The 72,089-nt window shown below is 43.2% G+C and overlaps 2 long non-coding RNA genes across 2 annotated transcripts; both read right to left on the reverse strand.

The window, feature by feature from the left end:
- Nucleotides 1–16,847: 16,847 nt before the first annotated feature.
- Nucleotides 16,848–23,401, reverse strand: LOC148315973 (uncharacterized). Its single transcript, XR_015840469.1, has 6 exons — nt 23,263–23,401; nt 22,485–22,604; nt 21,721–21,884; nt 20,302–20,490; nt 17,912–18,007; nt 16,848–16,950 (listed from the first exon to the last, which is right to left on the reverse strand). It is a non-coding gene; the product is annotated as an uncharacterized LOC148315973 (long non-coding RNA).
- A 17,654-nt stretch (nt 23,402–41,055) lies between these two features.
- Nucleotides 41,056–47,740, reverse strand: LOC148315974 (uncharacterized). Its single transcript, XR_015840472.1, has 3 exons — nt 47,630–47,740; nt 45,018–45,107; nt 41,056–41,215 (listed from the first exon to the last, which is right to left on the reverse strand). It is a non-coding gene; the product is annotated as an uncharacterized LOC148315974 (long non-coding RNA).
- Between the last annotated feature and the right edge of the window lie 24,349 nt (nt 47,741–72,089).

Below are 72,089 nucleotides of genomic sequence, written 5' to 3' on the forward strand. Positions count from 1 at the left end.
AATGCATATGTGAGCTTTTATTTATTTAAGACACTTAATCATCTTGTGTCTTTTTAAATAGCAAAACGTTGAAGCTGGAAGGGAGGGCATAATCCATTCCTTGATGAAATTCCTCGGACAGTCTGCAGAGGAACTCATCACGGACTACCAGGTAAATTACAACAGTATTACGTTTTTAAAGCTGCAATTAACTCATAGACTGTGCAGCAAACATTTTTATTTGTCACAATATTCAAATAAATTAATTGCTGCCAGTATGTGACCTGCTCTGGCTAAAGGGTTGGCATTTGGCAAAGGTTACTTTCGGGTAATTGACAAAATAAATCAGAAGGTCCAAAGTTTCGATTTTGAGATTTCTACAAAAATCCTATCCTTGAGGTTGAGGTTTCTATTTTAATTTCCGTTTTCATTGCCCTTTTTATTTATTTTTTGATTCTCATATATGCTGTTATAAACATGTAATGCAGATTGCAAATACTGTCACATATCACTGGTGTCCGGCTGAAACATGTTGTCATAATTTGAGTAATTTCATGTTTTTCTAGATCTAATCTATTGGTCAATCCACACGAGTGGGTGTTACTTGTAAATATTACTGACCAATCTCAAATGTTGAAAATGGTTTGCTCTCTTTGGATGATGCAGTGTTAATGATTGCAAAAACGTGCCATTGGAAGTCTCCTGCAAGGTGAAGATTCTGGAGCTTCTTGGATACTGCCTGAAGACAGCGATATTCAGAACTATAAAAAGCAAACACAAATTTGGGACATTATGCACCTAACCATGGATGTATATGCTCTTTCAGGAAGTCAGCAGAGAACAAGCAAAAGAGGACCAGGCCAAGCAAATACTGAAGGTCTATGTCAGGGGTGTCAAACTCATTTTTATGGACGGGCCACATCGTAGTTGTGGTTTCCCTCAGAGGGACTGTGAACCCATATAAATTGATTGGAAAGCCAGTTTTGAAATCAGAAGCTAGTAAGTAATTGTTCAACAATTTTTCAATTTATTTTAAAAGGGGAGGATTGGTAACAAATAATTGGCAATATCTCATATCTCAGTGTTGTTGTGAAGAAAATATGCTAGAAACAGGAAGTTGATGCAGATGATTTGCCCTTTGCGGGCAACATAAAATTAGGTTGTGGGCCAGATCTGGCCCCGGGCCTTGAGTTTGACACACGTACTCTATGTCTTCCAAGCAAGTGAGGGACAAGAAGACACATCCCATGCCTCTGTTTCCATTGTTGCTTAAGAAAATGAGGTTGTGGAAATGTTGCCAGTCTCCTGCTCATGGGAATTAACTATGCGCTGAACTTACTAAATTTGCAGTACCCGTTTGAGGTGCATCAGAAGCTCTTTCTTGAGATAGATGGCCTGAAACTTGCACTCGGAGTCCATTCCCTGACTCTCCATTGAATGTTAGGCAAGCCCCCTCTCTGTCCACTTTTAAAACGTTTTGAAGACACATTTTTATTCTTTAGCTTTCGACTCAACATGTGACTGTCGTTGTTCTTCTTGTATCTACTGTACGTGTTTTAATTTGTGTTCTAATTTCCTGCTAATTTATACAACACCGTATGAAAAACACTTTGTTACAGCTCCAACTATTATAATTGCAAGTTATTTGTACATGGGTATTTCTTGTTTCGTGGACTAATACTGTGCGCAAATGCAAATGCTCGGCCTTTTATCACAAAAAATGTCCGAAGGGCAAGATCTTAATTCCTCCTCTAATATAAAACCTTCCCGAAGAACAAATCGTATAATTCTAACTTGCTAGATTTAGTCCAATGCACGATACATTTAGGCTAACTCGACGTCGCTCCAGTCAGTAAAGCACGCTTTATAGTTCACCAAAATGCATACCGTGAAATTCTTACCTTGTTTATGCGACGAGGATATTATCCCGTAAGGAGTTACACTGACGCTGTACTGCTTCTTTTTGTATTTCTCTGTTCAGGTCGTCCCTCCCGCATTTCGCCCAAAGTCAGACGGGATAGGCGGCAGCACCTCCCCGCAAGCCAGTACAAGATAGGCGGTGTGGAAGATAAAGATAACACGTCCCTCCGTTTGGATCGGGTATTGTGTTTTCTTTAGAGCTTTTGGTTCGTGTGCACTGTGCAACACAGTCTGAGCGCAAATACAAATGCTCGGCCTTTTATAAATAAAAAAAAAATCCGAAGAACAAGACCATCCTCGTCTAATATAAAACCTTCCCGATGAACGAACCTTATAAAACTTGCCCTCCGTCACAGCAAAACAATTTCTGCAACAATTTCATAATCCATTTGTAAAAAGACAACGGTAAGATTTCGTCCAGTGTACGATCAGTTTAAGCAAACTGGGTTTAGCTAGTCAGTAAAACACTCTTTATAGTGTAGCAACGTTAGTAACGCTAAATTCTTACCTAGTTTATGAGACGAGTGCTGTACTTGACTATTTTTTGTAATTTATTATTATTATTTTTTTTTAATGCTTTATAGAGCAAATTGCACCTATGACAGTTGTTATTACCACAGAAGCCATCTCAAATGGTTGCAAACTCTGAGGGTGACTTTGAACCGGAAGTCCCGCCTCAATCGTCATCTGATTGACAGCGGAATCCTGGAGCCAGAGAAGAGAAAAGAATCAGACACGAAGTTGAAGAAGCGGAAAAAAAATAAACATCGAATCTCCAAGTTCTCGCAACGAGGGTGACTGTTGGGGTCTGGAGAAGTGACCGGGAGATGGAGAGCCCCGTATTTTGGTCTTGGTAAGAGGGTAACTCACTTGATGTTGACGAGGGAACCTATGCCGCTATGCTATATACCGACGTGAGAAAACTACGGCCCGGGGGCCACATGCGGCCCGTTAAACGTTTTAATCCGGCCCGCCGAATTTGAAAAAAAAAAAAAAAAACCTTGTTAATGTTTTATTTTCAAAATAGTGTGGTTTTTCAAAGACAAGCTTTTGTTCACTTTCATTTAAAATTAAATGTATTTTTTTTCTCAGATGAGATGAGGTGACCAAAACACTCCATCCATCTGCTCCTGGTCCAGCCCCTCTGTCAAATTTTAGAACCCATTGTGGCCCGCCAATAAAAAAGTTTTCCCACCCCTGCTATATACTATAAGCTATGTTAATGTCGTCAGGCCATTATAGAGTATTTCTTCTGACATTTTGAAGGGGAAATAATACTCAACGTTTTATTTTTTTATGATGTTTGAGGCATTCTGACTGAAATACAGTTCAATTGAGGTTACCAGTAGTCATTTCCATTACCTGTCAATGTAAATTAGAATGTAACTTACTACAGTGAACCCTCGGTTATCGCGGTTAATGGGGACCGAGACCACCCGCGAAAACTGAAAATCCGCGAAGTAGCGGCGCACCTTCAAAAATGCTTAAAAAAAAAAAAGTGCGAAGTAGCGGCGCACCTTCAAAAATGCTTTAAAAAAAAAGTGCGAAGTAGCGGCGCACCTTCAAAAATGCTTAAAAAAATAAATAAATAAAATAATAATATATATATATATATATATATATATATATATATATATATATATACGGGTAGAGAGAGAGAGGGTGAAATTCATGTTATAACAAAAAAAAAAAATTATTAAAACATTTTTTTATTCCCCAGCCATTATTTTTGTATTTATTCAATTACTTCTTTTTGTATTTATTTAATTACTTCGACTTTTACCTGCTGGTACGCCGTCCGGTGTGCCCTGGCATTCTTCATTTATTTATTCATTTATTCATTCATAACTGACAGCCTCGCGCTCCGCTCATGCCCGGGCGGAAGGTGTTCCTCTTCGGCTTAACTGCCACGCACGCTGGCCGGAGCTCTGGTACGGTCCGAACCGCGCGAAACGTCGCCCCAAATCGTGCCCGGGGGAACGTGCTCTTCTTTGTCCACTCTCCTCTTCGCCCACGTTCTTCTTCGGCGGACGCCGGCCGTCTAACCACTCCAGCGCCCCGTCGTGCCGCTCGGCAAAACTACAATGCCCCCGAATATTTTTTAGACCCGCGAAGCACTGAACCCGCGAAAGGTGAACCGCGAAGTAGCGAGGGTTCACTGTATTGCAACCAGATACCTATAAAATGTCATTTAATTTGCACTGTTTTGATCGCCACTGTTTTGCTCATTGAACAACAAATGAAAAGATGAATCATACACAGTGTTTGTAAAGATAATTGTCAATGTTTTATTAAATGAAATTCCAATGTAAAATTGTGTAATATTGTGTTATATAATGGGTCTACAACATACATTTCTCACAGACAAGTAGAGCTTTTTCTCATGAAATGTGTTGAAAAAAAACTAACATTTGAACATTGTTTTGCGTTACAACATCCGTGTTTACTGGTCATAAATTATTAACTTAAGTTTAATATACACTACACGAGCTGGGTAGCCACCACGCCTCAACCACCATAACAAGTTCGCTAACCCTTTAAGTCGAACGAGGTAGCTAACATATCGGGTTCAATTTGTACCAAAAATATGCTGTTGTGCCTTGTGTCTCTGTATATGTCGTCATGACGTGTCATTTGACAAAGCCTTGTGTCGATGTTAGTTGTCGATGTAACAGTCTTATGTTAGATGTCAATGTATGTCTATGTTAGATCTCAATGTGTCGATGTTAGATGTCAATCTATGTGTCTATATTAGATGTGTTTATGTTAGATGTCTATGTAAATGTTTGTTAGATGTCGATGTGTGTAAGATGTCTATGTAGAGGTTGGTTAGATGTCGATGTCTATGTAAATGTTTATGATGGATGTCGATGTGTCTGTTAGATGTCCGTGTTTGTTAGATGTGATTGTAATGGTTTATGTTATAGACGTCAATGTAAGTGTCAATGTTAGATGCCCATGCATGTTTGTTAGATGTCGATATATGTGTCATTGTTACATTTCAACGTAAATGTTGTTCGTGCAAGTTTCCAGTCCTCCAGCCACGTGACATCATGTGCGTCAAAGTGATAACTCGTACATTTCACGGAGGGAAAAAAAACAGACACCATTGGTAGTTTTGACCGGGAAAAAAAAAATCATTTATTTTTTTCGAACACCTCATGTCTCTTTCAGCGTAAGAATAAACATGACACGACCAAAATAAAATATACCAACACAGGCAAATATTTAAGGAGCACTCAAGAGATACACTTCAGCTCATTTAATCCCACCTATTTTTACTAACGCAAACCCTTCAATTCTAGCGCCCACAGAATAGTGTGCTATAATGCTATAAAAATATGGAGCCTTTACCTGACAGCGTTTGAATATAACTGAATTCCTATTGCTCACGAAAAACTGAGAAACTAAGAACAAACATTTCAAGCACAAGCTTGACTTGACTTCAACAGTTCTATTTTTTCTTTCGTGACAGCTCAGACATCAAAATAATGCTTTCCTTCTATAAAATAAAAACAGCATGACAAAAGGTGCTGAAATAAACTATATACGGAAGTGCGTGAGTGACAGTGTGTGCATGTGTTTTTGCAACGCATGTGTACACCCCGCCATACAAATTACACAATTCGTTGGGTATGTGGTATACACTTAAAAACAATTGCCTTGGAGCAAGTGAACACAACACGTCTCACACTGTATACATGCTGTAGAAGGGCTGGGCGATATGACCTCAAATCAATATCGCGAGAAATCGAGCAATTTTACCTCAATAACGATAAATGCACAATAAATTCCCACGTGGACTAAAATCAAAATAAATGCAGGAATTGCATATTGACTGTTTTTTTTATTGACCAACTGGTACACTTTACTTTCAATGAAAAATAAAAGTACAAAAATCATTTGTATGAACATTCCAAATAGCTTGCAGGGTTCGCGGTTAACTTTAAAAACTGCTTGCCCATAGGGCAAGTGCCACTAAAATTTGCCTTGCCCGAGTGGCCAAATTACTTGCCCGACTTGGGCAAGTGACAATTTTTTTTCTCTAAGAATAAAATGTTTATGGTTGTAAAATGTGCGCCACAAATGTAAATAAACATATAATCTGATAAGCATAAATTAATCTTGTTTTCATCATCAACCATGAAACCCTACTCACAAGAGCAAATGTATCATCCTGTGCAGTTATTGAAAATGTTAATTGTAGTTTTAATAATTAACAAATCTGCATGTTAAATTGGGAAAATGATATTACAGCAATCCAGATGATCAATTTTAAGTCCAGGAGAGCGTATTAATTGAGGAATCACATGAGTAAATTATGAGTGTGGCAAATTTGTGTATTCCTTTAAGACCAGTGCCTGTGGTGCTGCCTCCATAAGTTTCATAGCATAAACAGAACACAGTCACTGACACTATGTCAGGTCACATCATGGAGCTAATGAATTAACAGCCAATAATCAAATATTACTCCCTTCCTTACTCACAACTGAATTGTCTACTTAAAAATATTCGAGCTATTTTAGTCATGTCAGAGGAATCCGAAATGTTCGGATTTGAACGAACTCGTCGCCACTCGTAAACATGCGCAGAAGGTAAGAAAACTTCCGGCTGTCAATTTTCGGCCAAAATATCGTAGGTTTTTGTTGTGTTTTTCAAACTTCAAATGAGGATGCTACGACAGCGAGTTCCAATACTGCGGGATTTATTGACGTCCACTTTAACTCGACATTCACTGAACTAACTGATCCCCGTAGCGCCCGCCCATTACCCCCGATAAGGCCAATGGACCATACCAAAACATAAGGGGTTGTCTGGGTTAAACCATCACCATACAGTGCACACAAACAGATCACACCACCGTTTTCGTCAAAATTAAAGATATTTGGCTGATTTAAAAAATGCTTGCCCGGTCGGGCAAGTTGCCCATAATTTTACCTTGCCCGTGGCCAAATTTCACTTGCCCCGGGCAATCGGGAAGCGGTTAACCGCGAACCCTGAGCTTGCTTTGCATGACTTGAACAATGTCACAAAGAAAAAGGGTACCTCTTGCGAAATCTTTTTCTGCAAATAGATTGCGCCAAGATGCTCTCATGATGTAAATAATGGCAAATAAAAAAACGCGAAATAAAATGAAAGAAAATGTCAATGCAAGCCAAATAAACAAGTGGGTATTATCGGGGAAAATGTGCCGTCTCGAGTACTCTGCTGCGCAGTCGCCACTTGTCATCTATGGAATGCACAGTTAGGCTCAATCAGGGATCCATGTTGCGACCCGACCACAAGTCGGATGTAGATGCAAAATGCTTGACATGTCTAAGCTCCCGGCCCGATGTAGTCCATATCGGGAAATACGGCTTTCATGAAGCGTTTAAATCCTGTGCGCGCCACGTAACTAGACGAGCTTTATCTTTAGCTATGTGCTAGGCTATCGCGTCCACCTCTGAGACGTTCTCTCGTATGGTGTCGCCTCCGTTCATGGGCTGTTGTCACTTGTCGAACCTTGCTTCTCACTTTGAACTTTCAGCACAGCATGGTTGTGTTGTGGGTGGTGAGAAAGCTTCTGGATTTGAATCGCCAGCAACGAGAGCGACAGACGGTGGAGTCACATGACTAGAGGCGCTGTAGCGGTCTTAAAGGGGCATGAACATTGCCGCAGACAAAAGGCTTTTCTTTTTTTATTCATCGAATTTACCGACATGGGCAAAATGATTTCGGTCATTGTAATAAATTTCGGTAACGGTAAATTTTCGGTTTATCGCCCAGCCCTATGCTGTAGCATGGCTTTCTTTGCCATGGGTGTCAAATATTTTACTTTGTTTTCAGAGTGCTTACAGACCTCTTGGTTTTGCCTCAAAATAATTGTCTGCAAAGCAGTCTGTGCCATCCGCATCATTGATGTGCAGGAGTAGCTTGTTGGTAATAAATAGCTGCAAGAAGTCCGCTGTTTGCCGCAGCATCCAGTGGTCCAGCGCTCGCAGTGAAAGTCTTGTCTGGCAGCCCGAACCATCCCCAAACATTTCGAGATGCACGCCCACTAAATTCCAGAAATATAAACATGGACAAACTTGACATTCTTCCAGATTCTGTCTCTTTGCATTGTTTTGAAGTTACTCCTGCAACTTTTCCACTTCTTCGATCCTCCCCATTGTCTGAAAAAGAAGTGTATATTTTGATTTGAAATAATGACCTCAACATACCAATACATTTGTTTATCATCTGAACTGGATTATTTTGAAACAACATTTGGGATGGACATCTGGGATTTGTTGTTGTGTATATTCAGAGTAATCCTTTTCTTGTATATAGCTAAAGCAATAGTCGCTGGCCTTGAAAATGGGTACAAGACTTGACCAAATTAAGATGCCATAAGGTCTAATTTGCCCCTTCTCTACCACAACCGATTTAGAGGCCATTAGTAACAGATTTGAGAAGACCACTTTTAAAGATATGAAGCCAGAGCTCGGCACCGGACCCATTTTTATTATTTATTATAATTTTAATGTATTATTGAGCAAATGACACAATATGTCAGTAGTGATTACCACAGAAGTCATGTCAAAATAGTGCAAATTCTGAGGTCGACTTCAAATCAGACAGGCGGAGACGAGCGCCAGAGAAGAGATGAGAATCAGAAGAGATGTTGAAGAAGCTAATAACAAAAAAAACAAAAAAACACATCAAATCTCCATGTAGTAGCAACGGGGATGGCTCATGGGGTCAGGAGAAGTGAGCGGGAGATGGGGAGTATGAGGTGCCGTTGGGGACAAAAGTCAGGAATCGCTTCACACTTCTGAAATGCACTCTTACACACCAGTGAAATTGTTGTTGCTCATGCATACTTATGAAACGCTATCATACATACGAGTGAAACGCTCTCATACACACTAGTGAAATAGTTGTTGCTCATACACTCGTCAAATGCGCTCATACACATAGGTGAAACATTCTCATACACACCAGTGAAAGGCGCTCAGGCACAATTGTGAAATTATTGTTATTCATAAATACAACTGAAACATGCTCATGCCCATACACGAGTGAAATGCTTTCATACAAACACCCACACTGTTGAAAATGCTGTCATGAACACAAGATCGCTTACAAATACTAAAATGTAAAAATTAATCATTTATTTAGCAGGGATGCATGGTGGGCGACTTGTTAGCACGATGGTCTCACAATGCAGAGGTCGCGGGATTGATTCCGGCTTTCCTGTTTGGAGTTTGCATGTTTCCCACACGCCTGCGTGGGTTCTCCGGTTTCCTCCCACATTCCAAACACATGCATGGCAGGTTGTTTGGACACCCTAAATTGGTGTGAGTGTGAGCGCGGATGGTTGTTTGTCTTTGTGTGACCTGCGATTGGCTGGCAACCAGTTTAGGGTGTACCCCACCTACTGCCCCAAGATAGCTGGGATAGGCTCCAGCACCCCCCGCAACCCTTGTGAGGAGAAGCCGTACAGATAATGGATGGTGGGATGGCATTCATAATGGACGGCCGCCACGGTGGGCGACTTGTGAGCACGATGGTCTCACAATGCAGAGGTTGTGGGATCGATTCCGGCTCCGGCCTTCCTGTGTAGAGTTTGCATGTTCTCCCAAGCCTGCGTAGTTTTCTCTGAGTTCGCCAGTTTCCTCGCACATTGCAAAAACATGCATCCATTTACTCTGATGCCAATGTTTTCTGTACCTTATGGCAGATTTTTCTCTTTGCCGAAGACTATTAGCACTTGTAGAGCGAGGACCTGTGCCACAGTCGTCAACTGCACCCTAAAATCTGATCATTTTGTATTTTAGACATTACACACTACACAGTTAAAGATGGTCCAAAAAAGAAAAATGGATTAATGTATTTCAACTTACATAATACTCTTTAAAGAGCTGACCAGCTCATTCCCAGAGGTACGTATTGGGGCGTATTGGTCGTCTTTACAGAAGACTCCAGGAGGTAACTCAGGTTTGACCTTCAGCCACAACAGAGTGTTGGGTGTGAGTGCTTCCAAGTCGTTGAGGTCGGAAGATGTCCTTGTGATAGGCCTGCTGTTTATAACTGCTTCAGCCTCACCAAGCAAGGTATATTGACTTTCTTCACCCGAAATTTGTTCTTTTACAGTGACATTCAGGATTTTTCTCACAGACCAAATAAGTCGCTCACAGCTTCCTCCGTGGTGGGAACCTGCTGGGGGATTGCTATGCCACTGAATACCTTTTTGCAGCAAGTGTTTCTCGATTTACTTAGTGTTCCATTCTTTGATTGATTTCTTCATTTCACTGTCAGCTGATCTAAAGTTGGTTCCGTTATCAGAATACATCTCTCTCACTTGTCCTCTTCTGACAAGAAATCTTCGGATTGCGTTGAGACAAGCATCTGTGTCACGTGAAGATGCAATTTCCAGATGTACGGCTCGTACAGCGAGACATGTAAAAATCACGCCGTATCTCTTTACTTGTCCTCTAACCCTACTTACTTAGAATGGACCAAAATAATCAACGCCAATTCTCTTGAAAGGCGGATCGTCAGGTAGCACTCTTCTGATGACTCTAGCAGCTCGAGGTATCCAAAACTGTTGATGCAGATTAGCCATCATGTGGTTCCTTCCAGCGTGAGCTGTAATCTCATGAATGTATCTCAGGACTAGCTTTGTGTTATGTGAATCCTTGGCAAGATGGCTTGCTGTTTTGCTGTTTCAGGCATGGCTGCGTGGCTCAACTGTCCACCAACCCTCATGACACCATCTTGAAGTACTATATTGAACTTGTAAAGTGGGCTACTTTTCTTCACCCTTTTTTGTTTTTCAAATATGGCTAAATCTTTTTTGAAACTTCGCCTTTGACAGTATTTCACAAGTTCTCTTTCTGCTTTATCCAAGTCGTCGCAGGTCAAATACTTTCCTTTGACAGTTCTCTTGAATAAATTCATCTTGCCTTCTTCACCTAATGTGATTAACTCCTTTCTATTTTCCTTTACTCTGTCAGTAAGTCTTTCAGCTTTAGAAACCAGGCTACGGCCTGCTTCAATGCTGTCCAAGACGAATAATGGTTCATCCACTGGCCCAGAGAATCTTTGGGCTACAGTGACTGAATTACATGCACTTGAGTCACTCATTTGACCTCCAGGTCATTAATTGGTAATTTGAAGTGGTTTTTGTGTTTAACTAAATTCCTGGACACTGCCTGATTTTTTTCAGAGCTGTACAACCACTAGAAAGGGTGGTTCCCACAATGTGAGTTTTGCTCAGGTGGCCCAACAATGTCACAAAAACAAGTAGGGGTGTGTGTGTGTGTTTGTATAAGCTACATGTTGGGGACCAACATCGGACAGCACACCCACTGTAGGGGACCAAAATTTTTGTGGGGACCAAAAATCTGGGCCCCACAAAAAAGAGCATTGAATTCAGTGATAAGAAGCTCAGGGGGAGGTCCTGTCAAAGTTTCAGGGCTTCCCAGGAAGGTCACAAAAACAAGACGAGTGTGCGGAAAAATTACTCAGGATCGCTGTCTAGTGGTCGGTCCCGGTACTGCACTTACGCACACTTCACACACTCGGCTGGTCTGCGCATGTGCAGGACAGTCTGCTTTATGTCAGGCAGCCACCCTCCCCTCCCCCACAGCCCAACCCGAAAAATTGAGATGTTAGTTAAGTATTTATTCCTATTATTGAGTGAGATTACATATTTTTACTTGGCAGCTGGCACAACAGCTAAGCTTGGAGCACAGTTATTGCAAAATAAAATAAATAAACAGTAACAACAATAACGATTGTTAATATTGTTATACTTTATAGCGTAACCTATTTATACTAATTTTCTGTATGCAATTTCAAGTGCAACTAATATAGTTGTGCATATAGATAGCCACCAAACTCCATACATTAGATAAAAATAAGAGCCACGATGTTAACCAATTAACAGTTCAAGAAAAAAGCAGACATCCAAGAACTTGCTTTGTTACTTTTGCGTGGCCAGAACTACAAACCCCAAAGCAGAGCAAACCCAAAACATCAGAGAAAGTACAATACTTTTGTCAAGGAGTGGTGCTGCTGCTTTGCGATCGCTGCCACCATAGTGAACGCGCTCCCACATTCGTGCACACGCACACATGCCACACACCTGTTTTCCACGTCCTGTCAGTCCACTCCGTCGGTCCGCATTTATTTCGTTGGTCAGCCATCACGGTTGGGTGCGCACTAGATCGCTGTTAAACCATCTTCTACGCCACAGTCCTCGTGTTCAACAAACATTTCTCCCGAATTCGCCTACCATGCACAACTCTCCACTTTCAAACCGAGCGCCGCTGTTACTTCCGGGTTTTTAGCGCCAAGCACTTGACGCTAGCGTGTGACGTCATGGCGAAATACTAGGTTTTAAAATAAAAATGTTCTTATTTTTGTACAGTCTAAGTGCATGGGGTTATGATAGATCGAATGAGTATACCTTTATGTACTCACTAACATTTATGTTGATCATAAAATGTTGTTTTGATGAAGAAAACTGTTATTTTTTAGAATCAATTGGCTTAGGGCACTTGGGCAAACTACGGCCCGGGGGCCACTTGTGGCCCGTTAAACGTTTCAATCCAGCCCCCCAAACTTGAAAAAAATTAAATGAATAAGCCTTGTTAATGGTTTATTTTCTAAATACTGTGGTTTTTCAAAGACATATATATTGTTGTAATGCTTTTGTTCACTTTCGTTTAAAATTAAATGTATTTTAGGACTCATTGTGCCCCCCCCCCCTCCCAATCAAAAAGTTTGCCCATCCCTGGCATAGTGGATGGGCCGAGGAGTTTAAAAGGCACACATCATGCATTTTTCAGTCAGTTTTAGCCAGGGCTTGGTATGGGGAAGACCAGCTGGTTTACATGTAATCATTAAATTTTCCCAAGTTTTATTTAAGTTAATTGGACAAAACAAAAAAACGCAATATTCTTCTGCCAGAGAGTATGTAATATTCTTCTGCCATTTTATTGTAGAGGGTCATTTTGAGCCCCTAACAATATTATTCAACCAAGAGATCATGAGTCGTCGCCCACTTACTTTCTGAAGTCAGCTGGGATGTCACGGCTGTGACCCTCGTGAGGATAAAGTGGTTCAGATGGAAAAGTAGGACTAAGGGCTTTTTCTCAGGTTTCCATGCGCAAATCCATGTATATTAGGTTAATTGGAGACTCTAAATTCTCTACTCATCAAATGACATTCGTGACCCTGATGGATAGATAAAATAGATTATTAATCTGCCATGGGAAGTCCAAGGTGTCTGGTAGAAAGAAATGCATTCATACACTCATTACACAGTCAACCAAGCAAAGACACAAAGCCTAGGGCAGGGGCGGGCAAACTTTTTGATTGGAGGACCACAATGGGTTCTAAAATATGACAGAGGGGCCGGACCAGGAGCAGATGGATGGAGTGTTTTGGAAACCTCACCTCATCTGAGAAAAAAAATACATTTAATTTTATATGAAAGTGAATAAAAGCATTCCAACAATAATATTTGTCTTTGAAAACCACAGTGTTTAGAAAATAAAACATTAACAAGGTTTATTCATTAAATTTTTTTCAAGTTCGGCGGCCCGGATTAAAACTTTTAACGGGCCGCATGTGGCCCCCGGGCCGTAGTTTGCCCTCGCCTGGCCTAGGGCATAAACACATACATGTAATATCCAATCCGCTTATTCTCACAAGGATAGCGTGCTGGAGCCTACCCAGCTGTCAACGGGCAGTAGGCGGGGCACACCCTGAAGTGGTTGCCAGCCAATCGCAGGGCACGCAAAGACGAACAACCATCTGCGCTCAAACTCACTCACAAATGCAACCTCCACACAGGAAAGCTGGGTCCCGGGATCGAACCCTGCACCTTGGGACTGCGAGCCGGATGTCCTAACCAGTCTTAACTCATTAAATACCAGCCATTTTCACTGGAGCAACCCGCTCAATCCCAGCGTTTTCCTGGGTTTTGACTAATATTGCAAGGCCCACAGAATATAGTATTCTAATGCTATATAGACATGGAGCACACCCGAAGAAAGATGAGCCTCTCTTCTTTCAACAGAAAAAAAATGTTTGTTCCTATCTTTTTCCATTCTTGAGCAATCAGCATTTGAAAATAGCTAAATTTCATGAAAACTCCAATCCCTGGGGAAAAAACTGAGAAAATGAGCTTTGTAAACTGATGCATTTTGACCATAATTTGAATTTTGACACTATTATTTATGGCTTTTATGACACCTCTAACATCTAAATAATGCATGCCTTCTATAAAATAACAAAAAAAAGCACAAAAAATGTTTTTGATAAAATAAATTTATTTGCACATAACACTAAACGACTGAACTGTTGAACTATGTACAAAAATGAAATACATCAGTGTCATACATACTTTTTTTTTGTGTGATATAAAATAAAACAGTTGCCTTGATGCAAGGGCACACAACATAGTTCACACCACATTCTTGTTTCACTCCGTTTGCCTTTGCGCAAACAGACCCGACACTTTCGTTGTGGTCTGGCTTTGCTGGTCCGTGGAAAATAGGCGAGCTTGTGTTTGTCCACTGGGGTTTGTGTGAAAATAATTGTCTGGGAAGTGATTGCTGGCATCCGCGATGTGCTGCAGAAGCTCATCCGTGAGAAACAGCTGCAGGAAATCAGCTGGCTCCTCAGACTCCAAATGGGCAGCGGCATTCAGTGGTCCAGGGGTTGCTGTAAAGTCGATTTTCCTCGGTTGCCATCCAGTGTGACGCCATCCGGAACCACTGCTTCCTGATGCACAACCTGTAAATTACAGAAATATAAACAATTGGAAATATATATTTATTGCTGCATTTTATTGCTGGCGTGTGAAGTTTCATATTATAATTTACCTTTCTTTACACCAACAAGACGAGGAGGAACTTTCTTGCCGCGGGATGCACAATCTGTGAATTTTAGAAAGTATGCATGATTACCACACCATTCAGTATTGTTGTTTCCTCGTCGGGGAGGAGATACGCTCGCGTCTAACTGCACATTTATGCGACATTTTCTGCCCGCAAGATGCATGATATGTACAATAAAAGCATGAGGGGTAAAACCACATGTTCAATGGTAACTTGCGAGCGCTTACCTCCTCGTTCGGGGGGATCTGGTGAGGACTCTCAGCTGCTTTGGCTATTGTCCGAAGGCAGGCGATGCAGGCCGCAAGGCACGCGCACCCTCTTTAGACGCCTGTTTGTTGTGACGACGACGAAGCGTCATCCTCTCAACCAAAGCGTCTCCATCGCCTTGATGCTTTTAGGAAGCTTTTTTTTACAAAAACGCATTCCTCGATCGTCATTTGCTTGGAGGATTTCATTGCTAACGCTACTAATGCGACTGCTGCTAGTGCTGCCGATGCTGCTGCTACCCACGCTGCTCTCCACACTTATAAGTCTACCCCAGGATCCCGCCCCCCATTTGTACCTCTGGCGCAGATTCAAGGCGGATCTTTTGCACCTCTGCCCCCTGCTGGGTGATTTTTACATGATTCACAATGCGGACAAGGCTGATTCTCAGTCAGAGGTTGCATCAGACCCTTATGTACACTATGACGTAAAAAAGACAGGAAACGTACTTATACGTCTTTGGTAGAGGGCGCCATTGCATTAAAAGACGTCTTTGTACGTCTAAGGGAGTAAATGAGTTGAACAAAGTACAGGGTCCTTCACCTGACTACAGATGATCTTCTGGGGACTTTATTTGGTTTTAATCACTTTTGGGGTCTGTATCTATGCACACTCCCTGGTTTTGCTACCTTCCCGGGTACCACATACACACTGCTTAGTTTCTCTGCCTTCGTGGGTACCACATACATCTTGCTTGGTTTCTCTGCCTTCCTGGGTACGACATACACACTGCCTGGTTTTGCTACCTTCCTGGGTACCAGTCACACAAACGTCAGACGACTCAGCACATACCGACTGTCTCAGCACTACACACTTTCACTCCAAGGCAGTGCTGTGAACCAACTTACTGACAAGAGGTAGTATTTAGAATTTTAAAAAGTGCTTGAAAGGTTTTGTTCATGTAAAACCAACAGATTATGACATTATTATTATTATTTAAATCAGTATTAAACAGCATCAGCATAGGTTAAAGATATTATACAGACTATATACGATAAAAAAATACTAAACCACCCTTGCTTTTCCGTCATTTCTTGTATAAGTTAACACACAGATGTATAACATTTGTTTATACAAATATAACGATTAAAAAGTAGCTGATTAGAGTTTTAATTTTGTATTCATTAATCTGTAATAAAAATGGACATATTTTGGTTAATAAAATTAACAAGAAATAAAAGTAAAGGGTGTTCTAATACTTTTTTCAAGATTGTCCTAACATACATTTAATGTTTACAGTATATGTCTTCGGAAGAAGCGCAGCATTAGATTTTTTTTTTTGTTCTCTCTCTTTGACTTCTGAATTTGAATTTCTGTCACAGATGTGCTTGAATTCTATTTTGGATGATTTGTGTTAAACTGCACAAATATTTGAAGAGCCATAGAATTCAAGAATCACACCAGTGCTGCTACTCCTCCGAACGGGTGAACGCCCTTGATTAACAACCTGCGTTGAGGTGGCTTTTGAGATTCGTGGTGTGGGAGAAAAATCTCTGAAGGCATTCTTAGACTTCAAGAGAGGGTCCACAATTTTCAAAGATTCACTTCCGTCTGAATCAGAGGCCTCACTTGTATCCGGAATATATTCATCTCCACTGTCATCTGAGTTGGAGTAATAATGCTTATCCATTCCAAAGTCAGCCTGTTTTTTTAATCTAAAAAACAACAACAACGAAATATAAAGGATAGAAGGCAGGAGACCAATAAAATATATGCAATTTGCTTGTAAGATTCCCTGAAATCTATATGGGTTGTTTACCTGTATACTTTTGGTCCTCCTGAGCCTTGGGATAGTAATATGGTCTGGGTCTGAGGCGCAAAGTTCAGGGGCAGGATTTGACAATGATTCGTCAGAATCTGTGTCGTTATTCCAAGGAAGATTCAGCCCATATTTTTTGTCCAAGGGAGGAGACTGGGTTGCATCAGAGTCCAAGAGAAAATTGAGAACCCATTAAATACTTAATCCCCAGAGGAATCTGCACAGAAAAAGGTCTTAATTCTATTTGAAAAAAAAAAAAAAACTAAAATATTGATGAATGATATGACAAAATAATGTAATAACAAAATTAATTGACCGTAACAAAAAGCTCCCGGGAGGAAAACTACATTAAATGTTTTTTTAACAGGGCAGTGAAAATATTGGAAAATAAAAACGATAATAAATAAAATAATATAAAAAAAGAATTCAATGTGTATCGATGGACCCATATGAAATACTTATATCGCTATGTACTTATCAGCCATATCGCCCAGCCCAATATGTAACTGCAACTTCAAAACCTCGGGCCATAACAGGATTGTAACATGGGATGCATATCTTCATTCCTAAATTTGTAGATCCCGAGGAGGCTGCTCAATGGTCCTGGTAATCTAAACCTCAACCAATTCGGTCACAGCCAATGTTCTCCATCCTTGTTAAGAAGTTTTGAAATGATTTAATAGATATACTATTGCAAACTATACCAGAATTTTAGACATTTTAAACTTTTGATCACAATTTTACCTATTTTCTAAAAATCTGAAGAATCCACATGCCAAATCACCTGCTGTAGACACATAGGTTCTGTTCTGACAGATAATTCAGTTACAGGTTGTGTACTTAAAGCCAACAAGGGGGCAATGCAGCAGTCGACAACCTGACGAAAGCTTAAGTCTCCCAATGAGAGAACTGTAGTGGCTGGTAGGTTCTTAGATTGTAACATAGTAAAGACATATACTAGGCATAACTGTATATCATATGATGATGAGGGAAAATATTATTAGCTACGATTTATGTCCAGATATATTAGAAAACTTGTCCAACCAGCACAGGTCTATCTAACTGTAATTTTAACATCTCAAGACACGACAGGATGACCACATGATACGCATACCTCCTTTTCAGAGTCTGTCAAAACTTGAGAAGGCTGCTTCGATGTTCTGGTGGCATCAACCTCAGCCGATTCAGTCATTGTCGGTTGTCCTCCATCCTAATGAACAAGTTGAATATTAATTTAATGAATTAAAAAAAGAAAATGGATCAGAATTTTACACATTTTAGGCTTTGGCCACCCAAAACAAAAACTAACAAGTTCACGAATGAAACAAAACCAATTACTTTAGCGCATGACAATTAATCTTCAGTAGAGATATGTTGTGACTGATATTTCAGTCACAGGTTGTCTTTTGAACGCCACCAGGGGCGCAATGGAGCACAGGACAGCCAAAAGTCTTCTTGTCGGACACCTGTAGTGGCTGGTAGGTTCTAAGATTATAACATAGTAAAGGCACATACAACTCCTAACTGTATTTCATATGATAATGAAGGAAAAGATGATTAGCTATGATTTATGTCAACAATAAAAATGGCTCTACGGGGTCCCCACAAACACAAACCTGACAGTTGGGTGTCAGATGGCCAACATACCTGACACGCAATTCAACTCAACTGGACCCCACAACACAAGAAAAAGCTGAGTGAGCCTCAAACCAGACATACACATTCACTGACAAATATCCTGTGACACCAGATATATTAGAAGTCTTGTCTAATCAGCACACGTCTATCTAACTGCAATTTTAACATCTCGAGACACGACAGGATGAGTACACGATACGCATACATCCATTTCTGAGTCTGTAAAGCCTGGAGGAGGCTGCTTCGATGTTTTAGTAGCATCATAAATTTATTGAATTAATTATATTTGAGGTTGGATTAGATTTTTACACATTTTAAGCCTTAGCCACCCAAAACAAAACATAAGCTCATGAATGAAATAAAACTAATTAATTTCGCCCATGCCAATTAATCTTCTGTAGACGCGTGTTGTGACCAGTGTTGTTTTTGGCAGGCATTTTAGATTTTGTCCAAGTCATTTGGACAAAGTGCTGATTTGTTTACATCACATTTAGTCATCCCAATTCGTTATAGTTTTAGTCCAGTTTTAGTCAACGAAAACTAAAAAAAGGGTTTTAGTCCAGTTTTAATCGACGGAAACGCAAAAAAAGTTTTACCCTAGTTTTCGTCAATTTATTCACAAAGGTTTTAGTCCAAGCGGCACGGTGGCCCAACTGGTTAGCAGGATGGCCTCACAATATTGAGGTCGTAGGTACGATTCTGGCTCCGGCCTTCCTGCGTGGGTTTCCTCTGGGTAATTCGGTTTCCTCCCATATTCTTAAAACATGCATGGCAAGTTGCTTGGACACTCTAATTGCCCCTAGGCATGAGTGTGAGCGTGGATGGTTGTTCGTCTATGTATGCCCTGCGATTGGCTGGACACCAATTCAAGGGTGTACCTCGCCTACTGCCGAAGACAGCTGGGATCGGCTCCAACACCCCCCGCGACCCTAGTGAGGAGAAGCGGTACAGATAACGGATGGATGGATGGATGGGTTTAAGTCCATTTGAGTTAAAACAAGGCATTCAAGGTTTCCACCCAATAACAAAGACTTTTGGATGGACTACAAAGGATTCTTCATTACAAACAGAAAAAAGTGGCAACAGTGGAATCAATGCTCACTGCTCCAAAATAAGCAGAGAAGCAAAACATTTTGTTGGGCAACTGTTGTGGCTTTATTTCACTAAAAGCAACATAAAATAATTTATGAACCACATGCTAACAATTTTGTCTCGTCAACGAAAAAAATTCATGTACATCACGTCATGTTTTCGTCATAAAAGAACCTCGTTTAGCTTGTCATCGTCATTAAAAAAGGGGCGTTAACGAAGTATTTTCGTCATAGTCATCAGTGACGAAAACAACACTGGTTGTGACTGATATTTCAGTCCCAGGTTGTCTCCTGAACACCACCAATTGGGCAAGGGGGCGCAGGAAAGCCTGGGGTCTTCTATTTTTACAGTATAGAAAGGCTAAATATCAAATTGAAACAGTGTTTTATATCATGAATATACAGGGTTGGTGCTGGTTCTGGTAGGGAAACCACAACATAAAGATGTCCTTAATTAGTCCCACAATGGGGATATTTGCAATATGGCATATGATGGCCTAACAGGGCCACCGCCCAGAAAAGAGTAACGCAGAACTTTGTAATACTGTCACTCCCTGACCAGTTCGTTGTTCCTGAAGAGCCAAACTTTGACTCAGACCCACAAATTTGAATTACAGATAGTGGACAATGGAGAACTCCCCCAGTCAGTCAGCATGTTCAACTTCCATAGAAACCTCAACATACATTTATTAGATTGCCAAACTAATTGGAAACTACATCACCAGAACACCACAAGTGGGCTCTGTTATTGTACTTAAAGATGCATCTTACAAACCTGTGTTCTCCAAGGCCAGCTGGTCCATAGTCTTAAGTTATTTCTTCGCCAACATCAATGTCTCGGAGCGCAAACAGACAGAGGTGTGGTCTGTCCTCTGTTGTCTTCTTCTTCATTTTACAGTTGGGGTGCATGTGGTCATCATTAACCAGTCTTCCCAGACTGCCATCTTCTTGAGCGGCATCAACACTTAAAATAGATTTAAAAAAAAAAAAAACAATTATTCAATCAATGTCAGAAATTAATCTTTGAGACAATCTTGTGTACACAAAACATAAAAATAGGAAATCCACAATTTTTAAATCTTCTAAATCAAATCATACAAGAAATTTCTATTGGAATCAGACCCTATTAACAGCTTGTCTTTGAGACTTCATGGTCTATATTTTCATTTGTACAGATTCAACGCATGAATAAAAGTAATTACCGTATTTTCGCAGTCATAAGCAAACAAAGCGCCCTGTCAGTCGATGCGTCCATTAAATGGACAAAGTACCACTCACGTCCATCAGCCCTTGTCATCAACGAGCTGTTGGAAGTGCATGTTAGCACACCCTGCTGGGCAAAGAGTGAGTTGTCCATGCTTACAATCGACCGTGACAAATACACCATCTGACTATAATGTTTGGGTGATGGTGTTGGAAAAAGCTGGACAAAGGGCAGCTGTCCACAATGTTTTAGTCTGTCTTATCATTTATGTTATTGCAAGCAAGAAACGTCCCAGGTTTAGACAACAGACAAAAAGTCCAAAGCATAACAGCACATCTCTTTAAACAGCCATGCAAATCTCTCTAAACAGCTATGGGATTGTGGGTCTCTGCTCCCAGAATGCATTGCTTGAATTAGCTAAGGCTGAGTGGCTTTTGTATTATTTTCATTTTTTTTGGGTATATTGATGGCATGAGAGATACATGTTTGTGTTAATCTTATTTCTATGTTTCATTGTTTGCTTGTATGATGAGTTTTTTATTTTTTGTGTGTGGTGAGCAGCCAAGTCCCTCCCCTGACGTTGCTTTGTAGGCTATTGCCAATGCACCTAATATTGGCCTGAGCCATTGTCAGCTATTGTCAATAGAGACTTGGCGTCTGCTGCAACAATGGGGTGATTGCTCATGTTATTGGGGCATAGTAGGCTGCTATCGGCTGTGTCAGTGTGGGCAGCTCTGCCAAGTTCATGCTATGCTAACAGCAGCTGTGCTATCGTCTTGTCAGGCGGTGCGTCCAGTATATGTTACAAAGACAGAAATAGCGGCCTCAACAGGTGTTGCGCCCTTTGACACGGCGCGTCTTTTGGGTGCGAAAATACGGTATACATTTTTGCTTAGAGAATGATTTTTCCCCTAACACTTATGGGATGAGTATGTGTTTATTTTTTTAAATAAAAACAAAAATAAGATAACATCTCAATCTTTGCCTCACCTCCAAGTTTTTTCTTGCCGGCGGAAGTCAAACAAAAAGACAGTGCCTCTTCCATCCATCTTGCTGCGTTGAGATTTATCAGAATCTATCAATTTTCCTCTGTACTCCATAATAAAGAATAAAGTCGTCTTTCCTGAAAGGGGCCTTGGTAAATACTCCTCGACCTAGTTAACAGGGAAATCAAGATAGCTTCGTCATATTTTTAAGCACACAAATAAGGAGTCATCATATTCATTTGGGCCACTATACTAATGTAGGGTGGTTTGAAACATTGCTTCTTGTGAGGGATAGAGCAGAGCCCTTCTTTATGATTTTAAAGGAACAGACCAGCCAAAATTCATTTTCCAGCATTGCATTAGCCAGTATGTATTAGGACTGAAAGTACAAATGTCAATGGCACCTGGTTACGTAAAAAAAAAACTTTAAGATTATTTAGTTTCATAACAATGACATACACTGTATACACAGTCATATTGGATCGCGTCACGTGATCTCTGTGACGTATAACGTGCTTTACACTAGACTATCAATATCGGACTTGTTCACCGGTCTATTGTGGTATAAAAATGCCGGAGGGCGTCATCAAGTACAGCCTTAATTTAGATAGAACTCCTACCATCAGGTTTCACGCTCACTGAAATAACTTGAAACTGACAAAAGAAAAGGTCAAGACACTCTTAATGTAAAATAACCACTTAAAAAATGATGTCAGCTTGGTTATCAGAAAACAATAATATATCTTAGCAAAAGCGTTAACATCATACCTTTAAATGAGTTTATATACTTCGCTTCTAACTCTGCAGTCTTGTCCAGACCCTTGACTGCATGTTCAATAGTATCCTGCTTTGGGGACTTCCTGCATCTCAGGGAAGGCATTGTTTATTCTATAAAGAAAAAAGACAGTTTTGTGTTGAGAATTATTAATACTATAGGCTAAATGGAGTTTTAACAATATCAGTGTAAGAAAAATAAATTATAAATTAAAAAAATATCAATCCCTCCATCCCAATTAACGATTTCAACCATAATAGTTTATATTGAAGTTTAAACAACAGACAGACAGATTTATGCAGTGTGACTACAAAAATCTTACCAAAATTGCATTCACAGTAACCTTTGCTTTAAGAATCATGTAATTAACCAGTGAACATCGTGTCTTACACAAAAATTAATGACAGAAATTATCATGGTACTTGCATTCTGTTGTTCTATAACAAAAGTGCAAGCTGTTAGCTCCGCAAAGCTAACGCAACAAGCTAGCGTCCCTCGTGCTCACATTCAATGCAAACCTGACCACCGGATGAAAATACGCGTCGGTTTAGTTCTTTAAATGAGTAAAAGCACCATGACGTTTTATAATTATTCAATGCTTAACTGGAGCTCGTCAATTATGTCGATGTAGGAGCACATGTTTGCTAGGCCAGTGTTGTAGGCCCACATCCATGGTGCTACTTTGTATAGTGTTTTCCACACAACTATCTCTAACCATGAACAAATGCACTCGAGGCATGTTTTGAATAAAAACAAACGAAAAATACTTACCTCTCCGTTTCAACAGCAGTTCGAACTTCGAAGTGGTGATATTCTCCAGCGTTAAGCACCTGCTCGAACTGCGAATAGGTCAAATTCAACAGCGTCTTTTTTCTGTCTTAATAAGGACGCGATGAGAGGAGGAGCGCTTGCCTTTTCGTCAGCACGCCCCGCGCGGGTGGTGCTGCTTTATCACTCTCTATCTGTGCCCGCCCGCCGGCATGTCGATAGAAAAATAATATTCCTTCAAACATTACTTTCATCTTCTTAACGTTTTGTAGTGAATTTAACAGGTTCACCACTTTTTTCAAATACACCAATGGAAAACAGGTCTTAATTGAGGAAACATACAAAGAGCGTCTCACAAACACCTTATGATGAGCAATGTAATTTGATCACGTTTTTTGTCACTGCCTGGACGTCGGTTCACTGGCCTGGTGGCAGTGGCTTGTAGACACTGTCACTGAGTGGGAACGGATCTCAAGGTGGGTCAAACTAACCCAAGCAGTGGATCGGTCCGTTTTTTAAATTTATTAATTTTTTTATTTTATGTATTTATTTATTATTTAATACAAGGGCTTCGGCTCACTACCAGTGGGCGGGACCAAAGAATTTGGGTTTCCTTTGAGCTAGGAGGCAGTCAAAGGCAGTCCAATCCCCGGCAACATAAAGCGCCTAGCTCTGGGGACATGGAATGTCATTTCTCTGGTAGGGAATGAACCCGAGCTGGTGTGTGACTAGACCAGTGGTTCTCAATTATTTCCTGTCATGCCCCCCCTACCAAGAAGAAAACAATTCGCACCCCCCCCCACCACAATTTTTTTTTACATTTCGTACTAATGTACATGTTCTTTGCATATTAATGTTAGATTGTCAATAAAATATCTTACCTTAACAAAGCTAAATTGATAAAAAAAAATATCATTTTGAGAACGACTATTGTGAGGATCTCGAAACTCAGTACTCTGTGGTGCTAATATTGATGAGATGATAAATATGTTGAAGCCACAGAACAAAAAGATTAGATATTGTTTGGAAATTAATGACGTACATAACAAAGGAATATCAGCCTTGATTGGAGTACATTACTGCATTTAAATTTTTAATAAAAATGAAACAATTATTGATGTTATGACCACTATGAAGAATTTAAAAAAACAATATATAGGGATAATTATAGTTTTCATTTTGTTATGTTTAGTCTGTTCATGTTGCATTATTTTTATGACAAAGATGATGGTTAATCGTAGGTTTGTTGCCCAAATGTACCGTTACAACCTGATTAATGTTGAGAATGACGAACTCAAACTGGACACTAAAACGTAAAAACACATGGACTTCTTGCCCCTGTCCACACACGTGCACACACACACACACCATACACGAAGATCCGGGAGGTAAGGACGGCTGTCCTCTCCTACAACGAGGCAAGGGCCTCCACCAAGTCACCCCAGGGACAAGTTTTATTCCCTGATGGTCATCAAATTATGAGGATCTCATTCTACGCCGGAAGGGAGGAGGGGAATTTTTCCCTAATGTGAGGTTTTCGCTCCTCCACTGATGATCACACTGTTGTATGATTTCATTATGATGATCTGTCTTAAAGCCGTAAGGACATGATTTTTAAATCCACAACAGGGGGGAAATGTAAGATGGGCTGAGGATAGGTAATCAGTTTGTGTATTCATAATCATGTTTTTATACACTCATTAATGTTTAACACACACAGAGACACTTACTTGTTATTTTAACACACACACACACAGACACCCCATCCTGAAGATGTGTTTAGTTAAACTGACCTTGGGTTATGATTTTCTGCCTGCTGGAGTCCCTGGTGATTAGTTATTGATGCTTTAGTTAAACTGACCTTTATACCGTGAGTTATTGATGTTTTCTGTCTCTTGGTGATTAGTTGTTGATGCTTTTCTGTCTTCTGGTGATTAGTTATTGATGAGTTAGTTTCAATAAAAAGGCAGAACGGAGGGTGAGAGTCAGAGGGTGTGCGGGATTGAACTGGCAAGACGGCTGTTTCGCCTCCTGGCTCCCTCTCCCATTCTGAATGGCACAAAACGAAAACTTTAGTAAGTTATTTCAGTCTAAAAAAAGGCGTCAGGGCATTTTTAAACCGGACAGTAAGTCGTCACTGTCTTGGTTCCTTTTTGTGCCTTGACCCATCCCGGAATTATTGAAAGGATGCAGTCCTATTTACAGGCCCCAGTGACACCCCAGGTTTCTGTTGTTTGTACGAGGGCGCTTAATAGGTACTGCTATTCACAATCGTCTTAGGCTGTTTCTTTGCAGAAGTTTATGGACAATGTGTAGTGCTGTAGGATGCAGTCTAGAGCATTCTTGACATTGAAGCTTTTGTTTCCAGCAACTGCTAATGCGACCGTGCATCAAACATGCAAAACACAGACCCTTGCTCCTCAAGAAGTCAATCTTATCCTTGTGATGCTTTCTCCTAAATTCCTTACAAATTGTGAGACTGTTGCTCTCCATTACAATTAGCACATGGTTTGGCAATAGCATCCACTGAAACAGGTTCTGCCTTTGGCGTGGTGGTTTTGTTGTTTTCCATCTTGGCGGGCACAATGACTGTTGTGAAGACTTTCTTTGATTTTGGTGTTTCTGTGTGTTGTGATTTTGTTTTCTGTTTTATAGAATCTTTCGTGCTTGTCAACAAAGTCAACAAAATCCTTAAACTTCACTCTTCTATTTGTTCTTTCTTGGAGATTGCAGGCAAATTTTCTCCAAGATTCTATAAGTCTGTATGGAAGTTTGTTTGCCAATGCCTTTATATTAGCCATGTTGTCCAAGTCCTCCATGTAATTAACATCTGCCATTATGTTCAAACAGCCCATAAGGAATAATGTGAAAGACTGAAGTGCAACACCATCTTCAGACTTGATTGTTGGCCAATCCATGGCTTCCTTTAAATATGCTTCTGCTATCATGAAGTCATCACCATAAAACTCCTTCAAGATTTGTTTTGCTTTGGTATATCCTGTCAGAGGTTCCATATGGATGCAGCTCTTCACCAACTCATGTGGTTGTTCACTAGTATACTGCAGCTAAAATTGAAGATGATCACGGTTATCACTTGTACGGCCTTCAATCCCATGTTCAATGGCACCTATACAGGTTTTATAATGCAGAGGGTCGCCTTTAAACGTAGGAATGGAAAGTTCGGGAAGTAGCGATGCTTTTTGACTCTTTGCTAAGTATTCTGCGACACTGGCTTGCTGTGAGATTGCTTGGCAAAGGCCATCAAGCACATGTCCCTGTTGTTCTCTACTTTCTGTCTGATGTGGAAATCTAGCCATTGGAATAGTCGAAGTGGGAGCATTTCAGGTCAACACTGCTTGTTGCTCTGATAGGCTGTGATGGTAATTGAATGTTTTTCCTTGTTTAAATTGTAACACACTCATCAGGAATGTGGATACCATCCTCCTGGGTATTTTCATATCTTCTCAAGACATCCAATTTAGCATCAGACTCAGGGAGTGCCGTTTGCATTGCATGCATTTGCTTCTTTGCCTTAATTGCAGCTTCTTCTTGCTCAAGTGCCAACCTTTGTTGTAAATCAGCAGCCTTTGCCTTTAAACATGCTCGTTCCATTTGAGCCTTTAATTTAATTGAAGACGTTGACAGAAGTGAGCTTCTGTCTGTTAGATTCTTTACTTCTACTTCTATGGGTGTAGTTAGTTGATGCAGATCTACTATCATCAGGTGATATTTGTTTATTGCATCCTTCCTCTGCACGTTTCAAAACGTCCTTCTTCCATTGCTCACATTTCCATTAATTACATTTTTTGGATCAAACCAGTTATTTTGGTCATCGGCAAAATCCTCTTCAGTCTTTAAATTTACACCGGAATTGAGGTCCACAAATTCTTGCTCCATGCCGCTAAAGCAAACACGAAGCTCAGTTTTTTACAGCGTCAACATTTGCATCATCCTCCATCAATTGTTCAATTTGACGTTGCATGGAGGTCAATTGAGCAAATTTGCACCTGCGTGCCTGCATCCGTTTAGGCTTGTGATCTTCTACAGCTTTTCTCCGTCATTTTTAATGTCCGCTTTCCACTGTCTTGTTCCTCCATGTCAATCCACAATCAAGCAAACAAAAACGTCAAACTGACTGTAGCGTCTCAATTTGTAGGTCAGCTGAATGACGATCAAAGTTTTAAGCAGTTTACTCACGCACCTGTTACGTGCACGTCCTTGTTAACTCGCGATGCTTGTCAAGTATGGACGCATGCTAACAGCTAGCAGCTCATTGTCCCGACTGGAAAGTTGCTCCTTAGCTGTGATGTGCCTAGGGTTACACTATCTATCATTAACAAACACAGCCAGCCCTCCTCTTTCCTCTTACCGCTTTCCAGTGTCCTGTCCGCAAGTAGTATTTGGAAGCCGTCAAATTCCACGACGGTGTCCGGCGTTAGGTCTGTTAGCCATGAATCCGTGAACATCAGCAAGCTAGCTCATTGGAAGTTCCTCTTGTGCCGCGTTAGCGCTGTTAGCTCGTCCATTTTCTTGGGAAGGTATCTAACATTTCCCATAAAAACGGACAGGAGGACGGGGTGGTCACGCCTCCTCTTTGCCTGGCGTTTCGCCCCCGCGCGACATCCCGTCTCTCCCTCCTCAACTCGTGGGGGATATCGGGTCTCGCTCCGGGAGTCGGCACGGGGTTAGCACGAAGTGCTAACAGCTGATCTCTTGTGTAAACGATTGATCCGTAGCTCCCAGTGACATCTCCGGACACGATCACGCAAAAAACAGCCCCCAGCAGCAATAAAACCACCGCAATTTGGATGTCCATTGCTGCGATGAGGTAAAATAAATAAAACTGGGTAAAGGGAAAAACACGCGAAAAAGGCTCAAATAGTGAGCCGTGCTGCTTTAGCAGGTAGCCACTCGCGTGGTGACGGAACCGTAAAAACAAATGTGGTCCCATCAAAATCTGATGGGATATTTAAAAATAAAAGCGTGAAAATTTGCTTATTTGTCTGTCGTCACCAATGATTAAAAAAATTAAAATCATTACAAAATCCTCAAGCTATCGTGATACCAGACAAGTTCTGCGGGACACCAGACCACCCCAGTTGTCCACAAAAAGTGGTCACTTCAAAATTTGATGTGGCATTTAAAAATAAAAAAATCACCTGAAATATGCACTGTGATCAACACTGATTTAAAAGAAAAATCTTTAAAAAATATCCTCAAACTATCGTGATACCAAACCAGGATTGGGGATACTAGACCACACCAGCTGTCCACCAAAAGTGGTCACATCAAAATGTGATGTGGCACTTCAAAATAAAAGTAGCCTGAAATTCGCTTATTTCACGGTCATCACCACTGAGTTAAAAAAAAAATAGCTCGAGCTATCGTGATACCAGACCAGTTTTGTGGGACACGAGACTACCCCAGCTGTCCATAAAAAGTGGTCCCATCGAAATCTAATTTGTAATTTCAAACTAAAAGTTGCCTGAAATCTGCACATTTCACTGTCATCATGCCTGACTTTAAAATTTCATTAAAAAATATCCTCTAGCTATGGTAATACCAAACCAGGTTTGGAGGACACAAGACAACACAGCTTTCCACCAAAAGTAGTCCCATCAAAATGTAAGGAGGCATTTTAAAATAAAAGAGCTGGAGCTGTCGTAATACCAGACTAGTTTTGTTGGACACTAGACGACCCCAGCTGTTCATCAAAAATGGTCCCATCAAAATCTGATGTGTAATTTCACAATAAAAAAAAACCCACCTGAAATATGCACATTTCATTGTCATCAACACTGATTTTAAAATAATCATTTCAAAATACCCTCGAGCTATCGTGATATCAGACCCATTTTGGGGGACACTAGACAACCCCAGTTGTCCATCAAATGCGGTCCCACCAAAATGTGATACGGCATTTCAAAATAAAAGTAGCCTTAAATCAGCATACATCACTGTTATCAGGCCTGACTAAAATATCATGACAAAATATCCTCCAGCTATCATGATACCAGACAAGACATATTTCACTGTCATCACCATTGATTTAAAAAAATTAATTAAAAACTAGAGCTGCGAGCAGCTATAAAGGGCCCTCGCCACCCGGACAACGTTGGGGTACTGGCACGTTGGAAATGTGAAATATTTCCGAGAAATAACGTGAGGAATCTTCAAGAGGAATTTGCTTGTAGTTAAAGTTAGAGCAGCTTTTGTTTTCAAAGCCTCGTCAATGTTTGAAGTAAATTTGTTGGCAGGCACTACAGGTGCATCAAATCAAAGACTAATAGACTGAAAAACATTTTCTTTCCGAGAGCCATCACCATTCTGAACTCTCACACACATGCACACACACACGACCACCCTTACCTTGCTGAACAGCGACGTATTGTGTTGTATTTCTCCAATTTCATACTATTTTCCATCACAATATTTATTCTCTTATTTATCTAATTTATATATTTGATTAAATTATTGTTGTATTGCACTGGAGAGGGGAGCTCCCTAATCTTGTTGCACACTGTACAATGACAATAAAAGGATTTCGGATTCTGATAAATTTAGAATGGCCGACTTCCTGTTCAATTTAGCATACGGCTCCATGAGACTTTTTATTAGGTCTTGGCTTTGTACACACTTCATCAAATTTTCAGTTTGGTGAAACAGAGATATGGGGCTGTTTTTTTTTGTTGTTTTTTTTTTTCTAGGGGGCGATAGCGAGCCATTTTTAAACAACTGTACGACAAAATAATAAAATATTGTGAATATTGAATCAACTCCCGGTTGAGTGGACGCTGGCACGTTTGGCTGCCACTGCTCACCGGTAACTCTCAGAAATTTTTTGGATCCGCTTGTTGTACCTGCTTTAGCAGTTTACAATCCCTCCAGTTACAGTGATTTTATTTATTATTATCTGTATGTTGAGCGATCCCGATTCTCATGAATGCCACCCACCGATTGCATAGTCGCTGACGCGTCTACTGTGGCTAAAGTTTCGCTTACCTATCAAAGTTAGCACCTGTCTGCCATGTGGACCCGCAGGCCAGTCTGCTTCTCGCACTTCTGCCTGTTCCTGTCATGTCATCAACCTGTGTCAGGACAACTTCAATCCACTGCCGCTGAACTCCGCTGGATTTACCGACACATGCCCGAGGGAAACGCACCACCACCACTGCTCCTCCTCCCGAACATCGCTCGTCGACCCTTGAAGGATTGTATGGCAATTACCGGCATTTTAAACATTTATGGGACAGAATGTCAATTATTTAATTAAGCAGGTTTATATTTACTGAATATGCTATGATCGCAAAATTCCGGACGAACTGGCGAGGCTGCCCGGCTCACCGTGGCTTGTCATCGGGACCGGGAGGCGGCGCAGGCGACGCAGAGAGAGGAAGCAGAAGCGGGGCTGCAGGTCCGGTGTCTTGCAACGGCTGCGACGGCAGCCCCATAGGCAACCACTGCCGAGTCTGTACCTCACCAACGCCAGATCCGTGGTCCACAAAATCGACGACCTGGGATTACAAATCCTGGGAAACCGCTATGTGCGAGACAGCAGTGTGATCGTCGTCACGGAATCCTGGCTGCACGCAGACGTCCCCGATGCTAGCATCCAGCTGGCCGGGCGCTCGCTACATCGCGCGGATCGGACAAGGGACACCGGTAAGAGACGGGGCGGGGTGGCTCTGTGTTTACGTGCATGAGAACTGGTGCGGCGATAGCACGATCGTCGAGAAGCACTCTTCCCCCGACATCGAGTTCATGTCCGTTAAATGCCGGCCTTATTTTCTCCCGAGGGAGCTAACGGTCGTGATTGTCACAGCTGTTTACATCCCTCCCGACGCTAGCACTAGCACGGCGCTCTCGCTACTCGCGTGCGTCATCAATAAACATCAGCGGGCCCACCCTGATGGCGTTCACGTAGTAGCGGGAGACTTTAATAAGGCCAATTTAAAGACTGTACTCCCAGAGTTTCACCAGCATGTCAAGTGCCCAACGAGGGGAGACAACACTCTCGACCATGTGTACTCGAACATCAAGCACGCATACAGGGCCCTCCCACTCGCCCCCCTCGGCCAGTCAGACCACCTGTCCTTGCAGCTCGCACCTGCATACATCCCTCTCAGGCGCAGATTCAGGCCCACCACAAAGACTGTGAAAACCTGGCGTGACGGCGCCATGAGTGAATTACAGGACTGCTTTCAAGACACAAACTGGGGCCTCTTTGATCATCAGGACCTTGATGTCTACACAGATTGTGTAGTGGACTACATCAAGTTCTGCATGGAAACTGTGTCCCTACACAGGACTATACGGACCTTCTCAAATGCGAAGCCCTGGATGTCCAGCAGGGTTCGCTCTCTCCTCAAGGCCCGTGACGCTGCCTTCAGGTCAGGCGACAAAGCCCAGTACAGGGTGGCTCGTGCTGACCTGAGCAAAGGCATCAAGCTAGCCAAGGCAACCTACAAGGGGAGGCTGGAGGCCCACCTTGCCAGTAACAGACCACGGGAGGTGTGGCAGGGTCTACGGAGCATCACCAACTTCCGTGGCAGCAGCACGACCTCTGCAGACCCGAGTGCATCGCTGGCAGAGGAGCTTAACTGCTTCTTTGCTCGCTTTGACTCGCCCCAACCGTCACACCCCCGCACTTCATGCTCCAACTCCCCCCCACTCACCGTAGAGGAACACGATGTGAGGCGCGTGCTCCTGGCTGTTAACCCCAGGAAAGCTACTGGACCCGACGGAATACCAGGCAAGGTCCTCAAAACATGTGCCCACCAACTGTCACATGTATTCTGCAGGATCTTCAACCGCTCCCTGGCTCAAGCAGTCATCCCCTCCTGCTTGAAAACTTCCACCATTATTCCTGTCCCCAAAAAGTCACCAGCCGTCCACCTGAATGACTACCGTCCTGTTGCTCTCACACCAGTCATCATGAAGTGCTTCGAGAGGCTGGTTCTCCAGCACATCAGGGACTGCCTTCCTCCCACTCTGGACCCCTACCAGTTTGCATACTGGGCTAACAGATCCACTGAGGACGCCATCAACACTGCTCTGCATGTTGTGCTGGGCCACCTGGAACAACAGCAGAGCTATGCAAGGATGCTCTTTGTGGACTACAGCTTGGCATTCAACACAATCATCCCAGACATCCACGTCGCCAAACTTGACATTCTCGGCCTCCCTGCCCTCACACGCATCTGGATTAAGGACTTTCTGACCAACAGACCCCAGACTGTGTTGCTCGGCCCCTACACGTCCTCCACCTGCATGCTGAGCACCGGTTCCCCTCAAGGATGCGTGCTGAGCCCTCTCCTATACGCCCTCTACACCTACAACTGCAGCCCGGCCCATGGCAACAACACCATCGTCAAGTTTGCTGACGACGCGACAGTGGTCGGTCTGATCTCGGAAGGTGACGAGACAGCCTACAGAGAGGAGGTAAAGAGACTGACAGCTTGGTGCAAGGACAACAGACTGCACCTTAACACTGCAAAAACAAAGGAGATTGTCGTCGACTTCAGGAGGAACAAGACGGTGCCGCCCCCCCTCTGCATCGAAGGCGTGTGTGTGGAGAGGGTCCACACGTTCAAGTTCCTGGGAGTACAGATCTCTGACGACCTTTCTTGTACTCACAACACCACAGCAGTGGTAAAGAAGGTCCACCAGCGTCTGCACTTCCTGAGAGTCCTCAGGAAATTCAACCTGGACAGGAAGCTGCTGCTAGCCTTCTACCACTCGTCCATTGAGAGCCTGTTGACGTACTGTGTCTCCACCTGGTACAGCGGCTGCACTGAGGCCGACAGAGTGAGGCTCCAGAGGACAGTCAAAACAGCGCAAAGGATTATTGGCTGCCCTCTCCCCTCACTGTCGGACATCTACACCGCCCGGTGCCTCAGAAGGGCTCTCAACATCGTCAAAGACAATACCCACCCAAACTCACACCTGTTCGACCTGTTGCCCTCTGGCAGGCGCTACAGATGCATCAAATCGAGGACCAATAGACTGAGAAACAGTTGCTTTCCGAGAGCCATCTCCATTCTGAACTCTCACACACACACGAGAACACCCTTACCTTGCAGAACAGCATCGTGATGTGTTTTTATATACCCTATTCTGTACTAAATTCCATTGCACTCTCTTATTTATTAATCTAATTTATATATTTGTCTGTCTTATTGTTGTATTGCACTGGAGAGGGGAGCCTTCTAATCTCGTTGCACACTTGAGTACAATGACAATAAAGGGATTTCTAATTCTAATTCTAATTCTACTACGCATAGGAATGACTGATTGTAGTCATGGTCTTTACTGATTTATGATATTATTTTCACATGCTAAAGTTATATTACTTAGTTTATAAATGTGTGAACATAGTATTTTCATGACCTACACTCACATTCACATCATACATATTCAGTCTGCACATTACAAACTGATGACAAGCCAGACAGCACTTCATGGACAAATATGACAAAGCACATTCTCCACATAGGACATAGAGATGCAAACATACCAAATTGGGCACTGGATTTAGTTTTAAAATCGCTGCATTGGCTCCCCGTGTGTTTCAGGATTGATTTTAAGGTTCTTCAATTAGTTTTTAAATGCCTTAACGGTCTTGGGCCATCCTCGCGGACCCTGAGGTCCTCTGGCACCGGCCTGTTAATTATTCCTCGGGTGAGGACTGGAACACATGGCGAGGCTGCATTCAGCCATTCTGGTCCTCGTCTATGGAATAGCCTGCCGGAGGACATCAGGTCCGCAGAGACTGTTGATATTTTTAAAAGGAGGCTCAAGACCAGACCTGGGCATTGCACGGCCCGCGGGCCACATCCGGCCCGCCGGGTGGCACTGACTGGCCCGTATGACAGACCTGGGCATTGTATGGCCCGGGCCACATACCTTTGGTTGACTCTGACCGCGAGTGTAAGGTTAATTGGAAATTTCAAAATAAACATACTTTTTAATTTCACCTCATTCATGGGCGAAAGCTGCACTGCTTTTATTCTGAAATTGTTTTTTTTTTTTATTCCCGCACAATGTGCGTCGCACATAATGACGTAATGCGTTTATCAAGACATGCGCGCGATTGAATCACAACAAGACAACGTTCGTCCTCAAAAATGTCCGCTCAGGCTACAAAAAGAAAGGTAGATGCCGAATGTAGAATTTTCAACAAAAATTGGACAGCGAAGTATTTATTTACTGAAGTTAGAGGTAAAGCTGTGTGTTTAGTTTGCGGGGAGCAGATCGCCGTGTTGAAGGACTACAATTTGAGTCGGCATTACCAGACGAAACATGCAGAGAAATATAAAAACGGCACCAGATAACAATGAACTGGGACACTTTTTCTCAAAATCACAGTTCTGTGACAGTCAATATGTTGTATCTTGCTTAATGTTTGGTGCAAAAAGACAATATTGTGATGTCTTTAAAATGCTCAGAACCTTTACACAACTATCCAACAGTATATGGAACTCAAAATGTGTTTTGAAGTGAATGTGACAGAATATGTTTACTAATATGAGTCACAAATAGTAAAAAATGTTAATATTTTGTCTACCATTGTGTTGAGAAATTTGAATGAATACATTTTTGTAAGGCAACCTCATTTTTTCAGTTTATTTGGTATTTAGTTTCATTGCTTAACTTTAATGCCAGCTTGTCAAAACAGTGCTATTTACTGCTTTTTAAAAAAGAAATACAATTAATATTATGCAGAATTGAGTTCAGCCTTTTGGCCCGGCCCTCCACAATATTTAATGTTTCTTATGTGGCCCCATGGAAAAAATAATTGCCCACCCCTGCTCAAGACTCACCTTTTTTGTTTGGCTTTTAAATAATTTATCTTAGTCTTTTAATTCAGGATTGTCATTTTATATATTATCATTGTCTTTAATTTTTTTTAGCTTCTTTGTCTTTTAGTATCATCATTTTTCTTATATATTTTAGCTGCGTCGTTTTATATTATTGTCTTTTAATTTTTAGCTTCTTCTCTGTCTTTTAGTATCATAATTTTTCTTATATATTTTAGCTTCGTCTTTTTATATTATTGTCCTTTAATTTTTAGCTTCTTTTTTGTTTAGCATTATCATTTTCTTTTATATATTTTAGCTCCAGTGTTTCCTCAAGGGGGGCCTCCGCGCTGGGAGGTGTGGCTGGCCTTCTCACAGGGGGCTTCATCCCGGAGGCTCCTTAGGCCCGGCGGACCGGGGCCCTCTGCACTATGTGTAGGGTCTACCCCGGTCAGTCTGGGCTAGGGGTCTGTGTGTTGGCGCAGCTCCCTGTGGGCGTGAGCCGTCATCCCTCTCAGCGCGGATGACCTACCCTGGGTACATTTTCTCATATGGTTTCTCTGTGCCTTACCCTGTCTTTCTACTAAGATGGTTTATTAAGTTGTGTGAATGCGAGTGTTCTGTGTGTGTGCGAGTTCAGGCGTGTATGTGGATGTGTCTTGTGTTTATGTTGAGTGGGTGGAATGGGTTTTAGTTTTTCGTTGTAATTTGGATGTTTTTATTGTACAGCACTTTGAGCCGCATTTTATGTATGAAAAGTGCTCTTATAAATAAAATTTGATTGATTGATTGGAGGGTTCAAGGGGACGCCATTGCAAAAACACATTCTGAAAGACATAATTTGATTTTGGAGCACACATACATGCACACTGACAAGATTACAGGGGAATACCAGCAGGAGAGACGGAGAGACTGCCCGCCGGAGAAGGCCAGCCGTGGAATACCAGTCTTGGGGACCAGCTGGGAATCAACCATCCAGACAATGATTAATCTGGAGAGGACCTTCCCTTGGACGTAGACCCGTGCCGGGGGAAGAATGTGAGGCTGGGCTGAGATAACGCACGACTCTTTTCGACTGTGCTTGCCCAAGGACATTTTCTCATGAGATTAAGAAAAAGCCGCTCAGTACTATTTCCTGAACCTCCGCCCTATTTCCTACCTACCATTCATTTCAAAAGTCCTAGATAATGTAGTCGCCACTCAACTCCACTCTCATCTCACCTGCAATAACCCTTTCAGTCCGGTTTCCGTGCACTTCACAGCACTGAATCAACTCTACTCAAGGTCACCTCTGCTCTCCTCATTGCAGCTGACTCAGATTCATTCTCCATTGTCATCCTTCTTAACCTGACTGCGGCCTTTGACACCATCTCACACACCATCCTTCTCAAAAGACTTTCTTCCATCGGCATCACCCACACCGCCCTCAACTGGTTCCATTCATACTTCAAAGACCGCACTCAGTTCATCCAGCTTAAATATTTCTCATCAAAGTCCCTCCCAGTCACCTCAGGTTTGCCCCAAGGCTCGGTCCTGGCCCCCCTATTATTTATCATATACCTCCTTCCCCTTGGCAGCATTTTCCGAAAATTCAATATCGCTTTCCATTGCTTCGCGGATGACACCCAGCTCTAGTTCTCCTGCAAACCCAGCATATCACTCCCTCCCACCTCCGTCACCTCCTGTCTATCTGAAATCAATGACTGGTTTTCTAATAATTTCATGAGGCTTAACAGCGACAAAACAGAAGTTATTCTTTTCAGTACAAAATCAATACAATCCAAAGTTGGCAGTTTTCCCATTCCTGTTGGCCCCTCCATTGTTTTCCCATCCCCTCAGGTCAAGAGTCTGGGTGTCATCCTTGACAGCACTCTATCTTTCCATAAGCATAATAACACAACCCGGTCAGCCTACTTCCATCTGCACAATATCAGTCAACACCGCCCCTCCCTTTTTCCCTCATCCACTTCTATTCTGGTCCAAGTCGAGTCAAGTCAATTTTATGTGTATAGCCCTTAATCACAGACAGTCTCAAAGGGCTTTACATAACCACAATCAACATCCACTGATCTTAACCCCCAGGAGGGCAAGGAAAAACTCAAAACCCCATTGGGGGAAAAGTGAGAAAACTTGAGAAGGGACCACAGATGGGGGGGAAACCCCCTTCCAGGATGACCAGGCTGCTTTGGATGCCAAGTGGGCAACATTTGACACATACAATGATGCTATACAATGTTAGATGAGATAATGTGAGAGTCAATTAAATGAAGTGCTGCAAGAAGATGACTTTAGTGGAGTGGGTCCTCATCCAGGACCGTAATCGCCATGGCAGCATATCCGAGGTTGAGCCTTTGATCTTGAAATAGTCAGTTTGGGGTAAATTCAGAACAGCCACTTCCAAGTGAATCACCATCACCTAATTCCCAAGCCGTGGAATTGGGAACAGAAAAAAAAGAACAGAAATAGTAAACAGGCCAACAAGTAGTTCAACGAAGTGCTGAAATATAGGGAAATCAGAAGAGGTGCTGCATGAAGACGACTTCGGCAGAGAAGGTCCCTCCCCGGTTGGTCAGTGCCGTAATCTTCATAGCAGGTCACCATCACCTAATTCCCAAGCAGGGGAAGAGGGGGCAGAAAAGAGGAGAAGCGGCAGTAAACAGGCCAACAAATAATTAAATTAGATGCTAAAGTATATAAATAAATGTCGCGCTGCAGGAAGACGACATCACTGGAACAGGTGCATGCCCAGTTTGTCAATGCCTTAAACTTCCTAGTGGGTGACCGTCACCTAATCCCCCAGCCGGGGAAAAGGGGGCAGAAAAGAGAAGATAAGAGAAAAAGCGGCAGTAAACAGGCCAACAAATAGTTCAACTAAATGCACAAGAGTATAAATGCGTCTTTAATAGTGTTTTGAACATTTCTACTGAGGTGGCGCCTCTAATACCTGAGGGTAGTACATTCCAAAGCATTGGTGCCCGAATAGAGAACGCTCTAGAACCTGTGGACTTCTTTTTGGCTCGCGGGATCACTAAAAGACCAGCATTTTGTGAGCGAAGGTTTCGGGACGGAACATATGGTACCACGAGGTCAACGAGATAGGAAGGTGCTAAGCCATGCAATATTTTATAGGCAAGTAGCAGAACTTTAAAATCACATCTCAAGTGGACCGGAAGCCAATTCAAATTGGCAAGTATCGGGGTAATATGATCAAACTTTCTCGTTCTAGTCAAGAGTCTAGCTGCTGCATTTTGAACTAACTTTTAATACTAGACATGGGGAGACCCGAGAGCAAAACGTTACAATAGTCGAGGCGAGACGTAACAAACGCATGGATTAAGATTTTTGCATCACAGGTTGATAGAATTGGGCGAATTTTAGCAATGTTACGCAGATGAACAAATGCAGTTCTAGTAATATTTTTAATGTGCATTTGAAACGACATAGTTGTGTCAAATATAAGACCGAGATTTTTTGTTGAATCCTTTTGGGCAATTTATCGATACTCATAGTGGTGTCTTTGAAAAAGGTACAGATGACGCGCTGGTCCAATGATCAGCATCTCGGTTTTATCTGAGTTAAGACGCAAAAAATTGAAAGACCATCATAGTTTAATTTCGGCAAGGCATGCCTCTAATTTATAGCAATCACACGGATTCGTTATATCCAACGGCATGTATAATTGCGTATCATCAGCATAACAATGAAAACTAATGTGATATTTCCGTATAATATCACCAAGCGGTAGCATCTAGTACCAATCCCTGCGGAACTCCGCGTGTGATCTTACAAAGATCAGAAGACGCATTGCCATGAATTACACGGTGCGTCGTCTCCGACAGATACGAATTAATCCAAGAAAGCGCTGAACCTGAAATGCCAACACAAGTTTCAAGGCGTTTTAATAATATGTTATGATCAAGTGTCAAAAGCGGCGCCAAGATCGAGTAAGAGTAATACAGTGAACCCTCGGTTATCGCGGTTAATGGGGACCTCGTAGCGGTTGCTGCTCGGGCCCTAATAATAATTTCTACAAAAACAATAGGGACCTCGCCGCCGTCGCAGCTCGGGCCCTAATAACAATTTCTAGAAAAACAATAGGGACATCGCAGCGGCCACTGCTCGGGCCCTAATAATAATAATAAAAATAATAATGATTTCCACAAAAACAATGGGGACCTCGTAGCGGTCGCTGCTCGGGCCCTAATAATAATTTCTACAAAAACAATAGGGACCTTGCCGCGGTCGCTGCTCGGGCCCCAATAATAATTTCTACACAAAGTCCATTGTGGTGACCCGCCCCCTTTTAAGTAAATTCAAAGTGGCCGACTTCCTGTAAAACCTAGCTCATTGCTCCAAGAGACTTTTTTGTAGGTCTTGGTCTTATACATACAGTGAACCCTCGCTACTTCGCGGTTCACCTTTCGTGGGTTCAGTGCTTCGCGGGTCTAAAAAATATTCGGGGGCATTGTAGTTTCGCCGAGCGGCACGACAGGGCGCTGGAGCGGTTAGACGGCCGGCGTGCGCCGAAGAAGAGCGTGGGCGAAGAGGAGAGTGGACGAAGAAGAGCACGTTCCCCCGGACACGATCGGTGGCGACGTTTCGCGCGGTTCGGACCGTACCAGAGCTCCGGCCGGCGTGCGTGGCAGTTAAGCCGTAGAGGAGCACCTTCCTGTTAAGGATGTTTCTATCAAAACAAGCCTGAACAAATGAATCAACCAGCCAAGATTGTCTGTCATTTACGCGCGGGGCAGCCCTCGAACTCCGAGGCGAAGCCAGCGTGTTCGACTGCACACATGGTTTTTATTTGCATCAGCATAAGCAATTTGAATATGCAATACATACAGAATGGAAAACTTGACATTTAACTCCATCCCACTTGCCCACCCTCTTCCTGCCTATTCTAACGGTTTCAGCTTACAAGACACCTTTTGTTCATACTTCTGCTTATTCTAACAGCAAAAGTTCACTCTGAACTTCATTTGACCTGTGTAGTGTATTTTCACAAGGCTTAACGTGTTGAACTTATTTTATGGCCATGACGATATTGTTGCTTTAGAAATACCAAGCCTTGTGTTGGACCTCCCTAAATGCAGAAGTTACAGCCTTAAGAGGCCTCGGGCCCCAACATTATCTACGAAGGGTTAAAGAGGTCATCAACACCCCAAGGGAGGTGTTTACAGAAAAGGGTTCTGGCGTTGGGGAGTCACATTCGCGAGGAGGCCGTACCTGGCACCCGTAGCTGTCGAAAGTTTAATTAGAGGCCAGAAAGATACGAATGCATGTGCAACAAAGGGGGCCTGTAAGATTAGTTATAGTTTGAAACTTGCTAAGATGACAAACTAAACAACAAAACTAACAGATGAACATACAAACTTAAATTTCTTTAACATATCCCACCTGTTTATCAAGTTTCAAATCTCATCATCAAAGGCTGTCGCTTGAGGGGGGAGAAAAACTACCCAAAAACTCAAAAATTCTTGGAGAAAAGGGTAGAAACCCATGCCCCGAACGAGAAGCCCAAAAAAATAATAACAATTAAAAGATAATAAAGCAAAGCTAATGCAGTTTTTGGTCCAATACATGTATGTACAAAATAAACCCGGAACATCAAACATTCACAACTGCAACTCTTTTCTGTGATGCAAGTTACATGAATCAGTGACCTTGAGCGTTTTTTCAGAGGCTGCAGGTTTTATTTGATGTGCGTGTAGTCAGCAGTCTGCGCCTGTGCAACTCGTCTGCGTTTGACGTTGTCCTGGTCTCGAGGTTGTGCGCTGACCAGGCACAGCCCTGCAAGGAAGTAGATGATGCATCTGGTCGACAGGGCAGTGCCCAGTTGCTGTTCGGCGGCTTGCTCCATCCTTCCGAGAGGGGTGTGTTTGCCACGGAAAACCCTCTTTCCAACTGTGGTCTTTTGTTGGTACATTGGAGTGTACGTGGTGGAGATCCTCTCCAAGGGACTTGCGTCGCTCAGCCTTCAGCAGGGACCGGAGAAGCTTGCACTGCGACTGATGGTTCCAGCCGCCACGCCCCTCGACCTTTGCTGCCGTCGGGGTCACTGCAATCACCTGATGAGGGCCGTCCCAGCGTTCACTGTCCCAACGAGGTCGTTTCAGCACCTTGAGGAAGAGTTGGTCTCCCACATGGACGTGGTTTATCTGTGGATCAAAACACACTGGCCAGTAATTGTGGTCAAACATGTCTTTCATGTGGACTGGGACAGATGTGCCAGTCGCTGGTGGTTCTGATGAACCTGAGAGTCTATGTGTGAGGCCATATAGGATAAAAAGGGGATAGTGTCCTTCCTTCGGCTGGCACTATCCTCATTGCTGTGATTGAAACACAGTCTGGCCATTGTCTCTTTTTTTTTTCTTTGTCTTGATAAGTCAGTTCCATTCGTGCGTTCCACAAGTCCTGCAGACTGTATGCAAAATGACGCTTTGAGTCAATTTTGCAACAACTGTCCCACTTGTTACAAACATTATTCACAAAATGCATCATTTTCACTTTAAATCACTCTTGAAATTCCAAATGTCAGGATAATTCGATTACACAACACTTTTTCCAACTGTTTTAACATCATCATGTGTTGTTGGAAACAACGTAATCCATTTTGAAAACACATTAATTATAACCAAACAATATTGCAACCCAAACAACTAACACTTTGTCTAAAAAAAAGTTTTTTGTTGAAAAGTCTATATGTGGGAACAATTTCCTCAGCAATGTTTGCACCTTTTTTCTCCCAATGTGTGCATTCAATTAGTGGTGTATTTTTCCCTGGCGTGAGATCAAATTGTCAAGTTGATTTGCTGCGTGTGTGTGTGTGTGTGTGTGTGTGTGTGTGTGTGCATTACCCCTTGCTGCATTGTCAGCGAGGCAGTATTCAATTGTAATCGTTTCATTTTCTGTTCAGAAAATTTTGCATTTACAAATACTTATTTAGACGTGCTTTATGCACAACTTTTCTTTCATCTTTTGTGATTTTTTAAAACGCCGTTTGCCCAATGTCGACAGAACACATAAACATATATCTTGGCAGTCAGTCCAAATTGTAAAATGTTTTTTAGAAAACATCTTACAATTCTGGATCAGCACAGAAGTTTCTGCTGCTTGTCCTGCACATACAGATTTTAATATCCCTTGAAACAAAATGCTTTGTTAAAAAAAAAATTCCCACCCCTTTGCGGCCGTCAAAAAACTGTCTCTCCAGTCGGGAGAAAGGTGTCCAAGAGGTCAGGTCGCTGTTTGGTGGTAATTTGGACTCGGCTTCCACAGTCGTGTGGGGTGCCTTCTACTGGTGCGGGAAAAAGTGACGCTGGGCTGAGCGCACCTTATCAGTGTAATGTGACAATTAGGTCGCCGTGCAATGTGAATGTGGTGGGTGAAGGCTGCTTGATCCAATTGTTGTGACTAATATGCAAGTGATTTCATGAGCCCTGCGCGTCTGCAGCCACACAAGGTCATGAAACCATTTTTTGCAGTCACTGTTTGCTCAAATGGCTCATAGTAATTTGGTAGTGCTAATACATCTTAATCACTGAGTTCACACTTGACAAGTTCAAAAGCTTGTCAACCTCAAGTGTTCAAACATTTTTTTTTTCCTCAAATGTCATTGGCTTGTCATAAATGATGTCCAGCAATAGTCGTGTGATTTCTAAGTACTTTGCAATCCATGCCTGGCAATAATTGCGTACACCTATAAGGGACATCATTTACTTCTTTGTTATTGGTTTTAGGGCTCGGGCAACGCCTTCTTTTTGCTTGTCACCAAAAATGCGCCCCTTTTCAGTCAAAATGCGGCCTAAATATGTGACTTCCTTTTTTAACAGCTGCATCTCATCGGTTCAGTTTGATGACGCATTAAGTAATTCTCGAGGTCAAACATATGTTTAATATCTTCCTCAATGTCCTCACTGTTGTCACTGTCCAGAGGGGGAATCCAGAGGTTTGGACATCAACTCGCAGTCCGAAGCCCCACTGGGGTCCCGGCCTAGTCATTCATTTTCCCAATCGTACACTTCCTTAAAACAAGTTCTCAAACCCTTCATTCATTATGTAAATTACTCGTCTTCTCCTTGGCCGCCCTCGTGTGCAAGCCTATCCTAGACGCTCACAGCAGAAAAAGAAGGGAGGGGGGGGGGCTCACTGTTCATACGCCAATCACGCGGTCCCCAGGCAACCAAGCTGCCAGGGGTTACGCCCCCTACCAAAGGCTCCAGTTTACTGGCCACTCCTCCCTGCCAATTTACGAGCAGGCAATCTCAAGCCAATGGCAACAGCTCCTTCCCCCTAAACTTTCCGCTCGTTCCAATTCACTTACGCTTTCCTTCTGGCATCTGCCCAACCTACTTTACCTCTCAGTCATCTCCAACCCCCTCTTAACTTTCCGCTCATCCTATTTCACTTACGCTTTTCCTTCTCAACCTACCTTGCCTCTCAGTTAGAGAACCAAATTCTGCCCCCGCACCTCAGGTTTGACACCACTTAAAATTCAAAATCAGGAAACACCTATGCTTTTGCAAAGATTCCTCATGTTCACTTTCAAAACCTTCATTCCATCTTTCATAACACCTACTTCTCTCTTTCAATTCATGCAACCAACTCAGTGTCTTACATCCCTCAACCACATAGGTTCTAATTCTGTTACTCTATACAGTTTTCCACTTGCAAATCTGCCTATGACACCTTTCTCACTTGCCCTATCATTTGGACTTCATCAATCCTTTCTATGGAACATTAATTGTTCCTTTCCCTTTTCTACACATTCTTTTTCTTTCTTTACACATTCCTTTTCTTTTCTTATTAACTTCCAATCTCTACACTGCAAAGTTTCCCTGGACTTTACTATACTACCCAATACCCCAATTTTAGAAAATTGGACCAGTTTGTCAACACCTAGGGTGTTCTAAAAACTGGTTTCTCATCAGTAGGACAGCAACTCAATTTTCCTGTTGTGGCAATTCTCACTTCAACTTTTTCAGGTGGAGATTTCTTGTCTATTACATCCACAACAGTCTGCTGTTTATAATCCTACTGTATTACATGGGATAAAATACCAAGTGGTATTAGTAATCCCCAATCGCACACACTCCAGCTCACTGACTCAACCCCCACCCTTTCTCTTCTTTGTTCTCACACACACACATAGTCAGACTCAGACATATACACGGGCCCACAAAACAACACACACAGTTCTCAACATTGAACAGCTACAAACGAGAAGCTAATCAATATTTTTCAATTTCAACTAACCTACATTTTTCCTTTATTTCAAATTCGGAAAGTTGACAGTTAACTTCCTTCATCAATTCTGCCGCCATTTCTGACAGTCTTAATTGTTATGGTGTCTAGTTATGGTTCCTCAGTGTTGAGAAAAATTCAAATTGCCTGACTTTGGGTTGAATACCAAGCTTCTACTCCCAATTTGGAGCGGGTATTCCTGGGTGTTTTTACTCACAACCCTTGGTCAGTTTTAGATTTCTCAAACGTTGGACATTCATACAATACACATACACACTCACAGATTGATCAGTTCTGTGTCTGTGAAAATAGATAAACTATTTTCGTCTTCTATAAATAACAAACGTTGTACTATCACTTCCAAATATAGTAATAATTACATCTGTACTCTACCAGAAATAAGGACCCCTAAATCTGTCTTCCAGAAAAAACAACAGTTAATTCTGTACTATCCGAGCAGATATAATCAACTACACTTGTACTCTCTACCAGACAAGGAATGCCTTAATCTGCCTTCCAGAATAAACAACAGTTAATTCTGTACTGTCCGAGTCTTCCAACAAGTCTTCCAAAATAGCAAAGTTAAATCTGTATTTCTTCCAGAAAATAGCTAAGCTAAGATGTACTATCTCTTCGGGTAAAGGAACTCCCTGAAACCCTACTATCCTTCAAAAACCCAAAAAAGTTTTTTACTATCTGTTGTATACAACCACTGACCTGTGACAATCTCTCCGCTGGTCGAGACACTCGCGGTTCATGGATGAAGTCTGTGTTCTCTCCGGTGGAGGATGGCCGAGGACCGGCCTCCTGAAAGAGAGGACTTTTCACGATGGCGCCGTTTTCAGTCGTCGTCAATCGTCCACCGCAGATCACACGTTTTCATCCGGCATTCGAAGGACCAAGTAATGTTAAGGATGTTTCTATCAAAACAAGCCTGAACAAATGAATCAACCAGCCAAGATTGTCTGTCATTTCCGCGCGGGGCAGCCCTCGAACTCCGAGGCGAAGCCAGCGTGTTCGACTGCACACATGGTTTTTATTTGCATCAGCATAAGCAATTTGAATATGCAATACATACAGAATGGAAAACTTGACATTTGACTCCATCCCACTTGCCCACCCTCTTCCTGCCTATTCTAACGGTTTCAGCTTACAAGACACCTTTTGTTCATACTTCTGCTTATTCTAACAGCAAAAGGGAGCATGTTCACTCTGAACTTCATTTGACCTGTGTAGTGTATTTTCACAAGGCTTAACATGTTGAACTTATTTTATGGCCATGACGATATTGTTGCTTTAGAAATACCAAGCCTTGTGTTGGACCTCCCTAAATGCATAAGTTACAGCCTTAAGAGGCCTCGGGCCCCAACATTATCTACGAAGGGTTAAAGAGGTCATCAACACCCCAAGGGAGGTGTTTACAGAAAAGGGTTCTGGCGTTGGGGAGTCACATTCGCGATGAGGCCGTACCTGGCACCCGTAGCTGTCGAAAGTTTAATTAGAGGCCAGAAAGATACGAATGCATGTGCAACAAAGGGGGCCTGTAAGATTAGTTATAGTTTGAAACTTGCTAAGATGACAAACTAAACAACAAAACTAACAGATGAACATACAAACTTAAATTTCTTTAACACTTCCCCGGGCACGGGCGGTGCCAAGCGGCCCCTAAGTTTAACCAAATGGAAGCTCCGGAGGAGGAGGGCATGCTCGCGTCACAGTAAGACGAAGAGGAGCACCTTCCCCGGGCACGGGCGGTTCCAAGCGGCCCCTAAGTTTAACCGAATGGAAGCTCCGGAGGAGGAGGGCATGCTCGCGTCACAGTAAGCCGAAGAGGAGCACCTTCCCCGGGCACGGGCGGTTCCAAGCGGCCCCTACGTTTAACTGAATGGAAGCTCCGGAGGAGGAGGGCATGCTCGCGTCACAGTAAGCCGAAGAGGAGCACCTTCCCCGGGCACGGGCGGTGCCAAGCGGCCCCTAAGTTTAACCGAATGGAAGTTCCGGGGGAGGAGGTCGGGCGTGTGTCACAGTTAAGCCGAATTGGAGCACCTCTTGCGCCCGGGCACGAGCGGAGCGCGAGGCTGTCCGTTATGAAAGAATAAATAAATAAAGAATGCCACCTTTCATTTCACAGGGCACACCGGACGGCGTACCATCAGGTTAAAGTCGGAGTAATTAAATAAATACAAAAAGAATGGCTGGGGAATAAAAAAATAATACGTTTTAATAATAATTTGGTTTTTTTGTTATAACATGAATTTCACTCTCTCTCTCTCTCCCCGTATATATATATATATATATAAATATAAATATTTATATATTTATTATATATATTGTATATTTTTTTTAAGCATTTTTGAAGGTGCGCCGCTACTTCGCGGATTTTCAGTTTTCGCGGGTTGTCTCGGACCCCGTTAACCGCGATAACCGAGGGTTCACTGTACTCCATAAAATTTACAAAAAGCGAGGTGAAACACTCAACCAGGGCTGCTTTTTTGAACATTTCTCGAGGGCCATGGTGAGCCATTTCAAAAAAGCTGCACAACTAACGTATAAAATATTGATAAATTTGCTCGGCCTGATGTGTGTGTAAAGTTTCACGAGTTGTCGTTCATATTTAGAACCTCATAATCAGCGTTGTTTTATTGCCGAACCGTGCAATGCCACTCCCACAACTTTTCACGAAAAAGGATGAATTTCGTATTGTGACATCCTCATGGCCGAAACAGTCCTCCGAGCATATATGAGGGCGACCTTGTTGAGTTGCACGGAGAAAAACATCCAAGAAAATAACTTGTATTAGCTTTTACCAGTTGGTGGCGCTACTACTACGATGAAAAATAAGTTGGTAGATGTCTTCAGGGCTGAAGTATCCTCAAATGTGTACAACTTCGAGAAGATAGGATCATCTGAGTCATGTTGCCGGAGCTTTTGTTGCCACAAAGTACAATCGGACTTTTCAGCACCGTAATAGCCACGCCTTTTGCCAAAACGTCACAAACTCGGCAGAGAGTAAGATCATTGTCTTGAGTCTTTTCTGACTAATTTTCAGTCGGATTCGTCAAAAGGGCACCGTGCAGTACGTGAAAATTAAAATAAAAACAAATTTTTGATTCCACTTGGCGGCGCTGTGTGTATAACAAAATAATAACATTAAGATGTCTTCAGGTCGGGACATTTTATTTACAGGTGAAGGTTTGGATTTTTAGGAGCATGTGCAGGGGAGTTATTAAGCATTCATTTATTTGTATTAGGTTCATTTTGTCTTCTTATTATTGATATTTGACTGATTCATTAAAAGCAGACAATTATGTTTTAGGTAAATTTTTTACCTGACATGTTTCGGCGAGTCTTTCGCCTTCTTCAGAGTGTCGCATAATGGTGTCTTGAGACCCGTCTTTATCAGCTGATGTTCCATGAGGGTGTGACTTACCTGTCAAAAAAATTAAAAATCAGAGCAGTAAAAGAATAAGCACAACATGAACATTACAAATCAGCAATCACTGACCACTGCAAAAGGGAAAACCACATCATGGACCGGGAGAAGGGCAGGGTCATCCGCACCGAAGAGAACAAACAACAGCGCTTGGATCAGAGAGGCCATTGAGATCTGCAAGCGAGGCATAAAAACCATGAACAGAGACAAGGGAGCCTTCATCCTCTCTACCACCTGGAGCAGCATCTTGGCGGAGTGAACGGACAGCGGGGGGTGTGACTTGCCTTCATTCTTGTGACAGGTAAGTCACGCCCTCATTGAACATCAGCTGATAAACACGGGTCACAATACACCATCATGTGACACTCTGAAGAAGGCGAAAGACTTTCGTATTGTGACATCCTCAAGGCCTAAACACTCATCCGAGCAAATATAAGGTAGATTTTGTGAACCTGCCCGGAGAAAAACATCAACGAAAATAATTTGTATTTGTTTTAACCAGTTGGTGGCGCTACCACTGCGATCAAAAATAAGTTGGCAGCCGTCTTCAGGGCCTGAATATCCTCAAATGTGAAAAATTTCGAGAAGATGGATCATCTGAATCATTTTGCAGGAACTTTTGTTGCCACGGAGAATAATCAGACTCTGCGGCACCGCAATAGCCACGCCCTTCGAAGGAAAGTCACAAAAATAGGGATAGCGTAAGATCAATGTCTTGAGTCTTTTCTAGCCAATTTTCAATCGGATTCGTTAAAAGGGCACCGTGCAGTACGTCAAAATGTAAAAAATGATATTGATTGGCGCAAGGTGTATAACAGAATATAAACATATAGATGTCTTCAGGTACCGACTCTTTATGTACATGTGAAGTTTTGGATTTTTAGCAGCATGTGCATGAGAGTTATTAAGCATTTTGTCCATTGCGGCGAAGGAAATCTTAAGTGAAAACTTCGAAGCCCCGCCCCCGTCATATAGTATTTCGGAAACAAAAGATTTTAGCCCCAGTGTTTGTCCCAGGTCTTAAGATGCTACAGACAGAATTTTAAGGCAATCAGATGAAGCCTTTAGGATCAGGGTGCAAAAGAATGACCCATGTAAACATGCAAAAAAGGGCAAAAGTCGGACTTTCAAAAATTCATAACTCACTTCCTGTTCATATTAGACGTTAAAATATCAAATTTTTCGCCATGCCCGATGAGACTGCCAAGTTTGGTGAGTTTTTGTGCATGTTTCGGGGGTTAAAAATGCGATCGAACAATCGGAAAAATAATAATAATAATAATTTCAACAAAAACAATAGCGACTTCGCAGCGGTCGCTGCTCAGGCCCTAATAATAATAATAATAATAATAATAAAAGTAATAATATTTTCTACAAAAACAATAGGGACCTCGCAGCCGTCGCAGCTCGGGCCCTAATAACAATTTCTAGAAAAACGATAGGGACCTCGCAGCGGTCACTGCTCGGGCCCTAATAATAATAATAATAATAAGAGAAGATAAGATAAGATGTCCTTTATTAGTCCCACAATGGGGAAATTTGAAAGTAATAATATTTTCTACAAAAACAATAGGGACCTCGCAGCCGTCGCAGCTCGGGCCCTAATAACAATAGGGACCTCGCAGCGGTCACTGCTCGGGCCCTAATAATATTAATAATAATAATTTCCACAAAAACAATGGGGACCTCGTAGCGGTCGCTGCTCGGGCCCTAATAATAATTTCTACATAAACAATAGGGACCTCGCCGCGGTCGCTGCTCGGGCCCCAATAATAATTTCTACACAAAGTCCATTGTGGTGACCCGCCCCCTTTTAAGTAAATTCAAAATGGCCGACTTCCTGTAAAACCTAGCTCATTGCTCCAAGAGACTTTTTTGTAGGTCTTGGTCTTATACATACAGTGAACCCTCGCTACTTCGCGGTTCACCTTTCGCGGGTTCAGTGCTTCGCGGGTATAAAAAATATTCGGGGGCATTGTAGTTTCGCCGAGCGGCACGACGGGGCGCTGGAGCGGTTAGACGGCCGGCGTGCGCCGAAGAAGAGCGTGGGCGAAGAGGAGAGTGGACGAAGAAGAGCACGTTCCCCCGGACACGATCGGTGGCGACGTTTCGCGCGGTTCGGACCGTACCAGAGCTCCGGCCGGCGTGCGTGGCAGTTAAGCCGTAGAGGAGCACCTTCCCCGGGCACGGGCGGTGCCAAGCGGCCCCTAAGTTTAATGGAATGGAAGCTCCGGAGGAGGAGGAGGGCATGCTCGCGTCACAGTAAGCCGAAGAGGAGCACCTTCCCCGGGCACGGGCGGTTCCAAGCGGCCCCTAAGTTTAACCGAATGGAAGCTCCGGAGGAGGAGGGCATGCTCGCGACACAGTAAGCCGAAGAGGAGCACCTTCCCCGGGCACGGGCGGTGCCAAGCGGCCCCTAAGTTTAACCGAATGGAAGCTCCGGGGGAGGAGGGTGGGCGTGTGTCACAGTTAAGCCGAATTGGAGCACCTCTTCCGCCCGGGCACGAGCGGAGCGCGAAGCTGTCAGTTATGAATGAATAAATGAATAAATAAATAAATAAATAAAGAATGGCACCTTTCATTGCACAGGGCACATCGGACGGCGTACCAGCAGGTAAAAGTCGGAGTAATTAAATAAATACAAAAAGAATGGCTGGGGAATAAAAAAATAATACGTTTTAATAATAATTTGTTTTTTTTGTTATAACATGAATTTCACTCTCTCTCTCCCCGTATATATATATATATATATATATATATATATATATATATATATATATATATATATATATATATATATATATATATATATATTGTATTTTTTTTTTAAGCATTTTTGAAGGTGCGCCGCTACTTCGCGGATTTTCAGTTTTCGCGGGTGGTCTCGGTCCCCATTAACCGCGATAACCGAGGGTTCACTGTACTCCATAAAATTTACAAAAAGCGAGGTGAAACACTCAACCAGGGCTGCTCTGCATGTTGTGCTGGGCCACCTGGAACAACAGCGGAGCTATGCAAGGATGCTCTTTGTGGACTACAGCTCGGCATTCAACACGATCATCCCAGACATCCTCGTCGCCAAACTGGACACTCTCGGCCTCCCTGCCCTCACACGCATCTGGATTAAGGACTTTCTGACCAACAGACCCCAGACTGTGTTGCTCGGCCCCTACACGTCCTCCACCCTCATGCTGAGCACCGGTTCCCCCCAAGGATGCGTGCTGAGCCCTCTCCTGTACGCCCTCTACACCTACGACTGCAGCCCGGCCCACGGCAACAACACCATCGTCAAGTTTGCTGACGACACGACAGTGGTCGGTCTGATCTCGGAAGGTGACGAGACAGCCTACAGAGAGGAGGTAGGGAGACTGACAACTTGGTGCAAGGACAACAGACTGCACCATAACTCTGCTAAAACAAAGGAGATTGTCGTCGACTTCAGGAGGAACAAGACGCTGCCGCCCCCCCTCTGCATCGAAGGCGTGTGTGTGGAGAGGGTCCACACGTTCAAGTTCCTGGGAGTACAGATCTCCGATGACCTTTCTTGGAGTCACAACACCACAGCAGTGGTAAAGAAGGTCCGCCAATGTCTGCACTTCCTGAGAGTCCTCAGGAAATTCAACCTGGACAGGAAGCTGCTGCTGGCCTTCTACCACTCGTCCATCGAGAGCCTGCTGACGTACTGTGTCTCCACCTGGTACAGCGGCTGCACTGAGGCGGACAGAGTGAGGCTCCAGAGGACAGTCAAAACAGCGCAAAGGATTATTGGCTGCCCTCTCCCCTCGCTGTCGGACATCTACACCGCCCGGTGCCTCAGAAGGGCTCTCAACATCGTCAAAGACAATACCCACCCAAACTCACACCTGTTCGACCTGTTGCCCTCTGGCAGGCGCTACAGATGCATCAAATCAAGGACCAATAGACTGAGAAACAGTTTCTTTCCGAGAGCCATCTCCATACTGAACTCTCACACACACACGAGACCACCCTAACCTTGCAAAACAGCATTGTGATGTGTTTCTATATGCCCTATTCAGTACTGAATTCCATTGCACTGTCTTATTTATTTATCTAATTTATATATTGTCTGTATTATTGTTGTATTGCACTGGAGAGTGGAGCCCTCTAATCTCGTTGCACACTTGAGTACAATGACAATAAAGGGATTTCTATTTCTATTCTATTCTTTTTTTAACTTTTCTCGAGGGCCATGGCGAGCCATTTCAAAAAAGCTGCACAACTAACGTATAAAATATTGATAAATTTGCTCTGCCTGATGTGTGTGTAAAGTTTCACGAGTTGTCGTTCATATTTAGAACCTCATAATCAGCGTTGTTTTATTGCCGAACAGTGCAATGCCACTCCCACAACTTTTCACGAAAAAGGATGAATTTCGTATTGTGACATCCTCATGGCCGAAACAGTCATCCGAGCATATATGAGGGCGACCTTGTTGAGTTGCACGGAGAAAAACATCCAAGAAAATAACTTGTATTAGCTTTTACCAGTTGGTGGCGCTACTACTACGATGAAAAATAAGTTGGTAGATGTCTTCAGGGCTGAAGTATCCTCAAATGTGTACAACTTCGAGAAGATAGGATCATCTGAGTCATGTTGCCGGAGCTTTTGTTGCCACAAAGTACAATCGGATTTTTCAGCACCGTAATAGCCACGCCTTTTGCCAAAACGTCACAAAATTCGGCACAGAGTAAGATCATTGTCTTGAGTCTTTTCTGACTAATTTTCAGTCGGATTCGTCAAAAGGGCACCGTGCAGTACGTGAAAATTAAAATAAAAACAAATTTTTGATTCCACTTGGCGGCGCTGTGTGTATAACAAAATAATAACATTAAGATGTCTTCAGGTCGGGACGTTTTATTTACAGGTGAAGGTTTGGATTTTTAGGAGCATGTGCAGGGGCGTTATTAAGCATTCATTTATTTGTATTAGGTTCATTTTGTCTTCTTATTATTGATATTTGACTGATTCATTAAAAGCAGACAATTATGTTTTAGGTTAATTTTTTACCTGACATGTTTCGGCGAGTCTTTCGCCTTCTTCAGAGTGTCGCATGATGATGTCTTGAGACCCGTCTTTATCAGCTGATGTTCCATGAGGGTGTGACTTACCTGTCAAAAAAATGAAAAATCAGAGCAGTAAAAGAACAAGCACAACATGAACATTACAAATCAGCAATCACTGACCACTGCAAAAGGGAAAACCACATCATGGACCGGGAGAAGGGCAGGGTCATCCGCACCGAAGAGAACAAACAACAGCGCTGGATCAGAGAGGCCATTGAGATCTGCAAGCGAGGCATAAAAACCATGAACAGAGACAAGGGAGCCTTCATCCTCTCTACCACCTGGAGCAGCATCTTGGCGGAGTGAACGGACAGCGGGGGGCGTGACTTGCCTTCATTCTTGTGACAGGTAAGTCACGCCCTCATGGAACATCAGCTGATAAAGACGGGCCACAAGACACCATCATGTGACACTCTGAAGAAGGCGAAAGACTTTCGTATTGTGACATCCTCAAGGCCTAAACACTCATCCGATCAAAAATAAGTTGGCAGCCGTCTTCAGGGCCTGAATATCCTCAAATGTGAAAAATTTCGAGAAGATGGATCATCTGAATCATTTTGCAGGAACTTTTGTTGCCACGGAGAATAATCAGACTCTGCGGCACCGTAATAGCCACGCCCTTCGAAGGAAAGTCACAAAAATAGGGATAGAGTAAGATCAATGTCTTGAGTCTTTTCTAGCCAATTTTCAATCGGATTCGTTAAAAGGGCACCGTGCAGGACGTCAAAATGTAAAAAATGATATTGATTGGCGCAAGGTGTATAACAGAATATAAACATATAGATGTCTTCAGGTACCGACTCTTGATGTACATGTGAAGTTTTGGATTTTTAGCAGCATGTGCAAGAGAGTTATTAAGCATTTTGTCCATTGCGGCGAAGGAAATCTTAAGTGAAAACTTCGAAGCCCCGCCCCCGTCATATAGTATTTCGGAAACAAAAAATTTTAGCCCCAGTGTTTGTCCCAGGTCTTAAGATGCTACAGACAGAATTTTAAGGCAATCAGATGAAGCCTTTAGGATCAGGGTGCAAAAGAATGACCCCTGTAAACATGCAAAAAAGGGCAAAAGTCGGACTTTCTAAAATTCATAACTCACTTCCTGTTCATATTAGACGTTAAAATATCAAATTTTTCGCCATGCCCGATGAGACTGCCAAGTTTGGTGAATTTTTGTGCATGTTTCGGGGGTCAAAAATGCAATCGAACAATCGGAAAAATAATAATAATAATAATTTCTACAAAAACAACAGGGACTTCGCAGCGGTCGCTGCTCAGGCCCTAATAATAATAATAATAATAAAAGTATTAATATTTTCTACAAAAACAAAAGGGACCTCGCAGCCGTCGCAGCTCGGGCCCTAATAACAATTTCTAGAAAAACAATAGGGACCTCGCAGCGGTCACTGCTCGGGCCCTAATAATAATAATAATAATAATTTCCACAAAAACAATGGGGACCTCGTAGCGGTCGCTGCTCGGGCCCTAATAATAATTTCTACATAAACAATAGGGACCTCGCCGCGGTCGCTGCTCGGGCCCCAATAATAATTTCTACACAAAGTCCATTGTGGTGACCCGCCCCTTTTAAGTAAATTCAAAATGGCCGACTTCCTGTAAAACCTAGCTCATTGCTCCAAGAGACTTTTTTGTAGGTCTTGGTCTTATACATACAGTGAACCCTCGCTACTTCGCGGTTCACCTTTCGCGGGTTCAGTGCTTCGCGGGTATAAAAAATATTCGGGGGCATTGTAGTTTCGCCAAGCGGCACGACGGGCGCTGGAGCGGTTAGACGGCCGGCGTGCGCCGAAGAAGAGCGTGGGCGAAGAGGAGAGTGGACGAAGAAGAGCACGTTCCCCCGGACACGATCGGTGGCGACGTTTCGCGCGGTTCGGACCGTACCAGAGCTCCGGCCGGCGTGCGTGGCAGTTAAGCCGTAGAGGAGCACCTTCCCCGGGCACGGGCGGTGCCAAGCGGCCCCTAAGTTTAACCGAATGGAAGCTCCGGAGGAGGAGGGCATGCTCGCGTCACAGTAAGCCGAAGAGGAGCACCTTCCCCGGGCACGGGCGGTTCCAAGCGGCCCCTAAGTTTAACCAAATGGAAGCTCCGGAGGAGGAGGGCATGCACGCGTTACAGTAAGCCGAAGAGGAGCACCTTCGCCGGGCACGGGCGGTTCCAAGCGGCCCCTAAGTTTAACCGAATGGAAGCTCCGGAGGAGGCGGGCATGCTCGCGTCACAGTAAGCCGAAGAGGAGCACCTTCCCCGGGCACGGGCGGTGCCAAGCGGCCCCTAAGTTTAACCGAATGGAAGCTCCGGGGGAGGAGGGCGGGCGTGTGTCACAGTTAAGCCGAATTGGAACACCTCTTCCGCCCGGGCACGAACGGAGCGCGAAGCTGTCAGTTATGAATGAATAAATGAATAAATAAATAAATAAATAAAGAATGCCACCTTTCATTTCACAGGGCACACCGGACGGCGTACCAGCAGGTAATAGTCGGAGTAATTAAATAAATACAAAAAGAATGGCTGGGGAATAAAAAAATAATACGTTTTAATAATAATTTGTTTTTTTTGTTATAACATGAATTTCACTCTCTCTCTCTCTCTGTATATATATATATATATATATATATATATATATATATATATATATATATATATATATATATTTATTATATATATTGTATTTTTTTTTAAGCATTTTTGAAGGTGCGCCGCTACTTCGCGGATTTTCAGTTTCCGCGGGTGGTCTCGGTCCCCATTAACCGCGACAACCGAGGGTTCACTGTACTCCATAAAATTTACAAAAAGCGAGGTGAAACACTCAACCAGGGCTGCTTTTTTGAACATTTCTCGAGGGCCATGGCGAGCCATTTAAAAAAAGCTGCACAACTAACGTATAAAATATTGATAAATTTGCTCTGCCTGATGTGTGTGTCAAGTTTCACGAGTTGTCGTTCATATTTAGAACCTCATAATCAGCGTTGTTTTATTGCCGGACAGTGCAATGCCACTCCCACAACTTTTCACGAAAAAGGATGAATTTCGTATTGTGACATCCTCATGGACGAAACAGTCCTCCGAGCATATATGAGGGCGACCTTGTTGAGTTGCACGGAGAAAAACATCCAAGAAAATAACTTGTATTAGCTTTTACCAGTTGGTGGCGCTACTACTACGATGAAAAATAAGTTGGTAGATGTCTTCAGGGTTGAAGTATCCTCAAATGTGTACAACTTCGAGAAGATAGGATCATCTCAGTCATGTTGCCGGAGCTTTTGTTGCCACAAAGTACAATCGGACTTTTCAGCACCGTAATAGCCACGCCTTTTGCCAAAACGTCACAAAACTCGGCAGAGAGTAAGATCATTGTCTTGAGTCTTTTCTGACTAATTTTCAGTCGGATTCGTCAAAAGGGCACCGTGCAGTACGTGAAAATTAAAATAAAAACAAATTTTTTATTCCACTTGGCGGCGCTGTGTGTATAACAAAATAATAACATTAAGATGTCTTCAGGTCGGGACATTTTATTTACAGGTGAAGGTTTGGATTTTTAGGAGCATGTGCAGGGGAGTTATTAAGCATTCATTTATTTGTATTAGGTTCATTTTGTCTTCTTATTATTGATATTTGACAGATTCATTAAAAGCAGACAATTATGTTTTAGGTAAATTTTTTACCTGACATGTTTCGGCGAGTCTTTCGCCTTCTTCAGAGTGTCGCATGATGGTGTCTTGAGACCCGTCTTTATCAGCTGATGTTCCATGAGGGTGTGAATTACCTGTCAAAAAAATGAAAAATCATAGCAGTAAAAGAACAAGCACAACATGAACATTACAAATCAGCAATCACTGACCACTGCAAAAGGGAAAACCACATCATGGACCGGGAGAAGGGCAGGGTCATCCGCACTGAAGAGAACAAACGACAGCGCTGGATCAGAGAGGCCATTGAGATCTGCAAGCGAGGCATAAAAACCATGAACAGAGACAAGGGAGCCTTCATCCTCTCTACCACCTGGAGCAGCATCTTGGCGGAGTGAACGGACAGCGGGGGGCGTGACTTGCCTTCATTCTTGTGACAGGTAAGTCACGCCCTCATGGAACATCAGCTGATAAAGACGGGTCACAAGACACCATCATGTGACACTCTGAAGAAGGCGAAAGACTTTCGTATTGTGACATCCTCAAGGCCTAAACACTCATCCGAGCAAATATAAGGTAGATTTTGTTAACCTGCCCGGAGAAAAACATCAACGAAAATAATTTGTATTTGTTTTAACCAGTTGGTGGCGCTACCACTGCGATCAAAAATAAGTTGGCAGCCGTCTTCAGGGCCTGAATATCCTCAAATGTGAAAAATTTCGAGAAGATGGATCATCTGAATCATTTTGCAGGAACTTTTGTTGCCACGGAGAATAATCAGACTCTGCGGCACCGCAATAGCCACGCCCTTCGAAGGAAAGTCACAAAAATAGGGATAGAGTAAGATCAATGTCTTGAGTCTTTTCTAGCCAATTTTCAATCGGATTCGTTAAAAGGGCACCGTGCAGTACGTCAAAATGTAAAAAATGATATTGATTGGCGCAAGGTGTATAACAGAATATAAACATATAGATGTCTTCAGGTACCGACTCTTTATGTATATGTGAAGTTTTGGATTTTTAGCAGCATGTGCAGGAGAGTTATTAAGCATTTTGTCCATTGCGGCGAAGGAAATCTTAAGTGAAAACTTTGAAGCCCCGCCCCCGTCATATAGTATTTCGGAAACAAAAGATTTTAGCCCCAGTGTTTGTCCCAGGTCTTAAGATGCTACAGACAGAATTTTAAGGCAATCAGATGAAGCCTTTAGGATCAGGGTGCAAAAGAATGACCCCTGTAAACATGCAAAAAAGGGCAAAAGTCGGACTTTCAAAAATTCATAACTCACTTCCTGTTCATATTAGACGTTAAAATATCAAATTTCTCGCCATGCCCGATGAGACTGCCAAGTTTGGTGAGTTTTTGTGCATGTTTCGGGGGTCAAAAATGCGATCGTACAATCGGAAAAATAATAATAATAATAATTTCTACAAAAACAACAGGGACTTCGCAGCGGTCGCTGCTCAGGCCCTAATAATAATAATAATAATAATAATAAAAGCAATAATATTTTCTACAAAAACAATAGGGACCTCGCAGCCGTCGCAGCTCGGGCCCTAATAACAATTTCTAGAAAAACAATAGGGACCTCGCAGCGGTCACTGCTCGGGCCCTAATAATAATAATAATAATAATAATTTCCACAAAAACAATGGGGACCTCGTAGCGGTCGCTGCTCGGGCCCTAATAATAATTTCTACATAAACAATAGGGACCTCGCCGCAGTCGCGGCTCGGGCCCCAATAATAATTTCTACACAAAGTCCATTGTGGTGACCCGCCCCCTTTTAATAAATTCAAAATGGCCGACTTCCTGTAAAACCTAGCTCATTGCTCCAAGAGACTTTTTTGTAGGTCTTGGTCTTATACATACAGTGAACCCTCGCTACTTCGCGGTTCACCTTTCGCGGGTTCAGTGCTTCGCGGGTATAAAAAATATTCGGGGGCATTGTAGTTTCGCCGAGCGGCACGACGGGGCGCTGGAGCGGTTAGACGGCCGGCGTGCGCCGAAGAAGAGCGTGGGCGAAGAGAAGAGTGGACGAAGAAGAGCACGTTCCCCCGGACACGATCGGTGGCGACGTTTCGCGCGGTTCGGACCGTACCAGAGCTCCGGCCGGCGTGCGTGGCAGTTAAGCCGTAGAGGAGCACCTTCCCCGGGCACGGGCGGTGCCAAGCGGCCCCTAAGTTTAACCGAATGGAAGCTCCGGAGGAGGAGGGCATGCTCGCGTCACAGTAAGCCGAAGAGGAGCACCTTCCCCGGGCACGGGCGGTTCCAAGCGGCCCCTAAGTTTAACCGAATGGAAGCTCCGGAGGAGGAGGGCATGCTCGCGACACAGTAAGCCGAAGAGGAGCACCTTCCCCGGGCACGGGCGGTGCCAAGCGGCCCCTAAGTTTAACCGAATGGAAGCTCCGGGGGAGGAGGGTGGGCGTGTGTCACAGTTAAGCCGAATTGGAGCACCTCTTCCGCCCGGGCACGAGCGGAGCGCGAAGCTGTCAGTTAAGAATGAATAAATGAATAAATAAATAAATAAATAAAGAATGGCACCTTTCATTTCACAGGGCACACCAGACGGCGTACCAGCAGGTAAAAGTCTGAGTAATTAAATAAATACAAAAAGAATGGCTGGGGAATAAAAAAATAATACGCTTTAATAATAATTTGTTTTTTTTGTTATAACATGAATTTCACTCTCTCTCTCCCCGTATATATATATATATATATATATATATATATATATATATATTTATATATTTATTATATATATTGTATTTTTTTTTTAAGCATTTTTGAAGGTGCGCCGCTACTTCGCGGATTTTCAGTTTTCGCGGGTGGTCTCGGTCCCCATTAACCGCGATAACCGAGGGTTCACTGTACTCCATAAAATTTACAAAAAGCGAGGTGAAACACTCAACCAGGGCTGCTCTGCATGTTGTGCTGGGCCACCTGGAACAACAGCGGAGCTATGCAAGGATGCTCTTTGTGGACTACAGCTCGGAATTCAACACGATCATCCCAGACATCCTCGTCGCCAAACTGGACACTCTCGGCCTCCCTGCCCTCACACGCATCTGGATTAAGGACTTTCTGACCAACAGACCCCAGACTGTGTTGCTCGGCCCCTACACGTCCTCCACCCTCATGCTGAGCACCGGTTCCCCCCAAGGATGCGTGCTGAGCCCTCTCCTGTACGCCCTCTACACCTACGACTGCAGCCCGGCCCACGGCAACAACACCATCGTCAAGTTTGCTGACGACACGACAGTGGTCGGTCTGATCTCGGAAGGTGACGAGACAGCCTACAGAGAGGAGGTAGGGAGACTGACAACTTGGTGCAAGGACAACAGACTGCACCTTAACTCTGCTAAAACAAAGGAGATTGTCGTCGACTTCAGGAGGAACAAGACGCTGCCGCCCCCCCTCTGCATCGAAGGCGTGTGTGTGGAGAGGGTCCACACGTTCAAGTTCCTGGGAGTACAGATCTCTGATGACCTTTCTTGGAGTCACAACACCACAGCAGTGGTAAAGAAGGTCCGCCAACGTCTGCACTTCCTGAGAGTCCTCAGGAAATTCAACCTGGACAGGAAGCTGCTGCTGGCCTTCTACCACTCGTCCATCGAGAGCCTGCTGACGTACTGTGTCTCCACCTGGTACAGCGGCTGCACTGAGGCGGACAGAGTGAGGCTCCAGAGGACAGTCAAAACAGCGCAAAGGATTATTGGCTGCCCTCTCCCCTCGCTGTCGGACATCTACACCGCCCGGTGCCTCAGAAGGGCTCTCAACATCGTCAAAGACAATACCCACCCAAACTCACACCTGTTCGACCTGTTGCCCTCTGGCAGGCGCTACAGATGCATCAAATCAAGGACCAATAGACTGAGAAACAGTTTCTTTCCGAGAGCCATCTCCATACTGAACTCTCACACACACACGAGACCACCCTAACCTTGCAAAACAGCATTGTGATGTGTTTCTATATGCCCTATTCAGTACTGAATTCCATTGCACTGTCTTATTTATTTATCTAATTTATATATTGTCTGTATTATTGTTGTATTGCACTGGAGAGGGGAGCCCTCTAATCTCGTTGCACACTTGAGTACAATGACAATAAAGGGATTTCTATTTCTATTCTATTCTTTTTTTAACTTTTCTCGAGGGCCATGGCGAGCCATTTCAAAAAAGCTGCACAACTAACGTATAAAATATTGATAAATTTGCTCTGCCTGATGTGTGTGTAAAGTTTCACGAGTTGTCGTTCATATTTAGAACCTCATAATCAGCGTTGTTTTATTGCCGAACAGTGCAATGCCACTCCCACAACTTTTCACGAAAAAGGATGAATTTCGTATTGTGACATCCTCATGGCCGAAACAGTCATCCGAGCATATATGAGGGCGACCTTGTTGAGTTGCACGGAGAAAAACATCCAAGAAAATAACTTGTATTAGCTTTTACCAGTTGGTGGCGCTACTACTACGATGAAAAATAAGTTGGTAGATGTCTTCAGGGCTGAAGTATCCTCAAATGTGTACAACTTCGAGAAGATAGGATCATCTGAGTCATGTTGCCGGAGCTTTTGTTGCCACAAAGTACAATCGGATTTTTCAGCACCGTAATAGCCACGCCTTTTGCCAAAACGTCACAAAATTCGGCACAGAGTAAGATCATTGTCTTGAGTCTTTTCTGACTAATTTTCAGTCGGATTCGTCAAAAGGGCACCGTGCAGTACGTGAAAATTAAAATAAAAACAAATTTTTGATTCCACTTGGCGGCGCTGTGTGTATAACAAAATAATAACATTAAGATGTCTTCAGGTCGGGATGTTTTATTTACAGGTGAAGGTTTGGATTTTTAGGAGCATGTGCAGGGGCGTTATTAAGCATTCATTTATTTGTATTAGGTTCATTTTGTCTTCTTATTATTGATATTTGACTGATTCATTAAAAGCAGACAATTATGTTTTAGGTTAATTTTTTACCTGACATGTTTCGGCGAGTCTTTCGCCTTCTTCAGAGTGTCGCATGATGGTGTCTTGAGACCCGTCTTTATCAGCTGATGTTCCATGAGGGTGTGACTTACCTGTCAAAAAAATGAAAAATCAGAGCAGTAAAAGAACAAGCACAACATGAACATTACAAATCAGCAATCACTGACCACTGCAAAAGGGAAAACCACATCATGGACCGGGAGAAGGGCAAAGTCATCCGCACCGAAGAGAACAAACAACAGCGCTGGATCAGAGAGGCCATTGAGATCTGCAAGCGAGGCATAAAAACCATGAACAGAGACAAGGGAGCCTTCATCCTCTCTACCACCTGGAGCAGCATCTTGGCGGAGTGAACGGACAGCGGGGGGCGTGACTTGCCTTCATTCTTGTGACAGGTAAGTCACGCCCTCATGGAACATCATCTGATAAAGACGGGCCACAAGGCACCATCATGTGACACTCTGAAGAAGGCGAAAGACTTTCGTATTGTGACATCCTCAAGGCCTAAACACTCATCCGATCAAAAATAAGTTGGCAGCCGTCTTCAGGGCCTGAATATCCTCAAATGTGAAAAATTTCGAGAAGATGGATCATCTGAATCATTTTGCAGGAACTTTTGTTGCCACGGAGAATAATCAGACTCTGCGGCACCGCAATAGCCACGCCCATCGAAGGAAAGTCACAAAAATAGGGAAAGAGTAAGATCAATGTCTTGAGTCTTTTCTAGCCAATTTTCAATCGGATTCGTTAAAAGGCACCGTGCAGTACGTCAAAATGTAAAAAATGATATTGATTGGCGCAAGGTGTATAACAGAATATAAACATATAGATGTCTTCAGGTACCGACTCTTTATGTACATGTGAAGTTTTGGATTTTTAGCAGCATGTGCAGGAGAGTTATTAAGCATTTTGTCCATTGCGGCGAAGGAAATCTTAAGTGAAAACTTTGAAGCCCCGCCCCGTCATATAGTATTTCGGAAACAAAAGATTTTAGCCCCAGTGTTTGTCCCAGGTCTTAAGATGCTACAGACAGAATTTTAAGGCAATCAGATGAAGCCTTTAGGATCAGGGTGCAAAAGAATGACCCCTGTAAACATGCAAAAAAGGGCAAAAGTCGGACTTTCAAAAATTCATAACTCACTTCCTGTTCATATTAGACGTTAAAATATCAAATTTCTCGCCATGCCCGATGAGACTGCCAAGTTTGGTGAGTTTTTGTGCATGTTTCGGGGTCAAAAATGCGATCGTACAATCGGAAAAATAATAATAATAATAATAATTTCTACAAAAACAACAGGGACTTCGCAGCGGTCGCTGCTCAGGCCCTAATAATAATAATAATAATAATAATAAAAGTAATAATATTTTCTACAAAAACAATAGGGACCTCACAGCCGTCGCAGCTCGGGCCCTAATAACAATTTCTAGAAAAACAATAGGGACCTCGCAGCGGTCACTGCTCGGGCCCTAATAATAATAATAATAATAATTTCCACAAAAACAATGGGGACCTCGTAGCGGTCGCTGCTCGGGCCCTAATAATAATTTCTACATAAACAATAGGGACCTCGCCGCGGTCGCTGCTCGGGCCCCAATAATAATTTCTACACAAAGTCCATTGTGGTGACCCGCCCCTTTTAAGTAAATTCAAAATGGCCGACTTCCTGTAAAACCTAGCTCATTGCTCCAAGAGACTTTTTTGTAGGTCTTGGTCTTATACATACAGTGAACCCTCGCCACTTCGCGGTTCACCTTTCGCGGGTTCAGTGCTTCGCGGGTATAAAAAATATTCGGGGGCATTGTAGTTTCGCCGAGCGGCACGACGGGGCGCTGGAGCGGTTAGACGGCCGGCGTGCGCCGAAGAAGAGCGTGGGCGAAGAGAAGAGTGGACGAAGAAGAGCACGTTCCCACGGACACGATCGGTGGCGACGTTTCGCGCGGTTCGGACTGTACCAGAGCTCCGGCCGGCGTGCGTGGCAGTTAAGCCGTAGAGGAGCACCTTCCCCGGGCACGGGCGGTGCCAAGCGGCCCCTAAGTTTAACCGAATGGAAGCTCCGGAGGAGGAGGGCATGCTCGCGTCACAGTAAGCCGAAGAGGAGCACCTTCCCCGGGTACGGGCGGTTCCAAGCGGCCCCTAAGTTTAACCGAATGGAAGCTCCGGAGGAGGAGGGCATGCTCGCGACACAGTAAGCCGAAGAGGAGCACCTTCCCCGGGCACGGGCGGTGCCAAGCGGCCCCTAAGTTTAACCGAATGGAAGCTCCGGGGGAGGAGGGTGGGCGTGTGTCACAGTTAAGCCGAATTGGAGCACCTCTTCCGCCCGGGCACGAGCGGAGCGCGAAGCTGTCAGTTATGAATGAATAAATGAATAAATAAATAAATAAATAAAGAATGGCACCTTTCATTTCACAGGGCACACCAGACGGCGTACCAGCAGGTAAAAGTCTGAGTAATTAAATAAATACAAAAAGAATGGCTGGGGAATAAAAAAATAATACGTTTTAATAATAATTTGTTTTTTTTGTTATAACATGAATTTCACTCTCTCTCTCTCTCTGTATATATATATATATATATATATATATATATATATATATATATATATATATATATATATATATATATTTATTATATATATTGTATTTTTTTTTAAGCATTTTTGAAGGTGCGCCGCTACTTCGCGGATTTTCAGTTTCCGCGGGTGGTCTCGGTCCCCATTAACCGCGACAACCGAGGGTTCACTGTACTCCATAAAATTTACAAAAAGCGAGGTGAAACACTCAACCAGGGCTGCTTTTTTGAACATTTCTCGAGGGCCATGGCGAGCCATTTAAAAAAAGCTGCACAACTAACGTATAAAATATTGATAAATTTGCTCTGCCTGATGTGTGTGTCAAGTTTCACGAGTTGTCGTTCATATTTAGAACCTCATAATCAGCGTTGTTTTATTGCCGGACAGTGCAATGCCACTCCCACAACTTTTCACGAAAAAGGATGAATTTCGTATTGTGACATCCTCATGGACGAAACAGTCCTCCGAGCATATATGAGGGCGACCTTGTTGAGTTGCACGGAGAAAAACATCCAAGAAAATAACTTGTATTAGCTTTTACCAGTTGGTGGCGCTACTACTACGATGAAAAATAAGTTGGTAGATGTCTTCAGGGTTGAAGTATCCTCAAATGTGTACAACTTCGAGAAGATAGGATCATCTCAGTCATGTTGCCGGAGCTTTTGTTGCCACAAAGTACAATCGGACTTTTCAGCACCGTAATAGCCACGCCTTTTGCCAAAACGTCACAAAACTCGGCAGAGAGTAAGATCATTGTCTTGAGTCTTTTCTGACTAATTTTCAGTCGGATTCGTCAAAAGGGCACCGTGCAGTACGTGAAAATTAAAATAAAAACAAATTTTTTATTCCACTTGGCGGCGCTGTGTGTATAACAAAATAATAACATTAAGATGTCTTCAGGTCGGGACATTTTATTTACAGGTGAAGGTTTGGATTTTTAGGAGCATGTGCAGGGGAGTTATTAAGCATTCATTTATTTGTATTAGGTTCATTTTGTCTTCTTATTATTGATATTTGACAGATTCATTAAAAGCAGACAATTATGTTTTAGGTAAATTTTTTACCTGACATGTTTCGGCGAGTCTTTCGCCTTCTTCAGAGTGTCGCATGATGGTGTCTTGAGACCCGTCTTTATCAGCTGATGTTCCATGAGGGTGTGAATTACCTGTCAAAAAAATGAAAAATCATAGCAGTAAAAGAACAAGCACAACATGAACATTACAAATCAGCAATCACTGACCACTGCAAAAGGGAAAACCACATCATGGACCGGGAGAAGGGCAGGGTCATCCGCACCGAAGAGAACAAACAACAGCGCTGGATCAGAGAGGCCATTGAGATCTGCAAGCGAGGCATAAAAACCATGAACAGAGACAAGGGAGCCTTCATCCTCTCTACCACCTGGAGCAGCATCTTGGCGGAGTGAACGGACAGCGGGGGGCGTGACTTGCCTTCATTCTTGTGACAGGTAAGTCACGCCCTCATGGAACATCAGCTGATAAAGACGGGTCACAAGACACCATCATGTGACACTCTGAAGAAGGCGAAAGACTTTCGTATTGTGACATCCTCAAGGCCTAAACACTCATCCGAGCAAATATAAGGTAGATTTTGTTAACCTGCCCGGAGAAAAACATCAACGAAAATAATTTGTATTTGTTTTAACCAGTTGGTGGCGCTACCACTGCGATCAAAAATAAGTTGGCAGCCGTCTTCAGGGCCTGAATATCCTCAAATGTGAAAAATTTCGAGAAGATGGATCATCTGAATCATTTTGCAGGAACTTTTGTTGCCACGGAGAATAATCAGACTCTGCGGCACCGTAATAGCCACGCCCTTCGAAGGAAAGTCACAAAAATAGGGAAAGAGTAAGATCAATGTCTTGAGTCTTTTCTAGCCAATTTTCAATCGGATTCGTTAAAAGGGCACCGTGCAGGACGTCAAAATGTAAAAAATTATATTGATTGGCGCAAGGTGTATAACAGAATATAAACATATAGATGTCTTCAGGTACCGACTCTTGATGTACATGTGAAGTTTTGGATTTTTAGCAGCATGTGCAAGAGAGTTATTAAGCATTTTGTCCATTGCGGCGAAGGAAATCTTAAGTGAAAACTTCGAAGCCCCGCCCCCGTCATATAGTATTTCGGAAACAAAAAATTTTAGCCCCAGTGTTTGTCCCAGGTCTTAAGATGCTACAGACAGAATTTTAAGGCAATCAGATGAAGCCTTTAGGATCAGGGTGCAAAAGAATGACCCCTGTAAACATGCAAAAAAGGGCAAAAGTCGGACTTTCAAAAATTCATAACTCACTTTCTGTTCATATTAGACGTTAAAATATCAAATTTCTCGCCATGCCCGATGAGACTGCCAAGTTTGGTGAGTTTTTGTGCATGTTTCGGGGGTCAAAAATGCGATCGTACAATCGGAAAAATAATAATAATAATAATTTCTACAAAAACAACAGGGACTTCGCAGCGGTCGCTGCTCAGGCCCTAATAATAATAATAATAATAATAATAATAAAAGTAATAATATTTTCTACAAAAACAATAGGCCCTCGCAGCCGTCGCAGCTCGGGCCCTAATAACAATTTCTAGAAAAACAATAGGGACCTCGCAGCGGTCACTGCTCGGGCCCTAATAATAATAATAATAATAATAATTTCCACAAAAACAATGGGGACCTCGTAGCGGTCGCTGCTCGGGCCCTAATAATAATTTCTACATAAACAATAGGGACCTCGCCGCGGTCGCTGCTCGGGCCCCAATAATAATTTCTACACAAAGTCCATTGTGGTGACCCGCCCCCTTTTAATAAATTCAAAATGGCCGACTTCCTGTAAAACCTAGCTCATTGCTCCAAGAGACTTTTTTGTAGGTCTTGGTCTTATACATACAGTGAACCCTCGCCACTTCGCGGTTCACCTTTCGCGGGTTCAGTGCTTCGCGGGTATAAAAAATATTCGGGGGCATTGTAGTTTCGCCGAGCGGCACGACGGGGCGCTGGAGCGGTTAGACGGCCGGCGTGCGCCGAAGAAGAGCGTGGGCGAAGAGAAGAGTGGACGAAGAAGAGCACGTTCCCACGGACACGATCGGTGGCGACGTTTCGCGCGGTTCGGACTGTACCAGAGCTCCGGCCGGCGTGCGTGGCAGTTAAGCCGTAGAGGAGCACCTTCCCCGGGCACGGGCGGTGCCAAGCGGCCCCTAAGTTTAACCGAATGGAAGCTCCGGAGGAGGAGGGCATGCTCGCGTCACAGTAAGCCGAAGAGGAGCACCTTCCCCGGGCACGGGCGGTTCCAAGCGGCCCCTAAGTTTAACCGAATGGAAGCTCCGGAGGAGGAGGGCATGCTCGCGACACAGTAAGCCGAAGAGGAGCACCTTCCCCGGGCACGGGCGGTGCCAAGCGGCCCCTAAGTTTAACCGAATGGAAGCTCCGGGGGAGGAGGGTGGGCGTGTGTCACAGTTAAGCCGAATTGGAGCACCTCTTCCGCCCGGGCACGAGCGGAGCGCGAAGCTGTCAGTTATGAATGAATAAATAAATAAATAAATAAAGAATGGCACCTTTCATTTCACAGGGCACACCAGACGGCGTACCAGCAGGTAAAAGTCTGAGTAATTAAATAAATACAAAAAGAATGGCTGGGGAATAAAAAAATAATACGTTTTAATAATAATTTGTTTTTTTTGTTATAACATGAATTTCACTCTCTCTCTCCCCGTATATATATATATATATATATATATATATATATATATTTATATATTTATTATATATATTGTATTTTTTTTTTAAGCATTTTTGAAGGTGCGCCGCTACTTCGCGGATTTTCAGTTTTCGCGGGTGGTCTCGGTCCCCATTAACCGCGATAACCGAGGGTTCACTGTACTCCATAAAATTTACAAAAAGCGAGGTGAAACACTCAACCAGGGCTGCTCTGCATGTTGTGCTGGGCCACCTGGAACAACAGCGGAGCTATGCAAGGATGCTCTTTGTGGACTACAGCTTGGCATTCAACACGATCATCCCAGACATCCTCGTCGCCAAACTGGACACTCTCGGCCTCCCTGCCCTCACACGCATCTGGATTAAGGACTTTCTGACCAACAGACCCCAGACTGTGTTGCTCGGCCCCTACACGTCCTCCACCCTCATGCTGAGCACCGGTTCCCCCCAAGGATGCGTGCTGAGCCCTCTCCTGTACGCCCTCTACACCTACGACTGCAGCCCGGCCCACGGCAACAACACCATCGTCAAGTTTGCTGACGACACGACAGTGGTCGGTCTGATCTCGGAAGGTGACGAGACAGCCTACAGAGAGGAGGTAGGGAGACTGACAACTTGGTGCAAGGACAACAGACTGCACCTTAACTCTGCTAAAACAAAGGAGATTGTCGTCGACTTCAGGAGGAACAAGACGCTGCCGCCCCCCCTCTGCATCGAAGGCGTGTGTGTGGAGAGGGTCCACACGTTCAAGTTCCTGGGAGTACAGATCTCCGATGACCTTTCTTGGAGTCACAACACCACAGCAGTGGTAAAGAAGGTCCGCCAACGTCTGCACTTCCTGAGAGTCCTCAGGAAATTCAACCTGGACAGGAAGCTGCTGCTGGCCTTCTACCACTCGTCCATCGAGAGCCTGCTGACGTACTGTGTCTCCACCTGGTACAGCGGCTGCACTGAGGCGGACAGAGTGAGGCTCCAGAGGACAGTCAAAACAGCGCAAAGGATTATTGGCTGCCCTCTCCCCTCGCTGTCGGACATCTACACCGCCCGGTGCCTCAGAAGGGCTCTCAACATCGTCAAAGACAATACCCACCCAAACTCACACCTGTTCGACCTGTTGCCCTCTGGCAGGCGCTACAGATGCATCAAATCAAGGACCAATAGACTGAGAAACAGTTTCTTTCCGAGAGCCATCTCCATACTGAACTCTCACACACACACGAGACCACCCTAACCTTGCAAAACAGCATTGTGATGTGTTTCTATATGCCCTATTCAGTACTGAATTCCATTGCACTGTCTTATTTATTTATCTAATTTATATATTGTCTGTATTATTGTTGTATTGCACTGGAGAGGGGAGCCCTCTAATCTCGTTGCACACTTGAGTACAATGACAATAAAGGGATTTCTATTTCTATTCTATTCTTTTTTTAACTTTTCTCGAGGGCCATGGCGAGCCATTTCAAAAAAGCTGCACAACTAACGTATAAAATATTGATAAATTTGCTCTGCCTGATGTGTGTGTAAAGTTTCACGAGTTGTCGTTCATATTTAGAACCTCATAATCAGCGTTGTTTTATTGCCGAACAGTGCAATGCCACTCCCACAACTTTTCACGAAAAAGGATGAATTTCGTATTGTGACATCCTCATGGCCGAAACAGTCATCCGAGCATATATGAGGGCGACCTTGTTGAGTTGCACGGAGAAAAACATCCAAGAAAATAACTTGTATTAGCTTTTACCAGTTGGTGGCGCTACTACTACGATGAAAAATAAGTTGGTAGATGTCTTCAGGGCTGAAGTATCCTCAAATGTGTACAACTTCGAGAAGATAGGATCATCTGAGTCATGTTGCCGGAGCTTTTGTTGCCACAAAGTACAATCGGATTTTTCAGCACCGTAATAGCCACGCCTTTTGCCAAAACGTCACAAAATTCGGCACAGAGTAAGATCATTGTCTTGAGTCTTTTCTGACTAATTTTCAGTCGGATTCGTCAAAAGGGCACCGTGCAGTACGTGAAAATTAAAATAAAAACAAATTTTTGATTCCACTTGGCGGCGCTGTGTGTATAACAAAATAATAACATTAAGATGTCTTCAGGTCGGGACGTTTTATTTACAGGTGAAGGTTTGGATTTTTAGGAGCATGTGCAGGGGCGTTATTAAGCATTCATTTATTTGTATTAGGTTCATTTTGTCTTCTTATTATTGATATTTGACTGATTCATTAAAAGCAGACAATTATGTTTTAGGTTAATTTTTTACATGACATGTTTCGGCGAGTCTTTCGCCTTCTTCAGAGTGTCGCATGATGGTGTCTTGAGACCCGTCTTTATCAGCTGATGTTCCATGAGGGTGTGACTTACCTGTCAAAAAAATGAAAAATCAGAGCAGTAAAAGAACAAGCACAACATGAACATTACAAATCAGCAATCACTGACCACTGCAAAAGGGAAAACCACATCATGGACCGGGAGAAGGGCAGGGTCATCCGCACCGAAGAGAACAAACAACAGCGCTGGATCAGAGAGGCCATTGAGATCTGCAAGCGAGGCATAAAAACCATGAACAGAGACAAGGGAGCCTTCATCCTCTCTACCACCTAGAGCAGCATCTTGGCGGAGTGAACGGACAGCGGGGGGTGTGACTTGCCTTCATTCTTGTGACAGGTAAGTCACGCCCTCATGGAACATCAGCTGATAAAGACGGGTCACAAGACACCATCATGTGACACTCTGAAGAAGGCGAAAGACTTTCGTATTGTGACATCCTCAAGGCCTAAACACTCATCCGAGCAAATATAAGGTAGATTTTGTGAACCTGCCCGGAGAAAAACATCAACGAAAATAATTTGTATTTGTTTTAACCAGTTGGTGGCGCTACCACTGCGATCAAAAATAAGTTGGCAGCCGTCTTCAGGGCCTGAATATCCTCAAATGTGAAAAATTTCGAGAAGATGGATCATCTGAATCATTTTGCAGGAACTTTTGTTGCCACGGAGAATAATCAGACTCTGCGGCACCGCAATAGCCACGCCCTTCGAAGGAAAGTCACAAAAATAGGGATAGAGTAAGATCAATGTCTTGAGTCTTTTCTAGCCAATTTTCAATCGGATTCGTTAAAAGGCACCGTGCAGTACGTCAAAATGTAAAAAATGATATTGATTGGCGCAAGGTGTATAACAGAATATAAACATATAGATGTCTTCAGGTACCGACTCTTTATGTACATGTGAAGTTTTGGATTTTTAGCAGCATGTGCAGGAGAGTTATTAAGCATTTTGTCCATTGCGGCGAAGGAAATCTTAAGTGAAAACTTTGAAGCCCCGCCCCGTCATATAGTATTTCGGAAACAAAAGATTTTAGCCCCAGTGTTTGTCCCAGGTCTTAAGATGCTACAGACAGAATTTTAAGGCAATCAGATGAAGCCTTTAGGATCAGGGTGCAAAAGAATGACCCCTGTAAACATGCAAAAAAGGGCAAAAGTCGGACTTTCAAAAATTCATAACTCACTTCCTGTTCATATTAGACGTTAAAATATCAAATTTCTCGCCATGCCCGATGAGACTGCCAAGTTTGGTGAGTTTTTGTGCATGTTTCGGGGTCAAAAATGCGATCGTACAATCGGAAAAATAATAATAATAATAATAATTTCTACAAAAACAACAGGGACTTCGCAGCGGTCGCTGCTCAGGCCCTAATAATAATAATAATAATAATAATAAAAGTAATAATATTTTCTACAAAAACAATAGGGACCTCACAGCCGTCGCAGCTCGGGCCCTAATAACAATTTCTAGAAAAACAATAGGGACCTCGCAGCGGTCACTGCTCGGGCCCTAATAATAATAATAATAATAATTTCCACAAAAACAATGGGGACCTCGTAGCGGTCGCTGCTCGGGCCCTAATAATAATTTCTACATAAACAATAGGGACCTCGCCGCGGTCGCTGCTCGGGCCCCAATAATAATTTCTACACAAAGTCCATTGTGGTGACCCGCCCCTTTTAAGTAAATTCAAAATGGCCGACTTCCTGTAAAACCTAGCTCATTGCTCCAAGAGACTTTTTTGTAGGTCTTGGTCTTATACATACAGTGAACCCTCGCCACTTCGCGGTTCACCTTTCGCGGGTTCAGTGCTTCGCGGGTATAAAAAATATTCGGGGGCATTGTAGTTTCGCCGAGCGGCACGACGGGGCGCTGGAGCGGTTAGACGGCCGGCGTGCGCCGAAGAAGAGCGTGGGCGAAGAGAAGAGTGGACGAAGAAGAGCACGTTCCCACGGACACGATCGGTGGCGACGTTTCGCGCGGTTCGGACTGTACCAGAGCTCCGGCCGGCGTGCGTGGC

The sequence above is a fragment of the Idiotropiscis lumnitzeri genome, unplaced genomic scaffold (genome assembly GCF_059441095.1).
Source record: "Idiotropiscis lumnitzeri isolate Australia: NSW breed Sydney's pygmy pipehorse unplaced genomic scaffold, RoL_Ilum_1.0 HiC_scaffold_27, whole genome shotgun sequence".
Taxonomy (NCBI): Eukaryota; Metazoa; Chordata; class Actinopteri; order Syngnathiformes; family Syngnathidae; genus Idiotropiscis; species Idiotropiscis lumnitzeri.